At 45.3% G+C, this 72,089-nt stretch overlaps 1 protein-coding gene across 2 annotated transcripts; it reads left to right on the plus strand.

Moving 5' to 3' along the window:
- The first annotated feature begins 23,880 nt into the window (after positions 1–23,880).
- LOC119373787 (uncharacterized) lies at positions 23,881–29,994 on the plus strand. 2 transcript variants are annotated; one of them, XM_037643847.2, is made up of 5 exons: positions 23,881–24,383; positions 25,166–25,295; positions 25,369–25,503; positions 25,698–25,888; positions 28,845–29,994. In XM_037643847.2, the coding sequence occupies exons 1-5, from the start codon at positions 23,956–23,958 to the stop codon at positions 28,846–28,848; spliced, it is 888 nt and encodes a 295-aa protein (XP_037499775.1). In that variant the 5' UTR covers positions 23,881–23,955; the 3' UTR covers positions 28,849–29,994. The 2 variants fall into 2 exon arrangements, with proteins under 2 accessions (XP_037499775.1, XP_049266694.1); XM_049410737.1 differs by lacking the exon at positions 28,845–29,994 and having other exon boundaries at positions 25,698–26,914.
- Positions 29,995–72,089: the final 42,095 nt, after the last annotated feature.

A 72,089-nucleotide genomic window follows, 5' to 3' on the forward strand; every position in this document is an offset into this window, starting at 1 on the left:
TCTGTACCCACTGCCGATGTGTAACGCCGAGTAAACAATGCGCCGAACGCCACCGCACGGCAGGAGACGCGGAGGGGTCACTCCAGGCGCCACTGTTTTAAAGAAAAAGGAAGTCTAAGAGCGTTGGGTTGTAGCGCGCTGCTCAAACGCGAAGTAACAACCGTAACAGTTCGCGCTCGTCCTGTGTGTACCTGCGCGTTCTTTTCGAGTGTCGTTTCTCGTGTTTTAGCAGCGCGCTGCAAGTGTCGAGTTGTGACCCTTATTTCGCGCTCGTCCTGTGTGTGTTCTTTTCGTGAGTCCTTTGCACTCGAGCAGCGCGTTGCAAGTATCGACCTGCTTGCCGTTCTTCGTGTGACATTCTGATGTGTTGGTATCACATTCATTGCTGCGCCGTTGCTGCGAAACTGTGACTACTTATATTACTTAGGATACTTACGTACGTTATACACTGCGTTAGTCACCCCAGGCGTAATTAAAGTAACTCTCTCGCCTTAGAGTCAGCCGAACTTTCGTATATCCGGAAACTACGAATCAGATTTTCCTGTTCAAAACTATTTGCGAACTACTTTGGCAGGCACTTCAACTTCGGCCCATTTCGCCGTCCGACGGCCTCTCACTCTGTCCATTCAACTTTTCAGAGAGCGACGGTGTTTCGTGCAAGGCGATGGCACTTGGCGGGCTTCCTTAATACCATGTCACGTTTACGGCCGACCGTACCCGGTGCCCTCCGGATGTGAGCTGAAGGGAAACTTCCCGAAGTGCTGCCGGCTGGGAGCGCGGCCGTCTATCGCAACCGCTAAGAACTGAAACGGCGTCTTCGCGTGAGGCGCTCATTGATTGAACTTAGATCGACGTGTCGTCACTGGCCGCGCCTCTCCCACTCCCCCTGTTTATTTTCCTTACTCTCTCTGTCTCTCACCCTTCGGTCTTTCCTGTCTTCTAGCATTGGATGTATCGTAGCTTCTGAAGGGTAAAAGCAGTGCTTCAATGACACGTGCTATGTAAGGACGCATTACGGTAAACTTCTCAATTAGCACCAAGAAAACTTTTGACAGGTGTCGGCCACTTCAGATACGTCGGGTCTTGTGACTGTCGGAGCGTTCACATCAGCGTCGTAATGTGTCAGCTGCAGGTGCACCTGTGAACCTTTTGAAGTCTAGAATTTAATAACGTAGCCGTTGAAGCCGAGCGTTAATCCGTCTGTCGTGGACAAAGAACCTCGGGAGGGTATGCACCACAGGAATTGAGAAGCCCCGCTACCGAGTACAGTAGGTACGAGTGTTAAGAGAGAACTCTGATCGGTGAAGTGGAGAGGAGGAAGGAAAGGAGGACGAGACGAGATCGGAAGATGAGGGGAGGAGGAGAAGGAATAAAGAAAACGAAATCAAGTTTTCTTTTCGGGGAGAAACTCCATCGGCTGTATACAAAAACTGTCATCATCGTGAGCTCAGTATTTGGGCCGACACGCGCTCTCTTCTTCCTCTTCATCTTCCGCTCGGTCCCAGAACACGTGCGCCGATTTTTCCGTTGCGGGATGCAATATCTCGGATGGGCGCGAGAACAAGTGAAGAGAGAGATAAAGAAAGAGAGAAAGAAATAAATAGATAGAAGGAAAGAGATATAAACAAAGAATAAGCGAGAAATAGAGAGAATTGAACGGAATAAAGACATAAAGATGTAGAAAGACAAATAAGTATAGAGAGAGAGAGAGTGAGAAAGAAAGAAAGAGTAAGAAAGAGAATTATAAAAATGAAGCCAGCTTCGTACTAATGGTTCCATGCCAGGAGGAAGTGGGGAGCTGGCGGGCTTCTGCGTTTCTCTTTGTTTTTCTCTTTCTGATGGTCCCCGAGTGGGCCTAGCCAAGTGACGTTGAGTTTACTCGCGTTTATTGAGGACCGAATAAAGTTGTTTCACTCACTCACTCTTTCTTCATAGCTTTAGCTTCATAGCTCGTTTCTCTATATTTTTGCTATGTGTTTTTCGTCTTTGTTTATTTCTATTTTTTCTCTCCTTACACATTTATTTCTATCTCTCGCTCCTTTTTTCATTCTTCATCTTTCTCCCCTTTCTCTCTCTGTCACTCTATTTTTCACATCCACCTTCTTACAATGTGTTTGTCTTTCTGTCTGTATATTTCTCTTCCTTTCTTTCTGTCTTTCTTCCGCCTTTTGTTTTTCTTCCGTTTCCTACTCTCTTTTTTCTCTTTCTCTTTCTTTCTTTGCTACGCTTTACCCTCTCCCTTCCTTCTTTCCCTGCTCTTCATCCTCACACATCTCCCCCCTCACCCCCACTTCTCTGTACCGCCACCCTGATCTACTATACCGTACAAGGCTATGTTATGCTCTGTGAGACTGCCTGGATGGCAGAGGGGTTACGACGTCCGCCTTCAGATCGTCGGTGCGCCGGTTCGAATTCAGCCTCATCAAAAATTTCTCCCTTTCCCTTTCTTTACAGCTCTATCTTTCATTTTCTCTCTCTTTACTCGTTCCCTCACAGATCAGTGTTACTACAGGCCACGTTGCACAAATCGGCGCACGTGTTCTGAGAGCGAAGCAGAAGATGACAAAGAGGACGGACGAAGAGGATGAAAAGAGCGCGTGTTGGTTAATGATGATGATCATTCCTGTTCACCCATCACGGAGCAGTGCTGGGCTTCAGCAGCTCCACTGTGAAAAGAGATAGAAAGGAGAGAGAGGCACAAAATAAAAGAATAAGAAGAAGAACGAAAAAGCAACAAGGAAGGCCGCCCCAGCTCCGCTCTTCCTTCAGTCTTGGCAACAATGGTGCGAAGTCTAATTTTTTTTTCTGCCGGAAGAAGAACATTGTGACGACAGCTAAACATTTCTGTATGCGAGCTTAGAACATTCAATAATATTATCACGCTATCCCATTACCCTAGACGAGACACACACACACGCATATCTTTTTTTTTAATGGGGTGGTATTTCTACGCAGGGAGACATGGCAGGTGGAATGGTCTTTCATTTTATGGCAGTGCACAAAATAGTCAGTATTATAGAGGTGGCGTTTTCTTTTTATCCACCCCAATGCCTACAGCCACAGGACTTTTTTAAGCATTGATCTCCTCCGAAATGCGATGGGCAGAACTTTTTATTTTGTTCTGTTTTGCTACGTCAGAAATGGATTCACGCTGATGAGCTTTAGCCAGATGCGTCGAAAATGCCGTCAACATTAGGATTTCCTTATGCGGAGCATCCCGTTTGGATTCATCCTTACGTGACTACGTACCCTACGTGACTGTTGACCGTGAGTCGCCCGTCACGACGCATCGCGCGCCGGCTCGTGCTCGGCTCGCACGAGAGTTCACAACGAGCAAAGCCAAGCGCGAGACGCGCGTACTCGCACATCTTGCTGGCAAAACTTCTTCCATAGCTTCCGCACCATTGCACCCGGCGTAGAGAGTTTGAGAAATGGGGCCCCAAGGAGCTTGGAGACCCAAGAAGTTTGCGAGCCGCCAGGGCGCGTGCGCAGAACCCAAGACACTTTTGGGCTCTTACGCTCGCGTTGGCACAAGACGCAAAAATTGAAAATTAGCGTGGGTCCCCAAGGCGTCTTGAATCACCAGCGAGAAGACAAAGACGCAGCGCGGGCCACGGCGCAGTAGGGCCCACGTCTCGCATGATTTTAATTTCCTCTCATGTGGCGCTCCGTGCGCTTTACCCAACGCGCAGCCTGCGTTGGCACAATTATCAAACTCTGCTGATCATGCGAACGCAAGCGCAGGCTGCCCAACGCAGCTTGGGGACCCAGCGTCTCGGACCCCCAATTCTCAAACTCTCTATTAGAGAGTTTGAGAAGCCGCCCTAGTTTTCGATTTTTGCGTCTTGGGACAACGCGGACGCAAGAGCCCAATAGTGGCTTGGTTTCTGCGCATGCCCCCTGACGGCTCGCAAACTTCTTGGGTCCCCAAGCTCCTTGGGGCCCCAGATCTCAAGCTCTCTAATGTACTCTTTAGAATAAAAGGTGAACGATTGGTAATATCATTTGTACTCTAGTACAGGAGAGCAATATGCACGCCGCACCAAACTTCAAAAACAAAAGAACTAAATGTAGGAAACCACACTGAATGCAGCACGAACGACAAGTACCATTCCAAACGCACCGGCATCTGGCGCTGGTTGAAGTGAGAGCGCTTAATTGTATATTAAGCGGCCTCTAAAGGATCACGACATTAAGTTTAACATTTTTTTTGTAATATTCTTTAGACCAGATGACTGTAATGTCACATTTAGGACCAGTCATTATCTTTTCTACTAGTATCTACCGATTATACGACTCTAATTTGATATTATGACATACCATAGTATGCACTTACGTTAATGCATTGCATTTATGCGAAAGCCTTATAGACCCTTTCGCTGTTTACAAACAGAACTGCTGGACGCCTTCCGGTTTTGAGCTCCGGCGTAGCCTAGTAGCAATGGCGGGGAACGAAAGCCTTAGCGAGTAGCCCGCACATTTTCAACACTTTTCTCCCTGTATCGGCCAAATATTTTAAATAAATATTCTTCTATGCTGCACACACAACACTATAAGAGTTAGTCCTTCACTTTAAGCGCCTTCCTTTTATCTGAAAGCGGAAAAAGAGGCTTTCTTTACTCTGGCACCACTTAAAAAACACGCTTTCTGCTTCAGCGTTAGAGAGCAGTAATTCAAGTGACCGGAAGTTCCTAGCGTGCAACACGTGCTGCTGCTATCGCAGTCTTGAAACCGACCGAAAAGGCGAATACCCTTGTCACACGGGTAAGCTTAACCGCTGTTATACACAACTGCAGTTTGCGGACGCAACCATAGTAACCGTAAACCTGACAAAGGCGACGTCACACGTTTGCAGCGCTTCCAAGTGTTCTTTAGTTGATACATGGCTGCGTTCGTGCTGCACCGCTATAACATCGCCTTGTACATGGCTTCACGCTCAATTAACCCCTTCAGTCACGGTGTACACAATTGTGTACGTGAACTTCGGAGGCGCGTCACACGCCGCGTGCTTCTTCAAATGGGCTGAAAATTTGTGTGCACATTCGTGCAGGCTTCCTGAGTGGACAACTAGCGGTCATTTAACTTCAATGTGCTGCGTGATGCTGCAGAGGATAACTTTGCTGGAGACACTACCATGTTAGACGATCGTTCGACGTGCCGCTTTCCAGGACCAATGTGAAGAGTATTTTTTTTTTCTGAGTTTGAAACGAATACAACCGAAAAAACAAACTGCGCATGCATTTCGAGCCTAATAGTTGATTCTTTTTATGCAAGTCTAGAAGCTGACTGATTCCAGAATAATTAGATAATTAGTTACCCGCTAATTAACATTAATTACTGAAACTCACGAAAAACAACACATTCCTTCATTTTCTTTTTTCTTTCTTGGAATATAATACTGAGGGCCTTAGAATTAAGCCATGCCAATTTGACGTATTTGCAGACAGTGCATCATAATTCGTGACTGAAGGGGTTAAGGACGCGTCAGCAGCGTGTTTTGATGCGCGTCTATCAAATAGCGTGAAGCCCTGTTCAGTGAACGAACGCAGCCGTGTATCAATCTCGTTAAATGCACACGAGATTTTTGCAGCAAGGACAAAGTTCTACCTCAAAGCCGGTAATTTATCTTCCCGAATGCGTACCAACGCCTCCGTCGTCGTAACGGTCAAGTTGACACGCTTTTGGCTCGATAATTCGCTGGGATCTGAGCTGCTCCTCCGACATGAGGGCCGCCATGTCAGTTTATGGCAGTAAAAGGGGTTGCCTACCCCCGTTTACGAAAACGGTCGTTAGCGGATTAACTGCGGTTAGGGTTGCCGTGTTACAAGGTACAACAGCCGTTAGATTTAACAGCCGTCGTACTTAACTGTGATTAGACTACCCATGTGATGAGGGTATTAGACGCCTCATCAGACGTGAAAAGTGACCGTCGGCGCCGTCGTAGGCATTGTCGCCACGAGTAATGAAACAAATCGTGTCGTGATGACGTCACCCTCTCATGTATTCACGACGTCACAGGTTGGCAAGGTTTGTGACGTCGTCATGTCTTCATCGTGACGTTACTATGGCGTCACACTGTTGTATTTAGAACAGAGAGAAACGATGCATCCGATGCTTGAACATCATCTTCTTTATGTCCCCACGCGACCATCCTCATCTTCTTTCATATACAACGTTTCCCCGGTTGATAAGAAAAAATTATTGCTTGCGTAACGCATAGTCCCTGAGCTTCAAGGGAGTTTTTTTTTACTCGTGCGCTCTTCCGTGGTGGTCGGCCGGTCATTTTGTCCTGCAGTGAAGACGGCTGAGTACTTGATTCACTGCTGGGTTGAGCTGCTATTTCTTGCCGTGACGTAGATGGACAGTCAGCATGTTGTTCACTAGCAGGAAATGCACCACCTTGAAGAGACTCGTCAGGTAGTGGTAGAGTCCACTCTAGAATACCAGGTCGATTGCCTGTGCACTTCTCCGCTGCTTTTGGGTGTATCGCTTGAAATTTAGAGGCGTTCCACACTCGCCCGTCATCCAAAAGAAATGAAGCTGGCCCTCGTTGCTGAATAATTTTCTTCGGTTCCGAAAAGCGCGAAAATATTTTCCCGTGAACTGACGACTTTCTCACGCGGACGTAGTCACCGACGTCAAAGTGTCTTCTCCGGGCTCCGCGACGGCAGTCTGTGTAAAGTTTGGAAGAAGCTTGGTTTTGTCTGACACGCTGACGCAACCATTTCATCGCCTGTGCTGGATTTTCGTGAAATGAAGAATCCGGTAATCCAATAATGCTTAAGCGTGTTCGTGGCAGTCGTCCGTACAGCAAAACGGTGGGTGCAACTCCCGTTGCGGCATGAGGTGTGCAGCGGTAGACACCCAAATAGTCTGTCACGGCGACACGGATATCACGCCGCTCGTATACTGCCATCCGGACAACAGATTTGAGGACTCTGTTAAACAATTCTACAAGCCTGTTTGCTTGCGGGTGGTAAACTGAACAAAAGCAATGGCGTAGGCCACGCTCCTGAAGGAAGTCTTCAAATTCAGCCGAGCTGAACTGCGGTCCGTGGTCGGAAACCATTTCACTCGGGTAGCCTTCACGAAAAAACACTTGTAGCAGAGAGTTCTTGACCGTTGCCTTAGAAACTTGTCTTGCAAAAAATAAAACTTCTGGCCATTTTCTGTGATAATCAATAAGCGTCACTGCATAACGTCAATTGATGGGAGCTTGCTCAAATGGGCCAATAATATCAATGGCAGTCTTCTCCAAAGGGTTGTCAGGGAAAGCTACTGGCTGCATAGGTGCTGCGGTTGGCCGTGCTGGTTTGTCACATGACTGGCAAACAACACATCTTTTAGCCAGTTGTTCTACATGGTTATCCATTCGAGGCCACCAGCACAACTCTCGCAAACGGCTTTTCGTACGACTGATCCCCGGATGTGATTCGTGTGCGACTTCCATCAAACGACGAGTAAGGGTACTCGGAATTACGATCCTGTCACCACGGTAAAGCAAGTCGTGTAAAATGAATAGTTCTGCACGTACATGAAAATATGGCATTAGCTCCGCTTCCAGACGTACTTTATCAGGCCAGGATGACAAAACGCTGCACTGAGGTAGGTTTCAAAGGGTAAGTGCTTGCAAAAAACTGATGGTAGAGTTCTTCAGCCAGAATAGTGACAGAAGATCCCGTATCAACTAGAAACGAGATAGGGTGACCTTCCACAGCGACGGATGCGTAAATGCCATGCTTGTGTCCATTGACAACACAAACTGTTTTTTCCGCTACTCTGGGAGCTAGCGTTGTCGTCGTCATCAACTTGTCGAACTTTAGCTGAATATCTAGACGACCTACACATAAAATCTAAGTGGCCAATCATCTCGCAGCGATGACATCTGCGCTTGCGGGCCTTACATGCAGGACTGTTTGCAAGATGGTCAGTCGCTCCACAACGATAGCAAGCTCGAAGGTTCGTGGTACCTTGTACGGGATGCTCAGATGATTTGGCTTTGCACTTATTACAAGTTGTGCGTTCATTTGGTTGTTCAAAGACCGAGAAGAGCTTTGCGCTGTTTTAACGTGACGAACTGAAGCATCGTCGCAAAATTCCTCAGCATGACTCACGGCTTCTTCGTACTGATTAGCAATTGTTATAGCTCGTGAGAGCGTCAGTGAGGAGCCCTCAAAAAGTAACCGCTCACGTAAATGATTATTCGTCGTCTTCGAGAGAAGCTGATCACGTAGCATCTCATCAGCGAGGCTTCCAAAATTACAGTCGGCAATGAGGATTTGTAAAGCAGCGACGTATTCTTCCGCTGTCTCACCTACATGCTGAGCACGGCGATTGAACCCTTGTCGAGCCACCATGACGTTGACTGAACGCTTGAAATGGTCCGAAAGCAGGGCGACTGCAGAGTCATATGCGTCATTCGTCGACCCGGCGTCACCTGTGCTCGAAGGACTAGTAGCGGGAGCAGAGCCAGACTGCAAGTCCGCTGGCTTCAGTGTAGAGAAGATCCGCTGCCCCTCCATACCAAGACATGTGAGCAGTATAGCTTTTCGGCGTTCGGCTGGAAGCTCTGAAGCTCCAGAAGCCACGATGTACGTCTGAAAGGCCTGCTTCCACTAGTCCCATGGGACAGCCGGATGACCAGGCGAAGGCAGCAAAGGCGGTGGCGGTTGCAATCCCGGAATGCTCATTGTGGTGATGCAGCAGAAATTGCCAGGACTCTTGCTCTTTCGTGGGTTGAAATCTCGTCGCCAATATGTTGTATTTAGAACAGAGAGAAACGATGCATCCGATGCTTAACATCATCTTCTTTATTTTATGGCCCCACGCGACCATCCTCATCTTTTTCATATACAACACACACCACGTGGCATTGCATAAAGACGTCATGATATGCATCGTCGCTTGTTCAAAGTCGGCCACTCACAGAGGCACTACAAAACCACGTGAGCTGCGGAAAGCTTCCAATTCCTCGGATCCAGGGTGCAGTGCAAAACCACGTTGGTTGTGGTAAGCTTTCGGGTGGCATCAGCACAACGAATCGACTGTGAAGAATAAAACATTGGGGACGGGTGAAGCATGTAGGGAGGGGTGTTTCAGCTCCACTAACGTGAAACAAGAGGAGGGGCGAAGCATGCAGTGTGCGCTGGTGTTTCCCACACCAAAATCACTGCTAATGGGCAATGAGAGAGAGAGAAAAGATTACCCGCAGTCTGCTTTTATTTACCGTGCACGCTGCCAATCTTCATTGCTCAACAACGCACAAGGGAAATCTGCCACCGGCACTACATTGTAGGTCAAGATCTAGTGCCTATATATACGGGTGCCGTTGAACAGTTGTGCAGCGCGAGCAGTCGGTTTTTGTAGCGTTAGCTACAGTGGCCGAGGCGGAGCAGTTTCGCCAGTTGAGAGCCGTGCTGCGCCTTCGTGAGAAGCAGTGACGTCACACGGCGCACAGCTGGCACACCGGAGCCGCCGTCGCCGCGCGCGCCACGCCGGTCTGCGCATTGCAGAGGAGTGACGTCATAGCCATGGGAGACGCATTGGCGCCGGCGCGCGCCCAGCTGTGCGCCTCCTTTGAGCAGTGGCAGTCTGACGCTGCGCTGGAGCCGCTTGATAGCGCCTGTCATTTTGCACGCATACGCAGACGTATCAGTGGGGGTATACATTTAGCGGGGAGGAGGAAGAGGAAAAGAAAAGCGGAAGGACTTAGATACAAACATCGTAATAGCTACTGATGCTTCAGTTTGTGAAGAAAAGGCAGGAGTGGAAATAGCATCATTATCTTTGGATTGGTCTTTCTCAATTCGTTTGCCTGATTTTACACCTATTTATCAATCGGAATTACTTGCAATCATCCTAGCTTTGCGTAAATCACCCTTATCTATAACAGAAGTAGTCATTTTAACAGACTGTCTGTATGTATGTTCTTCATTAAGGGCACCTAGCATGTAAGTACCTTAGAGGTATTTTATTCTCTTGTCCCAAGACACTTACGTCTTATTCGCTTGATGTGGGTACCAGGTCACAAAGGTTTAAGCTTCATGAATGTGCGGACACACTTGCAGTAGCATCACGCGATGGTCCCCAAATCTCTACTTTACCGACGTTGGCCTTTGTCTCTACGGCGCGTATTTGGAAAGTTTGCCACGTCGGTCTACCTTGCTAAATCCGAATTCTTTCACCTTGACTTTTCGTGGCAAAATCGATGGTGCTCCACCAGAAGGGCAGAAATCTCTATCACCAGACTACGATACCAAGTTCCCCCACTGAAATTTCACCTGCACAGGTCTGGTCTGCCACAGTCACATTTATGCCTCCACTGCAACGAGAGGGAACCTCTACGGCATTTCTTTATGACACGAAGATTGTTCAAAAGTCAAAGAAAAAGACAGCTAGAGGAACCCCTCCGGAGGATGGGCTTAAATTCCTCCCTTCCAGTGGTTCTTTCCTTTGGTGCAATCGAATAGGGCCACAGCCACAGGAATGTTTTCGAAGCCGTATGCGATTTTCTACGGGAGACAAATCGAATTGATTGTTAAGTTTATTTAATATCACTTTAATTTTCATTCACATTGGCTTCAAATTTAGTTAGTCTTGACTATTAGATTGAGTTTTTCCTTAAATATTCATTTTCTAAAGATATTCGAAATCGAAAAAAAAATTTATCTCTAAAATAAGGTGCCGCCCGTTTCTTGGCCGATCCCGCGCAGTGGGTTGCGCCAGTTTGCCAAGGAACAACCAACCAACCAACAGGGAGGTCAGCCATTTGCCAGACCGGCTGACTGGTGTTTTCCGGTGTGGTACAGCTATGGAGAAGGAGAGCGCAAATGTTTGCTAATCGGCGTAGAAAAGCGGGGAAGCTTGACAACCAGGAAAGCTCGGAATAATTACCTGAACCTTAGCTAACGCTACATATATGCTGGCTAGCGAGTCTCTTGACAGAAAATAAAATTCAGCATAGCCGAATTTTTTTTAACACGAAAGTCTTTTATACCGGGGTCCACCAAGACTTCAGTGACGTATTTCCGTCACAGAAATGACGTCGAAAAAATTTACACGATCAGATGGGAAAGAAAAAACTTCCGTCAACGGGCATCGAACCCACGACTGCTCGGTCCTCAACAACCGATGCCGGGTACGCTATCCACTGCGCCACGGTCACAGACTCTAGAGGCTTTACAAACGCGCCTTTTATATCTACCACTCTCCCGGTCGGCGGGGTGGTGTTGCCCTCTGGGAGCGGTACAGTAAAGTAATTCTTCATTACTGTGGCCTCCGCGATTAGCACCTGCAAGTAGAGATGGTCGATTAAAATTTTTAATCGATTAATCGTTAAGCGTTAACCAATTTATCCTTTAATCGATTATTGTTTTCTGAGGAAAGTTTTATTCGATTAATCGATTAATCGACATTTTTGATGGGTGCTTTAAAACGGATATCTCTTTGTTTGAGAGGCATCGTTCGTGCTTGATATGGACCCAAACCTTTTTTATCAGACGCGCTGACGATCGAAAATTCCCGCTTTCGAAAGTGTCGATGACGGGCCCCCTGTGTACAGTGTGCGGAAATTCCCACTTCCGCACAATGGACACAAGGGGCCCGTCGTCGGGAGATGGCTGTTGGCTAAATAGCAAGATACTTATAACTTACCTGAAGAGGCGGATTGGTGTCGTCAGGATAGGGTTCTTCAACACTTTCAGCTTCGTCGTTTCCACCTTTCTTTGGGAGATGGCTCTTTGGCACGTGAATAGAGTGGGCGTGCAGCCGGTGATATCTTAGTCTCCGTCGCTGGCTTCGAGAAGTGCTTGCCACATTTATTACACCTTGCAGTGTTCGTTTTCTCATCTTCAGTGAACAACGACCACACTGCGTTCCTTTTCCGATTGCCCGGCAATATGACATCCCAAAGGTAGCAGTATAACCACCAATGTGTAATAATTACACAATACCCTATTGAAAATTCATCCACCATGAGGAATGGTGGATTCCACCATCCACCATTATGGTGGATTATGGTGCTGGAAGATGGTGGCACGTGGTGTATGCTGGATGCTGGCGTATGATGGATGCTGGAGAACGACGGAACGTAAAACGGCTCTACAGCGTCGGCTACATCGTGCCTAGCCGTCACACATAAATAATTGTATAGAAGGCGATGTAGAAAGCACTAGTACAAAAAAAGAAAAAGAAACGTACGCAAACAAAAAAAAAAAAACTTCCGCCACCGGGAATCGAACGTCCGACCTGCGGATCCCGAGCCGAGTACTTTACCACTACGCCATGCTGACACTTGCTTAGAGACTTGCAAAATGACTAGTCAACATACTAATACACCGTTTGGCTTCAGCTCTGTATGTCTCATACTGGAGACAGATGCGCTCTTCACATCCTACTAAAATTTGCGTAGTTATTAAACGCAAACAAACTGCTGCCGGTAACGAATGGCACGTCGATATTGGCAACAGCGCTAACTTTCTTTTAGAATTCCCAACGTAACTCCAAAGAAATATGTCAAGTGGAGCGAGGAGCGTAGTCAACCGGCTGTTACTGGGAAGTTTTAATAGCCGTTTCTCGCTTTTTCCAAAGTGCGACATGTGCAGAGGCTTTCTGTCGACTCTAATCTCATTCGATAAATACGCGCGTACAATTGATTGAGTATTGTGATGTTTTTCTTTTCGCGCCACGTACAGCGCAGCCGTGCCAGCGCACTGATCTGACGCTGTATCATTAGCTACAACTGCATAACAGCTGGGCCAAAACAAGTGCAGTGCGCGTGAAAAATATGCCATCATATTGGTTCAGTAAGGCGTACGGATTGACAAGTCTATGTTCTCGCATATGTGTCAGAGAAGCGCCGGCGAGTGCGACCGGCGGCGGTTGGTGACCGGAGGCGTTTGCTGGAAGCGCGTCGCATATGTATGCTCATCGCTTCTTGTGCGGACACCGTACACAAGAAAAAAATGTTTCATTTAGGTTAGCCGATGCCACAGGTGTGCTGTAAAGTCATTCGTACTCACCGGAATTGTGTATACTGAAACCAGAAGCGCCGATAACACGTAGACGGACTCGGTCGCTACGCTATGCCTAACCTTTGGTGGCAATCATGGTGGTAGAATATGATGGTGGTAGTCATACTTCGTGGGGCTTATCTCGACGTAGGCCGAAGGTAAAAGTTTGTGCATTTTAGCTTTGCATGCATTTTCACTATTACCTTAAAGTGCCGCTGAGGTAAGTGAGTGTGCAAGAATTGCCAGAGTTGCGTTTCAAGCGTGGCGGTATCAAGCGGAGGCTGTTTTCTGGTCTCCCCGCTGGAAGGACTCATTTACTTCTCGGCAAATGCGCGGCGATGTAACACAGTTACTGTCGCTGTTCACACCGACACTTCTAGACTTGTAAACATCAAAATGCAGCAGCAGATCGCGGATGTAAACCTGATAAGTACGTGCGTAAAATGTAAACATTCACGGCTGCTGTGCTCCAGAAAACTTGTGGCGGTTATTGGCGCCGCATGAATAAAAGAAATAGTGCTGGAAAGCTTAATGATCGGTGTTGGCTTCTTTGAACTGCATATATTTCTGCACATTCAAGAGGAAAACGTTAGAACTGACAGCAACTTCACATAATGTCACGTTCACTTCCATCATGCCACCGTCATCCACCATGCTTCCATCCTGAAAGCGTCATCCAGCTTGTTCACCAAGTCATCCACCAAAACATGTTTTGCTCACCACCATCAACCAGCATTTTCCACTTAACACCAAAAGAAGCTCGCCACCACCACCACCATCTGCCACCATTTTTTCCACTCTCGCCATCATCAGCCATCATGACCACCACAGCTTCCACCACATCCACTATTGTTTCCACCTTGTCCACTATTGTTTCCACCATGTCCACCAAGATTTCCAGCATCCACCAACCCACGATTTTCAATAGGGTATAACACGCAAGCAACGCAAGAAGCAAGCCCCACGTACACTCAGGCGACGCTCAACCAGCTTAAGGAAGAGGAGGTGAAGGTAGTAGCAGCGGTAGACTATGAGCCGGAGCGAAGCGGGCAACTTCATTTCTGCCTCGATGGGGTGGAGCCGCCTCTTGTCCGGGCTTGAAGCATTGGGGAGTGCTTGGAGTTCGTTCAGGGCGAGTTCATATCTTTCTCTATGGGGTATGGCCGCCGCCAGCTCCGGGCTTCTTCTGCTAGCGCAGAAATATGCGCTGTAGTGAAAGCAGTGAAATAGATGCGATGTACACGTCATCTGCGTCTCGTGATAGCGCGCCTCGAAGTCATGCGCTCCGGCCAAGGGGGGAGGTTGGCAGCGGGAGTGGGGGGTGCCGTAATCGATTAATCGAACAGCTTTAATCGATTAATTCGATTAATCGAAAGACGGAAATCGATGACGATTAATCGAAGATATGTGGACCCTTAATCGAATAATCGATTAATCGTTAATCGATTTTACCATCCGTACCTGCAAGGCGTTACACATCCGTCCCATTCGGCGCGTTTTCAATAGAAGTTCAATTTTGTCAATGCCTTAACACACCGTGAGGTGGCGATCGTGGACCAAGCGTCGCAAAAGCGTCGGCCTCGCTCATAGCATCACGCTAATCCAAAGCGAATGTAGCCCTGCGAGGCGCGCCTGCCTCACCTGGCTGCAACACCGCGTTCCCCGCTCACGCGCTCGCCCCGAGAAAAATCGCCCCGAGCGTAATCAGAGAACGAGGTGTGATGGTCAGAAGATTGTCGCATATTGGACGCGGAACTTGGTCGCCACACCGAGGCATGTTAAAATGCGATTGAACGCCGCGGCCGGACTAGGAAACGCAAAGCGCCTCGTACCGCCCCGGTAGCCCGGACGCGTTTCCTAGTCCGGCCGCGGCGTTCAATCACATTTTACATGCCTCGGTGTGGCGACCAAGTTCCGCGTCCAATATGCGACAGTCTTCTGGCCATCACACCTCGTTCTCTGATTACGCTTTCACCGTTAACTACTACAGCTACTACAGGGGTTTGTTTAATCATTTAACATGGACGCTAGTCGTCGGGATGGAGATATACCACCAATAATCAAAGTGGGTACGTCGACGTTAAACGGTGCTATAGCTGCCAGACATCAGTATACATTGTGCAAACTCTCTTATATCAATGTAAATAAACATTCACTTATTTCTGTAACCCATTTAGCGCCAATGTTCCCAAATGGGAACGCCACACGTGGTTATTTTCTCAACCCATAATTGCTGAAGTTGGCAAGAAAAGTGCTAATATTTGGTAACAACACCTTTAAAAATGCCCAAAGTTTTATTTGGGCGCAAGGAAGTTTCCTTTTTAATTTCGTATTTTATGTTATGCGGTGACAACTTCAACAAACTTTTGGCGCGAACACGGTGGTGCGTCGCACGAAGCGTCTCTGCGAAAAAATTCAACTTTTTGAACTGCATGGTCAGATTTGTATATTCTAGCATCTTTTCGAATGTCTTTAGTATTAGGACACACTAAATGGAGTAGCTGCTTGCATGCATAATGGAAATATGGCGACAAATGTGGGCATGTTCCCATTTGGGAACGTTGGCGTAAAGCGGAGAGGTGGAAGCGGCCGTTCTGCAGTTACGTTTATATTTGTTTCAACGCGTCTTTCTTCATCCAGATGCCTCGAGAAAGGTTCCTTACGCTGGCGGAAGCGGTGGAAATGGTTCTCGCCAACGATTCTGCAGAAGTAACAGATGTTGTGCTTCTGCCCCCACCGAGTGCGGACGACATTCTTACGGATGAAGAGGAGGGCGACAGGGATATTGCCATTGTCAACATTCTGCCGAATGATGTTGCCGGTGAAGTTGAAGTCCACACGGCTGATGCCGACGAATGTGAAGCAGATATGCAGGAACAAGCGCCTCCGAGACCAAACAAACCGTGTAAATATCCTCGTGCCTGGAAGCGTACTACACAGTATTCGGGCGCAATAGTAGAGACTGAGTTTCAGCCACTTCAAGTGACCCATTCCGAGCTTGTCGATGAGGAGCCGTTTGATCTTTTTGGCCGCCTACTAAACAAGGAAATCATAGGTCTGATAACCAACGAATCCAATCGTTATGCCCAGCAACAGAACGATCACAACGTGAACATAACCGAACATGACATACTTCTATTTGTTGCCATTCTATTCTTGAGTGGTTACCACAAGCTTCCACGCTCTGACCTCTATTGGTCGAAAGCTGGGGACCTCAGTGTTCCTTCGGTGGCAAATACAATGAGTCGCGCAAAGTTCCGGTTGATAAAAAGATACATCCATGCGTGTGACAGTCAAAACCTTCAGAAGGGTGACAAAATGGCGAAGATTAGGCCTCTGCTTGAGCGTGGACGAGCGTGGACGAGCAAATGATGCCGTACTTTGGCAAGCACAGCTAGAAGATGTTTATAAGAGGAAAACCAATACGCTTTGGTTACAAGGAATGGGTCCTTTCCTCGTCATCAGGGTACCCTTTCAACATTGATATCTACTGCGGCAAAAACGATGGCGAAAGCACAATTGTACCGCTTGGAACACGCGTTGTTTTCAACGCTCTCAAGTTTGTTCATGTGCGAACAAACCATGTAATTTTTATGGACAATTTCTTCACATCACATGCTTTACTGCAAGAGCTGAAAGAACGCGGATTCAGAGCCACTGGAACCTTAAGGGAGGTCAGGCGGAAGAAATGCCCACTTCCGGATTCGAAGGAACTAGCCTGTCAAACCAGGGGATCTTTTGATTTTATGTGCGATGGTGACGTGCTTGCTGTGAAATGGAATGACAATAAGTGTGTGTGCGTTGCCATAAATTATGATGGCATTCACCCGACCACCACAGTCACTCGCTACAACAAAAAAAGAGCGAAATCGAGTTCCAGTACCCCAGCCGAGACTAATACAAGAATACAACAAGCACATGGGCGGTGTCGACTTACTTGATAGGTTCATCAGCGACTATCGTCCTTGTCTACGTGGGAAAAAGTGGTATTGGCCATTGCTGAGCAACCTGCTTGTAACACTGCGTGTTCCAGCATGAAGGTTGTACACAGAAGTAGGAAGTGAACCACCACTCGACCAGCTGCAGTTCACGAGGCTCATCGTCCAAGGTTTGCTGACAAAGAAGCTGGACACGCGAGAACGACCTGGTCCTTCAGGTGTTCTTGTTTTCCACAGCAAGAAAGGCCACGGCCACCATTTGGTGCCCTTGGGAAAGCAGAGCAGGTGCCGCCAGTGCACCAAAAACACAAGAATGAAGTGCCAGACATGTGCCGTCCCACTCCACATCCACTGTTTGCCTTTCTACCACACGAAAAAATAATGCACGCGTGGAGAAACACGCCTTGTTTCCGACCCGCGAGGAGAGAGTAAGCTATTCCAGCATAGATACGCTTAGAGCCATTGTTCCCATTTGGGAACGATCTCTATATCATAAACCAATGATACCAGTGAAATGAAATTTATTTTTCATGTATATTTCCACCCTCTAGCCAAGCTAAAATAGTTTGTTTCATTGTTGCTACAACACATCTGGTAGCGGCGTTTAGTGGGTAGCACGCTTTACTTTCGTATTATTCCGATTCCTATGACGGAGGGATCAACCATCTTTTTTTCAATCAAGAGACTCGCTAGTAGACGCTGCCTGCGTCAGCGTTTTGTCCTCGCGGAGGAGGGCGCGTTCTCGTTCCTTGGTAGTAGAGCGTTCACAACCGGAAGGGCGTTTCCATAGGCAATACGCGCCGTTCCCTCTCTCTCGCCACACGGCGAGCGCTGAGGCAGTGGCGCCTTCTCTTGCGCTCAAGCAAATGGAGCAGACGGCGATGCACACACGACAGCAGACGACGATGCGGAATTCAAGCCAAGACCCTAAGGTGCTTCGCCCCCCCCCCCCCCCGAAAAATGCGGCTTTCGCCTTCCAGTCGTCTTAGGCAAATGCTTAAGGGACCGCGTAACGTTTCTTTTCAACGGCGCTGTCTTAGCCTAACATGTGCCGTAGTAGAAGTAGTAGTAGTAGTTGTATTTTTGACACAGGTCACGTGACCAGAGGAGGTAGTGAATAATGAAATAAAACGATATGATGATGAATATGATCGAACTCAGGAGGATGCGGACTGTCGGTACAAAATACCGGGAACACAATTCATACTTTCAATAAATACACCATTTAGAGACATGTTATTGTGATAGAGGCCGGATTTCTTGGCATTAAAAAGGGCGTCTTAGGCGTCAGAAGTAGGCAAGCAAAACATGTTTTCGGCCTCCACCTTCATAAATGTAGGCACAATAAATTTTTAGAAAAAGTGCAATTCATTTCAAAACCAAGACGCGCGCGACCTTTATCCACGGCAGGAAAACAAAGAAAACATTATTTTTTATGAGGAAACAAAGACGCCAACAGTTGAACGTATGGCCATGCAATTGCCCTTTTTCTCGCACGGTTTACAGAATATGGTCTCTCCTTTTAATAACGCGATAGCTTTAACGAGCGCGTTACGCGGAGGTTTCGGTGTCCCCGTCGTTGTCGGCGTCGTTAATTCTGAGCGAAAAATCAGCGTTGTCCGTGACCGGGAAATCGAGAAAGATGCAATTAAAATAACTAATAAAATATTCGGTTCGAATGAAAATTGAACCCAGTCCATCTGCATGGCAAGCAGGTGTTTTACAAGAAAGCCACATCATTGCTTTCTCTTTTCTTTATTGTTTAAACTCCTCCGAAAAAAAAGACACTATATGAATGTCATGTAGTGGGACGGCTATGTCTCCTCAACGCAGGAAATATCGCGTGGCAGAAGCGCAGAATAACGCCGCGCGTCAAAACATGTGGTTTGCGAAACGAGTGGGTGTTTTAAAGGCGAACCCATTACAAAGCGCTCACACATATTCAATCATGGTCAGCTGCAAAAGCATCAACGAAGTTAGCAGCCGCGTAGGTTCGCGTGCTGCCTTACGGGCGCGTAGTGGGCTCTTCGATGATTCGCAAGAGGAAGAATTATGACATAGTGGACACAGCGCAAGTGTACCTGCAGCTAGCGTCGCGCCCACTGCAATGCCGGAACTGCTGGAGATTTGGGCATAGCGCTGGTAGCTGTAAGTCAGATGTGTGCTGTCGCAGATGTGGTGAAGGCCACTCAGATCGAGAATGCACGGCTCATGATGACATGTGTTGCCTCTGTGGTGGACAACATGCTGCTGACTATACAGAGTGCCCAATTCGACAGCAAGAAATGCAGGTGCTGGAGATTGTTGACAAAAGAAGATGCTCTAGGAGGGAAGCCATGTCAATTGTCGAGGAGAGAGCGCATGGTTATGCTGGCGTTACAGCACGTCAAACGTTTTCGGAGGCGACTATCGCGCAGGCATTTGAGGTAGCAGTAGGAAAGGCTATGACTAGAGTAATGGACCAATTAGTGGTTAGCATTTCCGAATGCATTGCTCAAGTTGTCAGCAATGAAATTGCTAAGCTTGTAATCCAAACTTCGACGGGTACTCCCGAGTCCAACAAACTGCCAACTGCCAGTGAAGCGAATACAGCATGTACTGATAAGGTAAACAGTGCTGATAACATCCGTGACTCCGCAGAGCATATGTTGGCTGATGGTCAAGAACATGTGCTAGACCTAAACGTGTCCACAGATGTCGAGTTTGATGCCCGGGCTCAGAAACGCAGTCGGTGCCCATTGAACTGTTCTGCTTCTACTTCCCCTCAGTCTAAACCAAAGAAGTCACCACCCAGTAACGTTCTAAAGGAGAACATTTTGGAGAAAGTTGTATCCGCAACAATTCTCTCACCAAAATAGCGTTCCTGAGAGTTTTACAGTGGAATTGCCGCTCTATATTTGCTGCTATTACTGATTTACATTGTCTTTGTTCACAGTTAAATCCTGATTTAATTTTACTACAAGAACCTTGGCTTGCTCCAGTTAGCAATTTTTACTTTAGGAATTATCGTTCGTTTAGATTAGACCGCTCTTCGAGAGGTGGTGGAGTAATCACAATGCTATCAAACAGAATTTGCCATAAAGCAAAACTGACGTTAAAGCTGATCTCCCCAGAATGTGAAATATTAGTGATAAACATAACTCTTCCGACTGGTCAGGCTTTTTCGATAGCAAATGCGTACTTTCCTTCAGGCGTACATGACACTCGGTCGTTGGATACTATAATTGCGACTTGTGGAAGAAATATTTTATTAGCAGGGGACTTCAACGCCCATCATGTTGCATGGGGTGTAAAAACTGATGCGTGCGGCAGCCGCTGGTGGGATTGGTCTCAAGATAATCATTTTACATGCTTAAATTCAGGAAGCCCAACGTATGTGAGGTCGTACTTCTTCATCGTTGGATTTGACTTTTGCAAGTTCCAGCCTTAATATTTCGGCTTCGTCTGTGGTGGATTGCGCTACAAATAGCAACCACTTGCCGATTACTTCCGAAATAGTATGTCCAGTAGCCCCATCAGTTTTAATGCACGTACGTATATAAATTACACTAAATTTAAAGATTCATTGTGTTCTTCATTGGCTTCGCTATCAGATACAAGCATTAAGTCGAAGGCTTTGAGCATATGTTCTGGTTTAAAGAGTGCTCGCGAGAAATCTGAATTTGTGGTCTCCTCAGTAAAGCAGAACTCTAATTCCCCTTGGTGGAATGATGATTGTTTGAGGGATTATAGGCGCAGAAAGGCAGCATGGAAAAAGCTGTTGTAAAATCAATGCCCTCAAAATTGGAAGGATTACCAGTTCTGCGCTGGTGCTTTTAAACGAACAGTTTCGAAGGCGAAAGAAGATTACGACATTCGGACATTTGATTCTCTTTCGAAATCAAACAATCAACGCGCATTATATAGATTTCTACGTAAAAATAAACTGACTCCGCGATCCATGAATGCCGAATCTGTCGTTTTGACTCCAGAGGAAATAAAAGATGCGTTGGAAGCAATAGGTAGGGGGTTGGAGAAGCGCTTTTCTTCGCAACTATCACCACGCCCTTTGCTTACATTAGGTAATGACGATTTCACAGAAATTTCGGCGGCTGAGTTATCACACGTTTTAGCTAGCCTTCCATCAGCGGCTCCGGGCCCTGACGGAGTTACATCGGCCATGCTGAAAATGATGAATAAGGAATCACCAGAATATTTATTAGATATAATCAATTACTCAGTAAAACGGCATGGCTCCCATCAGATTGGAAAATAGCTAAGGTAATACCAATACTTAAAGTTCCGGATAAGGGGTATGTATTGGACAACATTAGGCCCATGGCGCTAACTTCAAATTTCGTAAAATTATTCGAGAATGTTTCAAATATTCGTATAATAAATTTCATTAATGAGAGAGAAATCCTAAATCCATCCCAAATTGACTTTAGATCAGGATGCTCTATATGGCAGGCGCATATAGATCTCGAAAGCCGTATCCAATTAGCTAGGCGTGAAAGAAAATATGCGGTGTTAGTCACTCTGGACATCGCAAAAGCATATGATAGTGTTGAGAACATCGTTTTAATGAATCAGCTTCACAACCAGTATTTTTCAAAATATATTCAGGCATGGATTGCGGAATTTTTACGAAATAGAACATTTTATTGCTTCCAAAGCGGCATATCATCTTCTACGTACGTGCAATCAAGAGGTGTACCGCAAGGGGCAGTCCTTTCCCCGGTATTATTTGATATTCTCCTGAGTTCTATTCCACGACAAGAGGACGTGCACACATATGTGCATGCTGATGACATTGCATTTTTTTCATCAGCAGATGATATTCACAAGCTATTCCGAATATTGCAATCATACTTATCATCCGTAGAACGTTGACTTGATGGTCTACATCTGTATTTAAATGTCAGCAAATGCTCTGTAATAACATTTCCATTGAAAGACCCTATTTACATGTCGCTACCTTATCATGTCGAGAATATTCCACAAGTTGAGAAAGTAAAATATCTGGGCGTGATATACGACCGATCTATGTCGTGGAAGGCTCACATTGAATACATCGCAGCAAAGGGCGTTCGGGCGGTTGGATTGTTAAGGAAGATCAGCAACAGTCGGTTAGGTATGCGAAGAAAAACGCTTTTATCAATATATTGCATGTATGTTCGCCCAGTTCTTGAATTCGGGTGCATATTATATGCTGGGGCTCCTGCTTACAAGCTTCATCCTCTTGTAGTTATCGAAAGACAAGCCTTGAGATTATGTTTAGGTCTTCCTAAATTTGTAGCAATCCAGGTCTTGTATCTGGAAGCTAGGCTCCCCTCATTAGCTACCCGTTTTAAGTTGTTAGCAGCTCAGTCATTTCTAAGGCTGTATGAATCCCACGTAAGACGTTCAGCAACAGTTTTTATTGCCAGTCCTGAATTGTTTTTTGGAGTATATTGGCCGAGATTTCATACGCCTCAAATTCTGGTTATACAGAGCCTTCTTGACTTTTTAAACGTTCAAATTAAGGACATGCCTCTAATCAGTAATAGTAGCAACTATATTAAATACAATCTGACGACATTGTCCCAAAAAATGCAAACCTAATATCGTCCCGCTTTTTAAACGCTATATTAAGTGATTACCTGGTACATATGCCAATAAAGACAGTCATAGCGACTGATGCTTCACAGAGTGAAGAAAAATGTGGAATTGGGATTTTCTCCCCTGCTCTTGATTGGTCATTTTCTCTTCGCCTTCCAGATTTTGTGCCCGTATTTGTAGCAGAATTTTTTAGCGATCATTCTAGCTCTCCGTAAATTAACAGCATCAATAAAGTCTGCAGTAATTTTGACGGATTCTCAGTCAGTATGTTCCTCCCTAACTGCAAATGAGGAATCGAACGTTCTGAGGGTTTTCAAATCATTAGTCCCGCCGCATATAAATTTGATCAAGTTGGTTTGGGTTCCAGGACATAAAGGGCTAATTATGAATGAAATGGCAGATACGCTAGCAAAGACATCTTTGAATGGCCCGGTTATTCAGGTATTACCGGCATCAACATTCATTATAGGTGCGAGATTAAGGAGGAAACTGTTGTTAGATGAATTTTATGCACCGTCAATAACGGACACATGAGAATTGCAGCATTGGAATCATTATTGGAATAGTAAAATATGTCAAACAAGAGCAATTGAAGTCGCAATCACTAGACTACGCTGTCAGACTCCATACGTAATTTTTTATTTACACAGAGCTGGTCTGGCAGCTTCCCCTAATTGTTCTTCTTGCGGAGTACATGAGTCAACAGAACATTATCTGATTCACCGTAACAGATACTCCTCCTTGAGCAAATTGACTTTAGGTACAGTCTTCCGACTCGTTAGATTGGAGTTAAGTGCACCAAATGTACTTTCATTCGGGGCTTTGTCCCTTGGATACAGTGACGGGAAGATTGCCGATGCCCTGCAGGAGTTTATTAAAGGTTCATAGAGATTTAGGCTATAGAATCAATCTTTCCTCTTGTTTTTCTACTTTTCAAAATTTCATTATTCTTTTTTAATCAAATTCTCCGCTTCATTGTTTATATGATTTTCTATTTCTATTCTTAAATCATTTCTTTTCATTTTACTTCTTTCCTCTTAAATAGAAAAATCTACGCTTTACTTTAACAATTAGATTTTAAAAAAACTATCCGGTTCTTGGCGAATCCCCCAGCGTGGGTGTGTGCCAAAGGTATAGCAACTACACTACACTACACTACACCTGCAGTAGGCATTCTAGGATAGTTTGAAACGGCCAATGTTACGCGCACAGTCGTTCGTTTTCTTACGGAACTGTATAGACCCTTTCAGTGTTTACAAACAGAGGGCGCGCGCGCTCATTGGTTGAACCCAGCAAACTTCCGGTCGAGCGACTTCCGCCCGTTGGAACGTTGCGTTGCGTTGTGTGTGCTGCGTGCCTCGGTTGCCTCGGTCGTCGTAATTCTTACGTTAACGTGTTTTTTCTTCGCTCTGTGGAAGCGGTTCTCAATGTCCAGTGAGTACTTCAAACAGCTCGACGCCGAAGCTCGTCAACGGTATCGGCAGAAGCTCATGTTCGAGGGCCAAGAGCTGCCCGATCCACTAGATGCTGATGTGGTGCGTTTCAGCTTCTCGTCGGGCTGCAAGAACATTCCACCAGTGTCCGCAGCGGATATTTTTGTTTATTTGGTTGAGGGTGTATGCTTCTACACCAAAGAACAATTTAAGAACTTCAAGCTAAGTGACGCGTACAATTCATTCGTGAACGGGAAGGTGAAGCGCGTCTCGTCTTTTAAGGCTGGCAAATGCGGCGAAGGTGTCGTCCTGATCGTGGCATCTGTGGAGGCGAGCCAAACTCTTTCTAAGACGTACCAGTCTTGGTGTGTGGTGAGGGACGACGGTGCCGTCGCAAGTGCTCACTGCACGTGCATAGCTGGGTAAGTGCATTGTGATAACGTTTCTTAGGAGCTGATTGAACGTGTTGGCAATGAGAGTGTCTTCGTGGACATGACTTCGCGTGTTGTCATGAATGAGTATCGGCGAGCTTAACCGCGCTCGAGTCGTGTGTGTGCATGTGTGTGCGCGCGGGGGGGGGGGGGGGGAGGCGCTGCAGAGAGTAGTTTCTTTTCCTTGACCGGTCCATAATTTAATCCATTATTTTGGCTAGGTTTCATAAGTTTAGAAAGGTGGGTTCGTTCTGCGGTACAGTGCATGTTGCGTCAAACATTAAGAAAAGACAATTTTGTTGGCGTTAAATGGCACAGTGGGCAAGATGGAAGAAAAAGATGCACTCAAGATGCTAATGTATTGCACCTATCCCGTCCTTTTGTGGATGTGCAAGGTGAGAAACAGGGAGCTGCATGCATGCAGTCTGAGAACATAATGAACCTGAATCGGCAAAAATGAAGTCACTGAAGAAGCGTCCGCGATCTGAAGAAAAGTGTCCATGCTTGCTGCGCCGAACTTTTAGCTTCTGAATGCGTAAACAGTGTTTCATTTTATTGCATAGATCAACTTAGTGTGTCGACGCACCCTACACATGCTTAACGAAAACAAACAAAATGCATGGTGCTCCTTCCCACTTCCCCTCGAACTCACATCCTTTTTTTTTCTGGCATTACCACGAGTGCGTTTATTTCACAAACTAGTGTTAAACTTAAATTACCAGCCATGTATTTCCATGCATTCTTTAAAAAGTGCTTATGCCGTTGTTTTGCAGTCTTGGAGAATGCTGTACCCATGTTGCTGCCTTGCTTTTTAATGTGGAGGCAACTGTCAGGTACGGCCTTGACAAGCAGTCACCAACAGATACTGCCTGTGGGTGGATTGAGGTGACGAAGAAAGCTGCAGTAAGTATCACGGTTATGCTTGTTCATTGTGTGCTTCAGTATTACAGGTAAACCAAAAAATTTGTGCTTTCAGGCGGCTCCAGTTAGTGACATATTATTTTTCAAGCCGAAAATTGGACAAGGTGTACCAGATGAAACACCAAGACCCAAAGAAGCTGTACCCACTTGGAGTACGGAGCAACTGCACAGCTTGTTTCATGAAGTAAAAGTAAGACTGCTCAACTCCATCCCATCATGTGAGCACGTATAGTTCAGCAGTGGATGATATCTTAATGAGACATTCCCGATTTCTCAGCACTAGGTGTTTTTCATACTTATGTCAACAAGCTTAAAAAGTTCCATTTCTAAAATGCAGCTCCTCAGCAACCTGTAATATTCATGCATTTCTTTTCACTCTTGCAGTCACTTGAACCAAGCACACTGCTCATCAGCTCGATTTCTGATAGCGAGGAAACTGATTCTTCCCCAGAAACAAGTGAACAAGGTCCTGTGCAGGCAGTGAACCAGCAACTGGCAACGCAGCTTCCAGTTGGAGGCATGTACTCTGGCATTGACGCAACGGCAGCCAAGGAACTGCGCTTGTCAAAGGAAAGGTGCGCTTCTATTGAAGGAGCAACACGTGGCCAATCGCGCTCTTCAAGATGGATAGAGGAACGCAGGGGACGAATTACAGCTTCCATATTGCACCGTGTTGTAGGATGTAAAACTGGCACCATGGGGTTAGTCGCACAAATAATGGGCTACATAAAGGCACCCCGAGTCGCAAGCATTAGATGGGGATGCGATATGGAGCCGAAAGCTAAACAAGTGTTCATTGAACATGAAGCCAAAAAGCACAAGAATTTACAGCTTCACGAATGTGGCCTTTTTGTACTAGGAGACCTTCCGTTTCTTGCTGCATCACCTGACGCTATTCTGTCATGTAGCTGTTGTGAGAAGGCAATTCTAGAAGTTAAATGCCCTGCTTCAGTGAAAGATGCTTCTATGAATGATTTGTCAAAATGTTTGCCATTTCTTGATGACATGATGAAGCTGAAGCGAAACCATGCATACTACATGCAAGTACAAGCAGAGATGGCTGCCGCAGGACTAAACAAAGCATATTTTGTTGTCTTCACTGGTCCTGCCATGACAGTTGAAATTATAAAGTTTGATAGAAAGTTCTGGGAAGACGCAATATTAAAGGCAAAATCTTTTTTCTTTCATCATGTTTTCCCTGAGATTCAGTGCGGAAAACTATTGCAAAAAATTGAACATGCCAAGCTCACATGTCATTGTCATGGTGCCAGAGCAGGGTGTGTTGTAGAGTGCTCAGCTTGTAGTGCCTGTTTTCACTTACGATGCGTAAAACTGAGGAGGGTGGCTAATCCATGGATGTGCGTTAAATGCCAAAGCAAATGATAACATAGCTTCAAGCGTGTGAGCAACCTCTCTTTTTAATTTGATTTTAAGCAATTTCATACCAAGACATATTGTAACTGATGACTACTACACCATAATCATGAACTATATCCATAAGAATAAAGTTTTGTTCCAGAGGATGCTTAAACATTTTTTAGTTGAAACGTTTTGCACCATTAAAAGTCCCATTCGCAGCAAGCTGATCATGATTTTTGTGGTGAAATGCCCAGAAAAACATTTACCCACTCTGATACAGTTGTGAACAAGCAGAACTACAAGTTTTATTTGCTCACGTGCAGAGTACCCATTCAAAAGCAGGCCTCTTGGTACACTGCTGAATGTTGATTTCGTGTTGGAATGCAAACATGAAACAAAAACACGAAAAGTTACCCAACAACTCTTCTAAACAAAACGTATATAAGTATTATACAGTATAATAGTGTAACTCATACATAGTGAAAATCGGCTTCAGTTTTTTTTTCAAAAGCATGACAGAATGACGATTTAACTACATCAGTTCCATGTGCATGTGGCATCATATAAGATATATCTCGCAAGAACACTTGCTAGATAATTCTGGAACATGAATTCAAGGTGACACACAGAATATTGCACACATTCTCTCAGAAGAGCCAATTACACAGTGTAATACATCCCTGGAAGAAAAAGATAACACATTCCTTTTTATAGTCTACTTCTTGGTCACATGTGCTAAACAGCCACTATGTGGTCAAAAGAGCGACTCATGTGATACCCCGCAACACAGTGCAGTATTTTTACCAGTACACTAACAAATCGTGTCGTACACTAACAAATCGTGTTCACTGCAAGCTGGAATAGCATTTAATTGCTATGAATGTTCCGCTTTAAAGAAAAAAACCTCTCGGAATGTTTAACCTTTGTAAAAGAAGAATGAACGCTGCAGGATACAATAAAAGAACTAGTACGAAATCAGGTGTGAAATCTGTTACACATGGACAGCATTAACAACCGTCATCTGTGCTGCTTTGCAACACCGTGGTACACTTAAAAAGCACTTGTGTTCAGCACAGGTTCTGACAAGTTTACAAGAAAACAAAAAACATATTTACTACATAACACTTTCAAAACATCACAAAGAAAATAAAACGAACGAAACAGTGCATAAATGAACTACAGGCCATGAAAATTGTGCTAATCTAACTGTTCCCACAAGAAGCTTGTGGCAGTGATGCCACTGTAGTCGTTGGAGGCGAAATGTTGGGGCCCGTCTACTGTGCAATATCAGTGCGCGTTAAATAACCCCAAGTGGTTGAAATTTTCGGAGCCCTCCACTACGACATCTCTCAATCATATCATGGTTTGGTATGTAGAGCCCCCAGAAATCAATTATTTACTGAAGCTATGATGGAACCATTATTTTGCACAACATTGCTTCTTACCTGCATGAGGGATGCTAATGATATGTTATTCTGTTGCTTTAGCCTTGAGCATATTACACTGTCATTCAAACATGTTCAGAATTCGAATTATCACTGCCATTAATAATTGGAGTCTGCAGATTTACAAGGCCACTGCATACAACAACCAGCTTGTCAATTGTGGCATAGCCGTCATCGCCTACCCTCTTAACAAAGCTAACAGGTAGCACAGTCTGAAATACTCTAAATACCTTAAGTCTTTGAATGGCTCTTTCTACGTGTATGCGAACACTAGACAGCTTCCTTGATGCTGTGACTTCAGCACCAGGGAGCTGTCTTCGCTTCTTTGTAAGTGACGGCATCAGGATCGATGCACCCTTTGCGGCAAACATTTCTTCGCACCGAAATCCCCTGTCCACCAGAAAGACATCACCTTCTTCCACTAAATCAAGCAGTCCACTGTGCAATGTTAGTTCCTTGTCGGAGACCCTACCTCCCCACGCCTTCGAAACAAATGTTATTGCCCCATAGGGAGATATCACAACAAGCAGTTTAATTGTGTTGTGATGCTTGTAGGTTGAAAATGTTTGGCTCCTTGCCGTCATTGATGTAGGCCTTTGAATGAACACCTCAGTGCAATCTATGATGCCTCTTACATTGTTGAAAAGTGTGTCATTAAAGGAAGATGGGCGATTGGCATTAATTGCACGTCGGGATGGCCAAATAACTAATTTGCTCATGTTTGCAGCTAGGACGTCAAGCCAGGAATGGAAAACTGAGCTCACGGTAGCTGACGATATGCCAAATCTTCCAGCCAAGTCCTGTGTCAGCAAGCCAAGCCGCAGCCTCATTAATACCAAAATAAACTGCTGGGTATGGCTGAGGCGAGTCATGGATGGAGGATGCCAAATGGACAACAACATCTGCAGTAATGAGTTAAACATGGCAATCGATACTAGTCCTGTGTGAAATTTTACACTCTTGTTTGTTTTTGTAACGATGCCCTCAGTAACTTTTGCATGGTCCAGTGGCACTTTAAGCTTTTCTAGCGTGGCGATTTCGTTTTTGGCGGCTTCCAACTCTAGTTCTAAACATCTGACACGCTTTTTGTTTCTTTCGTTTTCCAGAATTTGCACTGAAATATCTTGCATTGAAAGAATGGTCTCTGTTGAAGCATCGCATGCTGCTTCAGCGTCCACTGCCCCATTGCTGCTGTCAGAACCTGCATTGTCGCTTGTCTGAGAGCCAGCTGAAGCTACGGCATCCACTTGAGCAGCACATCTCTTGTTAGTGCGCTGGAAACGATCAAGCTTCTGCTGCAAGTTTCCATGAGTACGGTATGGAAACAATGTTGGAATGTAGTCTGGGTGACTTGGATTGGATGATGGTTTACCTGCAGAGCACATTGACAGAGAATAAAAAAACTGCTGAAATAATCACAAAGAAATGGGAAGTTGGTCATTGTTCCCTAAAGCAGCAAATTAAAAGCATTGAACTACTAAAAAAAGGGGGCATCAGCCACAAGGAACAATTGTTTTTTTTTTTGCAAGAGTTTGTGTGCAAATTCTGCCATGCAACTTAAAATCAGTAAGGCTGATTGTGTGCTGATAAATTATAAAACTACAATAAAGGCATACAACTGTTTGGTTGGCAAAGTTGTCCTTCATTATTAAGCTTTGATGTTTTGGTTGTTCAAAACACGAGGCTATCAATGTGGAAACTTCCTTAAAGCACTTAGTAAGAAATGTATATTTCTACCTAGTGCTTGCAAATTTTCATGGAGTGATCTCTCACTTCAAATGAAACAACAGAAAGCTTTACTCATGAAGATTAAATGCTATCACAGACAACTGAACACTTTTGAATCATCTCCCTTATGAAAACTTGCTACGCCGTTCTTTAACGGATGTAGAAATGTAATAAATGGTTTTACTTGTTTATGAAATGCATAATTCATATAACATCAAATAAACGTTCAAGTGCATTGGATGTTACATTTTTGTTCCTTTTCTGTCTGTTATCCTAATTTTCTGTAATATAATGTACGAGTTTCTCCTGCCTGTAAGTTCATGTAAATCTTGTTTGGATTCACACTAGCATAACCTCAAGGATCCAGATGTTTGCAAACGTTTTGCATGACCATACTCTGTAAACTTTCACTTGTCTACCAAAGCATCATAAAGTACAGCCCGTCGCCGCGTTTCGAAGAATACATGTAGCTATGCAATGCGCAAAAGTTCTTACACTACTGTTTGCGCTAACTGAATTTCATTAACGAAGCTTACTGTTACATGCGTGCCTCCAAGAAATCCAACACGCCGCCGACCTTAGTAGCGCGCGAATTTGGTGCTCCCCTACAGACCACTCGCGAGAAAAACAAAGCGAGTTCCAGAGCCAAAGGTCACTGCTAGAAGTTCTAGCCCAATGCGTCCGGAACTAGAAAGCGCGAGCTAAGTGAATACTGAACTCTTAACCTTGTAAAAACTACAGGAGCACTACGTTACGGCGATGTAGTAGGCGCGGTCGCACCATAACACGTGTTACTGCGGTTTTAGCGTGCTGTAGGCTGCAGAGCTCGCGATCCGCATTGCAAGGCATGCTTGGCTAGGTGATCAAGGTTTCAAAATGATTTACCTTGCACGAAGTGAGCTGAACAAATCCGTGAGCCTTTCGTAGGGCGCCAGTTATCACGTTTCACTGCAGCAATCCAAGCATTTCTTCTTTCATCCTCAGCAGGGAATGTAAACGCCCGCACTTTGGAGAGAAGATTAGTTCCCGAGCGCAAACTGCACCCAGGCACAATACAACAAGACCCGCGTCGCGAGGCCATGGCAGGAGACGGCTGGAGCGCCAGGAATACCGCAAAATTGGGTTATTTTTCCGCAGTCCGACTGGTCCGACGGTCGAAGCGCACGCAAACAGAGGAAAACACGGGCAAACCGGAAGCCGTCCGGGGTCGAGTCGCCGCCGCATCCGGTGACACGGTGGTGGCGCACCCTGGCGGCTAAAAGGGTCTATAGGCATACACCGAGAACCGATTGTGAAGCGACGCGCACGAGGCCTGATAACGCTATCCCGTTGTACTCTCGAAGAAAAAGCTCAAGGGTCCTCCAAGTTTTTTCTCGACCATGGTGTCTCAAGTGTTCACTGACGAAACAGCACACTCCTGGGTCTCTTTCTTTTCGGCATGGCTGAGAAGGGCACCACAGGAGCAGGTAGCTAGAGCGCTAAAAGAGCAGAAGGGAGGGAGGGAGGGAGGAATGCCTCGCATTGCCCGGGCCTAATCGCGTAGGGTCAGTTTCTCCCCTGTTGGCGAATGCATGAAAGGGGACCTCCGACACATTTAACAGCGTAGCTGTTCTTAGTCGAGGCTTCCCCGCCCGTTGGCGTAGCGCTGGTCACGTGGTATTGCGGCGTGGCGAGAGGGGGACTCGACTGGAGCGGAATGGCTGCGCCGCGCCAAGAAGGGTGAGGGCGAGGCTCGGTGGAAAGGGACAGCCAATGAGAGGCACACAAATATGGGTGAGGGTTAGCCTGATGAAGGGGGGCATCAGCTTCGCTGCTTGGTCAATGTTCGCGAAGTGCAGCTGACCGCACTTCTATTTTTTTAAGCGCCCACATTTCATTTGCGAATTGCGTAGACTGATCGCTGGGAATAACTTAGCATAGGTAAAATCACCTGATATAAATAGATTTATTTTAACCACAAAATGAAATCACTACGTCGCTGCCGATCGCGTCAACGCATAGTTGAGCTCGCCGTTAGTATTGCGGGCGGAAATAACGGAGGAGAGCGCAGACCTTCGATAGGATAAATGTAACGTTACGAGAAATCTAGAAATTGCATCAAAAATTTATTATTATCGGTGACGAAAAACAGCGCTGAATGAGCTGGCACACAAGAAGACGACACACAACACAGGCGCTATGTTGTGTTGTCCTCTTGTGTCCCCGTTCATTAACCGCTATTTTTCGTCGTCAGTATGTACCAATGAGCCCAAATTACAAGAGTGCTGAACATTATTTTCGGGTTTTCTTTTGCGTGCTTGTACATTGAACGCCAAATAAACACCGTTGCCGCAGCAACAACAACTAAAACAAAAAGAATACTGCAAAGCAGAGTAGTGGCGCTGGCTGATATTTTGCTGTCTTCTTTCTTGCGCGGGTCGAGCGTCCGTACAAAAGGATCCATACGAAAAGCGTCCATACGCTTGCTTGCAGGGGCGTAGCCAGAAATTTTTTTCGGGGGGGGTGGTTCAACCATACTTTATGTAGGTTCGTGCGTGCGTTTGTATGTGTGCGTTATATATACTCAAGCAAAACTGAAAAATTTCAGGGGGGTTTGAACCCCCCCAACACCCCCCCCCCCTTGGCTACGCCCCTGCTTGCTTGTGTACGTATGCGAGCTGCCTCGTTTCGCACATGCGGTAGGGTATCACCATTCGAGTTCAATGAATCTTTTTTTAGCGCTTTTGTGTGTTGTAATCTTTCGCCCCTCGTCTCTGAAGTTTGCGCTGTAGTAGCATCAATGGATTAACAACTAGCCCAAACATGCGCATTGTATTTTGAATTCTCTAGGCTGAATAACGTCAGACTGTGCGACCCTATCGCTGAGGTCTTGAAAATGGGGCTTGAATAATATTGGAGGGCCCCTATAAGAAGTAAATTACTAACAAAAGAAAAGCCGCGTGCACATCACATTTCTATTTCTTTTGATCTTCACTATCCTTTCCTTTGACGGCTCCCCACGGTTCCGCATTCGCCAACCACTCGCGCCCTGTCACTGCCGTGACGTATGCTAGCCAGCATGTGTCTCTTCACTGCTGCTAGTGGTCATTTTCCGGAAGTTGGTTGAACTTTAGGAATAGGTTGAAACTTATAGAGTTCCGAACTGTCAGTCTGTTCTGGTAACATGAATAACGGTAACATGAATAACATAGACAAATAAAGCTTTCACCTTAATCGTCTAAAAGTTTTTACGCCGGTTAGCGGTGTCTGTGAACAGAGCAGCGACATTTCGCTGTGCGCAGTATCTTAAACAACGATGCACCGAACAGCGACCGGCAAATGCAAGAAATGCGCACCGTTGTCGGCGAGAGCAGCGCGCGTGTGTAATTGAGCGTAATTGCGATGATTAGCTCCAATCGGAACACGCCCCCAGGGCGCACTGTCCGAGGACTCATTGAGGGGCGTGCGATTGTCGCTGCCAAGTTTGTTTCACCGTGACTTTCCATTCATAATATATTTCCCATCTCAGCTCGAGTGAGTCTAAGCAAGCACATTCAGCATCGAGTGCCCCCATGGTATTATTAAGACAGGAATTGCGGAGAGGCAAAGTCAACGCACGAAACAACACGGCCGTTTTCTTTATAGTCTGATATTTTTCATTAATGACAGCTGACCGCCGAGCGCTCCTTCAAAGCTGAGTGCAATATGCGAGAGTAGGCGCCGTGTGTACATGTACCTTGGCGGTAGTGTATTGAATCGCACGTTGGGGTCACTGGCTTTATGCTACGGCAAACGAAATGGCGTCTCAGGAGTATTGCTGCATTTATTTCACTGGCTCCCACTTTATTAACCGCCGAAACAATTTTCGTGCGGTTCTAGTCTTTTATAAAGCGGGTGTTTAGGTGATGTATTGCTATTTTCTGAAGTTTCCGAGAAGGATGGCGGTTCTTCTGGGTTGAGCGTAGTTAGAGATTAGCTTAACTGGGCTAGTTGGTACATGCTTGGTACGTGTTTGCTCACGTCTGGTGAATAAAACACACAGCTGTCAGGGTACTCCTGCTCATTGGCAAACGTCATACATCGGTTCAATTTGCGCAGTGTTCCTTTCATTTTTTTTCACGTTAGTAATGTTAAAGTTTAGCGTATTTGTGTCGAAATTGATATGTAGTTTTGCCGTGGATATAAAACTCACTTGATGAAGTAGGAACACACCTACATCTAAAGTGGTTACAACTATATCAATGTTCTGCTAAATACAACTGCGGGAAGCCGGTTCTCGACAACTAAAATGACTGGTGAGAACCGAATGTGGTCCTTATCAAAGGCGGTTATGAGGTGGTTATGAAACCTCCACGAAAGGTGGAACAAAATGTGGAATATGACAATGCCGATTGAATTTAAGCTGTTTTATGTGTCATCTGGAATAATCCAACGGATGATTGGTCAAATTTCCCTGACTAATCATGCACCGTAGTAGTAATCGTAGCTTTGAAAACCTAATCATCGTTTCTGAGAAAGTGTAATACTTGAACGAAACAGCATTTGTCCAGCCGTGAGAACAACGCCATTCACGAGCACCATTCCAGAGCGTTTCATTGGGCAACAATACTCCATTGAAAAATTCAGAATGTTGCGCTATTCGTTTGTGCAAAAGTGTGCGACCATCTCCTCATTTTATTAGAGCTTTAAAGGGACACTAAAGGCAAAAAACAACTTATGTCGGAGTGAAATCTCAATGTATGACGACGTCTAAAACGGCAATACTATCAACAGCAGTGCCCTACTTACCGAGAAATCAAGCTAAATGTATCACACGATGAGCGCCACGAGTAGGACATTTTGGAAATTATCGCGATGACGTGAGAGTGTGCGACTACAATTAAACACTCGTAATCAAACGATCTGCAATAAAAAAGAACCTTCCGTGCATCAAGAGGCGTAATAAAATGCGGCATTTTCGTGTATGTTTGATTAATGGAAAAAAAGAACCGCTTTGGCGTTGCCATGGGGAACGGCGCGCGTGGTTCAAAAGTTCTGTTTTCGCCGAACTGAGGTGCGGCCGGCTTCGCTGACCCGGTGAGGTACCACTGAGGTGCGGCCGGCTTCGCTGACCCGGTCGCACCTCAGTGGTAGTTTCGGTAATGCGTACTGCCGCGTGTGTTTTGCACACTCGTGAAAATCGCTCTGACAGAAAGTTCGACGAAATACCGCATGCATGTGATGTTGCCTAATGGCCGAATGGTGCACGCCGCAAGTGCACGCCGCCGTGCAGTAAAGGAGGGCGACGTTGGCACGGCAACAGTGACTTCACAAACACCGCTTTCAGGCGGGTGATTTGAAGTGCGCTAACGCGGTGCGGACCACAAAACGTGATTTTGTTTCAAAATAAGCACTTCCTTGGCACAAAAGTTGCACTACGAGATTTCTGGACCGCTATTTCAACAATCAACGTCGACTTAATATTTGCCTTTAGTGTCCATTTCAGCATAAAACCATGATCGCTTATCGTAGAGATGGGAACCGCAATCAGATTTTTATTATGACACTGGTAAAATTACATTATATTTATCAGTCGGATTAAGTTATGAAGTTCGCAAGTGGCATGGAAATTCATTCAGAAATCAAAACTGAAAGAATACTAGCGAAACAGGAGTTCTAACAACTGGTTCACAATTATCCTGGCTAGTGAAGTTAAATGCAGCTGAATATATTGTTAAAGGACTAAGCCGCCTAAAGTATACTTCGTATATATATGTGGCGAGTAAATACATATGCTTAATTAGCACACGAAGTAACAACTACTAGCACAGTAGAAGCTAATTGAAGTAAAGTGAATCACGCATAGTAGATTGCTCTGTAGTATCCAGCAAGTAAATGCTCTTTATTAAAATGTTCTGAGTACACTGCCACTATAGTTTAGCTATCTCACAATTGATCGTTTACGAGACACCAGTGCGAATGTTTACAGAGTTCGTAATGGTTAGAAATCTCCCACAGCTTAGGCTCCGAAAACAACGCAGGCTATTTCCGCAATTTAAACATTTCCGTATTGAGAATGAGGAAGGGAGAACATAGGTAAATGTAATAAATGTGGATACTTTATTTCAATAAATAAATTACATTGTATGTATAGGTCAAAAGAAATGTTTATTCCATTTCCATCAGTTTGATCCTATAGGCGTCCTGTCAATATTATGGGCGGTATTTTCAACCGCGGCTGAAGACACAGCGTAATTATTTCTATAAATTGGGTGGCAGGCACATTTTATGGTAAGGTTGCCTGACGATGGCTTCCCAATAATCGTGAAAGCAAAGAGAGTAGCAGGGTGCTCTCGCTCAGAAAACTGTCATTGAATCTTTTTTTAAACAAGGTGGCGTCACGAATCTCTAAGGCGGGAGATGTTGTCTCCCTGTCTTGTTCGTTCATAATTTGCCCATGTGACGTAGGCAGAGCTGCCAAGTGATTGTATAAAGCAATGCCTTAGGGTTTTGACAGACAGCCAGCCGGCATATCGGATGAACTACGGCTTTTATACCATCCTTCACAAACCCAAGTGCTGCGCTGAGGATTACGGGCCTAATCAAATACTATCGGTGTAAATTTACATATTTTGCGGGCAGAGAACACAGTTGTTGGCACTACTGAGTCTGGTGCTCTCGAGTCGTTAATGCTTTGCCTCCGGAGTGAATGGTGCACTCTTCAATGGTGCCATAACATCCACTGAGGCAGTTCCGAACCAGGTGGCAGCGCCTCACGTCAGAGTCATATCTCGCCGTCAGTTGATTCTGTTCATCGCGGCATTTGAACGATAGCTGGGTCACCTTGCAGGGGCTGTCTTGCCCGTCTTTTTCCTTGCCTGCATAATCAGGGGTGAATAAATGCTGTAGCTCCAGCAATTGATGGAATTGGAGCAGAGGTTTAAACGACATCCCCCCCCCTCCGGCATTTTCTGTCCGGTTCAAGCATCAAGCGAAATTTTCACAAGCGGCTTGCATCCCTACAACCTTCATGTTATTTTAAAACAAACACTAAAGCTGCGTTAAAAAGATCATACTTAGAGCAGAAATAAGCCCGCTGGAAAAACAAATGAAAACAATTTTACATGTGAAAGCTTCGCAGTAGTATTCATGAAGCACGGCTTATACGGCATCCACCTGTAGGTACAATGCACAAATTATTTTGTGTGATTTTGAACGTGTGAATTTGTGAAACGCAAAAAGCATGCGTGTGTGCATGTGTGTGTGTGTGTGTGTGTGTGTGTGTGTGTGTGTGTGTGTGTGTGTGTGTGTGTGTGTGTGTGTGTGTGTGTGTGTGTGCGTGCGTGCGTGCGCCCGCGCGCGCATATTTATGAACTACAGGTTCTGAAATTAGTCCGCACACACTCAACCCAGAACGCCGGGCATTCTGAAAGCCATGCATAGCCTATTGTGAAAGTTAAAGGAGCACTGACACAAAATTTCGAAGGCGAGATAATGAGTGAAATAGACGTATGTGGAGCCGTACACAACGTCTACGAAATATCAAGGGCCAATATAGCCTAGAACATATTTAAAATCAATTTTAAAGGGCATGCCGTGCGACTGAGCGAGATGCGAGCGCTTCGCGACGCCGACATCAACGCGGAGTATGTGTACACAAACCTACGTCACAAGTTTGTGTTGGCTGGTTGTGCCCTTGCGCTTGTGCCGTGCTACCTGCCATTTCTTCCTCCGTGCCTGCGGCTTTGCGTGTGCTAGTTGTGTTCTCTTCCGCTGTTCGCCCATCGTGCCCGTTGGCAGATGTTATGGCCCGCCGCTCACGCTAGCGGCAAGCCTGCCGCAACCGCGCGATGCCGCAGAACGTCGGCCGTCGCCGCACGCGCGAGAGCTGTCCAACTTGCACGACAAGCTTCGCCGGCGAGGCATTCGCGCCTCCGAAAAACATGGCCGCACTGCCAAAAGCGGTTGTCGTCCACTTCGAATCTATCAAGTGGCCGCCGTGCGCTCTGTAACGTGTAAATTCCGAACTGATGCTTCCATTTGCTTTAGATTCATGTCCTTAAGCTTCGACAGCAATGTATTCGTCCCGATTCGGCGCCGTTTTTGAGAGCCATAGTCAAATAATCGATGCTGTAAGCTTAGCGGGTGGAGATGGGCGCTTCCGAATGCTCGGAGGACATAGATTACGCGTTTGTTAGTTGTTTCTAATCCTCCATAGCTGGCGCCACTTGACCTGGTTCGGGGCCCACCGCACTCACGCTCGCGAGCCGCCTACGTCACAATTTTGCGTGTTCACGTGGCCAGCTGTTGCTACCCGTCCTCCAGAAGTAGCTGCCTAGCTCGGTGCTCTTTGAAACCGAAACTGCGACTGGGCGCTCTAAAAACGTCTCTAAATAAATAACCGTCGCGCACTCGCGCAAACGAGGTTTGTAGCCGTGATAAGTGGATCATAAGCTATCAATTGCACCAAAAAAAAACAAGGTGCGAAATTTTTGTGTCAGTGCTCCTTTAAGAATGTAGGCACGGCCGCAAAAGAACAAAGACGATACAAACGCAGTTTAATATTGGTGTCTGCAAGCCTAAGTTTTTCGATATACCCCTAGCAACTGGGTCAGCCATCCACCATTCCAGACTTGCTGCAATTCACAGCTGCGTTGTCTAATAATCGCTAATATCTCCTGGGTGTTTCGACATCTCCCGTCGCAAAACTTTCCGTATGCAATCCACACAGTTGATTTTACGAAGTTGCTCTTTCAGACAACCCTCCAAATTCCTAGTTGTAAAGGCACAGATAAAATATATTCGGCACACCCTACGCGTTGTGGGAATCGGTTTCATGCGATGTAGTGAGCAAGTACTTCTATGCTGTATTTTACGCCTTTGAGCCAAGTGTTGCGAGATGGATCGACGTGTTTTTGTAAGTGTAGCAGATGTGTGCAGATGGTGGGCTTACCAGGAACGTCGACAGCACTCGCGTTTAAAGAATGGTGCGACGTGGTAACGTTAGAGTACATAGGCCAGTATTATCGAAACTAAGTGCACTTTATGGTGCAATCATGTGAATATCATACACATGATATTCCTCCGGGGCTTAGAAATGCTTGAATATAACTTGCTGAATCACAGGATTAAAAATGCAATGTACATTAGACTGCTATAAAAGCAGATCCAACACTGGAATCACAGACGTTAATCTGATATGACGTCTGTAATGTAGGAGTACACATGTAGTGTTTATTGAGTTCTTGTAAAATTAGATAGCCAGCGCCACAATCACAGTTGACGTCGCACCGCGTTAGGCCTGCATAGGCTGTTTTTCCAAACCAGTTTATAGACCTGGCGTGGCTCTTTGGTAGAATACCTGATTGGAACGCAGAACACTTGAGTTGTATTCCTGCTGTGATCCTAATTTTTATTATTTCCATTCGTCGGGTCAACGCTGCCGATGTCGGATTTTCTTGAGGCTCCCGCATTTAAGTTACCAATGTCTGTTCTCGCCATTCCTGGGTACATATAAACTGTAAATCACCTGTGGCGCATACCCGTACACCGCGGCCCGTGGTAAACGGGTATTTGCCAAACACGTCTGGAGGAAAGGGTTTGACGACGTACGCGACAGGACTTTCATGTTATTCATGTCATGACCCGACAGTCACAGTCGTCAAATCCTCTTACCCTCTCATGCCGATTTTGGTCTACGCCAAGTTAAGGAGGCGATCATGAGAGCACCCAGACGTAGGCGGCTAGATAGATAGATAGATAGATAGATAGATAGATAGATAGATAGATAGATAGATAGATAGATAGATAGATAGATAGATAGATAGATAGATAGATAGATAGACAGACAGACAGACAGACAGACAGACAGAGAGACAGACAGACAGACAGACAGACAGACAGACGGATGGATGGATGGATGGATAGAAACGCTCAAATTGCCAACCGTACGCTATGAAATGCTTCGCATTCAAAATATATCTGAAGTGACCGTGCGAAACACTCCGCGTAAAACATAAACACAAAGTTAGTATAAATAGAACTTGCTTAAAATATTGATCTTCATATATTAAAAAACTAGCCCAAGCACATGTAATGAACTGGAAGCTTAAGAAGTACTAATGATCTTGATCCGTACGGCAATTTTGTGCAAGAAGTTCTGACATCCCGCCGGTGCTCCTAATGAGCGCAAATAGGGAGTTCGACCGCTCCGGCCACGCAAGTTTAGAGAGTCGAAAACGCTTAAAACATAACTACATCATCACGCGCGCTCTTTTTCTGATGTTTAAATACTGCAAAGTCGTTCTTGTCGACTGTTCTCAGACGTTGTTCGGTAGTATTCCCTCGTAAATAAAAAAAAAATATCCTAGATATAGCCTATACGAAATCAATGTTGGTGGAAGTGCTCCAAGACCTAATTATTGAAGGATCATGAAAGCTCTTAACTTTTGCTTAAAAATCAGGAGTATTTCGCTCTACTCAAGGACTAAGAAACCGTCTTTTCGCATGATTTTTTATTTATTCAAGAACAAAATGAAGCAATATGTATTGTTTACAAGTTCATATAGCTTGCTTTAACGTGTTGAATGCACTGGCGCAAATAAAGGTTGCAGGGGGACGTTTGCACGGGAAGAAGTGGCTTAGCACCAGCGACGCAGGTGGTATACATTGTTGAGAAAACAACAACAAATACACAAATTGTAAACACGATAAACACCAGCCTCACGTTTTATAACAAGCTAGATTAGGCCTAATTTTTTTTTCTTCAATGAAACAAATCGCACATGGTATTCTATAACTTTTGCGGAATCCTTCCAAAACGATGCTGCTGAAATATCAACCTTGTGATTACCACAGCGCACACCACATGGCCAAAGGAATATGTAAAATGAAATGCTGCTGGAGGTTACGACGGAAAGGTATTTTTAGGAATATATCTTTCGTGGAAGCTGTAAAATATTACTAATGTATCACAAACACACGAGCAACGATAACGCCATTGAGCTTTTGGTCTTCTCATGGCAAGCTTACCTGGCCGTCGCAATATTTCAGGCAACACATAACCGTGTTTTCCAGTTTACAAGAGCATGCTACGCAAGCAGGGTTTGCAAAGAAGTTAGCGTACTTAGTTTTCCAATATTATCTCTAATTTATAGTAGCCAGTTCTTCCCACACTTTGTGTGGTACTCCTATTTTGTCAGTGGAGGAAACTCTTGCTTTATACACACGTTGCTATGCTACCAAGAAAGGTGGCAAGTGTTTATTTCAAGCAGAACTCCGTAGAGATAGAAGCAACTATCACTGATAACTGTGAAGTTGATCAGCTTAAATTATTTGAGCTGTCCCTCTTATTATCTCTCGGAGTGCATATTAAAGCTGAGTATATTTTCGAGTACAAGAACTCTGTCGCACAGTAAGCAATAAGAGTTCTGACACCAAGGTTAGTGCCATCGCCATGGCCACAAAATCTGTGACAGAGCTCAGTCTCAATGTATGTTACTTCAGCAAGGTTCTTCGCTTCCCAGCAAAGCAATCGATCCCACCCACGTACGCTTTCGTAACTCCGTTTCTGAACATTTAAACTTCTAATGAACCACGTGCTGTAACCACCCACCACGATTTCTGTTGGGCTACGTCCTTATTTAAAAGGCGACCGAAATCTCTAACCTATTTTTCCGAGTCTCCGCTAGTCAGAAATTAACGAGCAGCTGTACAACACATCGATAGGCGCACCGAATATTTGCGTACTTTTTCTCCATAATCAATAACGTAAGCGGTTTAAGAAGCTTTATGCTTTCTAGTTATGATTCTGAGCTACGCTAATGAGCTGCGCACTTTTACTTGCTGATAGTACTTGGACTCATAATACTCAGTTAAACATTTCGTTTATAAGCGCCATAATATTGTGCGTCTGCTTTCAATTGTTGCTTGGATAGCGTCCCTTTTGCGATCTCTGATCGCAGGAGATTTCAAGCAGGCAATAAAGTATATTCGGCAAAGATTTTCAGGTTAGCTTCATATAGACGTTCTGAAATGTGTTACACTGAAACTCTTCATAAGAGGAGTAAATGAAAACACTGCATTCTGCAATCCTATGGCGCTATACCGTCCTCTCCACAAAAAAAAAAAAAAATCCGGTGGCTTAGTATTAGGATGTCGTCCTGCTTAGCTGATGTGAACAGGCCTCGTAGCTAGAGGAGACTTCAGCCGCCAATATGAGCCATTAGTTCCAACGTGGCAGATACATTGTAAATGTTGCACGTAACAACCAAGGCGGTATTTGTCGTAGTAATAGCGAATGTAATTTGAAAATGCCAATAAGAAAAATTCCATGGTGTTTCTTATAGATTGCTGACGACGAAATTCATTACACGTCAACTTTATTTGCTTTCCGGTCTTTCTCTTATTTTTATCTTTCTTTCTCTTCTTGCTTTTCCTTCTATTTCCTTTTTCTGTTAATTTTTCTTCCTTTTTCGTACATATTTTTTCTCCTATTTTTCGTCTTATTTTCATGTTTAGTTTCTCTTTTGTTCTTCCTTTTTTTGCTATCATTTGGATAGGAAGTGTATTTATACCTTCTTAAGTATACTGCTCTTGTCTATGCGTATCACTTCTTATCAGTATTTTATATTTGTTTCCTCTCCCTTTTATTTATCTGTGTCGGTACCTAGGGTACTCTATACGCCTCTGTATACCCTGACCTATCGATATCAGTTATTACCCAAACTTATCGCACGTTATCTATCTGTACGACTTTTACAGCGAAAGCTGTTATGAGATCATTTCACCGGCCGTTCTTGGCGCCGTAGTTGTCCGCCGCCGCCGCCGCCGGTGTCCGTAACCAGTATCGCTCGAAATAAGAAAAAAAACTAAATAAGAAAAAAATTCCAGGATGGAACGAGGCTCGAACCTGGGACCTCTGCGTGGGAGCCCAGTATTCAACCTCTGAGCCATGCCGGTGCTTGAAACTGCTTTGCTAAAAGGTCCTATACAGGCTTCATGTCGGGAAGGAACCACATTAGCATATGCAATATAGCGTGGTAGAAGAGTAAAATAAGCACCAAGCGTAGCACAGCGCGAATTCTGTAACCAGGCGTCACACAATGCGAATTGCGCAACGAGTAGGTTGTTGAATGCTTCCAACCCATTAAAAAGGACCCTGCCATAATTCTTCATCGTCATCAGGCACAGCATCAACAAAGTGCGCATAATGCCTTACATGGGTTTAGCAGGTACCACCACTCTCCGTAGAATGACGAAAAATGGCAGAGTGCCTGCTGCCCTACTTCTCAAAAATTACAATGATTTATAGCGTAGTGGGTTCCTCGCAAGTGCACTTGTATTGGTTGCCATGGAAGCCCATAAGCGCATGATCCACTTCCTCTGGGTCTCAGCAAAATTACAATGATTTATAGCGTAGTGGGTTCCTCGCAAGGGCACTTGTATTGGTTGCCATGGAAGCCCATAAGCGCATGATACATTTCCTCGGGGTCTCAGTAAAGTTCTTCGCCCCCCCCCCCCCGTCTCTTTCCCACGTCAACGTATGTTATACAGCATGACGGGAGAGGGAAATAGCGACCGGGCGTCACCCAATGCAAATTACATAGCTGGTGGGCCGTTTAAACATTCCAACCCATTACAAAGGGTTGCGCCATAATTCTTCATCGTCATCAGTCCCAATACAGGGCTATTGCACGTGTGGGGTACATAAAACAGGAAAAAATAACGGTAACATCACAACAAGTTCTTCAACAGAAGAAATATCGTCACCTCCTACGCACAACCGGGTACAAAAATGAGAAAAAAATAGGACATTAATGTCATTCAAGTGCCCCCCAAAAAATCTGATATATTCATTTCACGAACCTAACAAGGTAGATTGTTCCAGTAAACAATAATTTTCAGTAAAAACTGTTTTTTAACCTATTACAACAAGTGAAAAATGGCTTTATGTTGAGATTGTGACCACATCTAGTTGGCAGAGCGATAGCCTACGCGATGAAATTATCATTGGATAGTGGGCATGACGAGTGAACAAAAGAGTGCAAAAGTTTCAGTCAATAATCACGCCTAGTGGACAATGGAGGTAACTTCAAAGATTTCATTGCAGATGAGCGCGAAAAATCCTGGTCATATCGATGAAAAATGAAGCGAACAGATTTCCTTTGGACATATTTAATTTTATTCATGTCAAACGCTTTTATGGATTCCACACGCACGAAGCGTACTCTAATATAGGGTGTATCAGTCTTTTGTACATTAGTAATTTGGTGGATTTTGGAGATGTAGATGACGTACGTCTTAATAAGCTTTAGATGTAATGCTATCTATGTGATGCGACCAACGCATGTAGTGTGTGAACATAACGCCAAGGTATTTGTATGTCTGTGCTCGTGGAACTGCGATGTAGTTGAAGGAGTATGCATATTGTGATGGGGAATGGCTGTTCGTGAAAGACAAAACTACGGTTTTTGGAAGTTTATGCGCATCTGCCAATCCAAGCAGCAAGAACAAAATTGCGAGAAAGAATCGTGAAGTATGACGAGATCATTAGGAGAAGTAATTGCCTGGTAAAGTACACACTCGTCGGCGTACAGGTGAACTTGGGACCTGCTGGGAAGGTCATTTACAAAAATCAGAAATAACAGGGGACCCCGAACGAAGCCCTGCGGGACACCAGATGTAAGTTTTACTGCTGAGGACGATGTGGAATTGAATGAGGCAAACTGAGAGCGCGAGTTTCGAAAGCTTGTTAACCAGTCAATCAATTGCGGAATATTTAAAATTACCTTTAGTTTACCGGAAGCTTGCTGGGTATAGCGGTGTCGAAAGCGTTCGAGAAATGCATAAGTAATGCATCAATTTGATTACCAATGTCTAAATTACTAATAATATAATGCGAAAATTCCACAAGTTGAGTTATTGTGCTGAAGCAGCGAAATATCCATGTTGTGTTCTGGACAAAATATTATTCGATTCAAGAAACTCAGGTATTTGTTTATGAATGATGTGTTCGATTAACTTTCCGGAATCGGAAGTGAGGGATATGGGTCTATATTTGCATAGGAGTTGGCTGTTTCGTGATTGATGCAGAGGCAGGACCTTGGCTAACTTCCAGGACTCGGGGACTGTACTTGAAGACAAAGATTTGTGAACAATGACGGTCAAATAACGTGAACACCAGAGAGCGTATCGCACCAGAAAGCTATTTGGAATATTATCGGAACCAGTGCACTTCTTCTTATCTAACTTGAGAATCAAGTTTAGGATAGCATCTGTGCTAATTAGCAGATCGTCGACGGACATCTCTGGATTAGAACTTCTGAGCGAAGGGAGAGCACTATTGTCGTCGATGAACACTGACTCAAAATAGATATTGAACGCATCAGCTATCTTATTTTGGTCTGAAACTGCCGTGCTATCTAATATAAAGGAAACTGTATCTGTTCTAGCGGGGTTAATAGAATATCAGAATTTGCTAGGGTTAGATTTTAGTAATGCTGGAAGTTCAATGTGAAAATGAAAGTTCCGAGCACATTTCAGTTTTTTACGCAGAACTATCACAGCCGTTGTAAATCGACTGATAAGGTCTGGATTACCTGTGTTTTTTCAAACGACACAGACGATGAACGCAACGTGAAGTTTGCAGCAAGCTGTGATTCATCCATGGAATCTGCGGATTTCATTTTTTAGAGGAACGAATTGAGCAATGCATAACTTCGACACATGCTCAAATGCGCTGTCTAAAGTGTCAACGTGACCGTGACTACAAAGCGCCGACAATATGCAGTATATATCAACCAAACCGGTATTAAAATTTACACTAGAATTGCTGCAACCTGCATAGCGGAAAGAAAGAGCAATACAGATGATTCCGTACTCTTGAAGCACAAAAGGAAACGCCTTTTTGCTCCTAGCGCCTGAAGTCGCGAATTCATCGTCGTGTTCTTTGCACCGGTACATTCCCTGTCATTTTGACAATGAATGTACCTATGACTGCGTACGGGCACGTATTCACTTTCCAGAGCAAACGTTTTGATTACTACAACTTTATCGCAGCGATCTTCGCTGTGTTATTTCTGCATACGATAAATCTCTGCCGCGTTACAGGAAATGGCGAGATTGCAGATTTGCCGTTTTCTGTTCTCCCTTCATATATATCATGATGCTACCCGAGAATTGGAAAGACGACCCCATTCTGATTGCTTTTCTGGCACGCTGTCGGCCCTTTCGGAAATTTAAAGCAACCTCGCGCCTTCAAGCAAGATTTAACTGTAAGAGACTGTCGTGCTTGACATGTGTTCCTGTGAGTTTCTCTTAAAAGAAGCTGAAAAAGTTAGAGCATTTTACGCAGACGTGCATTTGAGGTGGGGACGAGAAGGTGCAGTGCCCTGCAGGCAAACTGGAGAACAAAGCGGCAAAAAAGTCAGTCGGTTTTAGGAAGAACGCAAAGAATCAAGATATGGCTAAGAACAAAAATTAATATTTCATTCTTTCATGTTTTCGCGTCAGAGCGGCCCTCGGGCTGTATTACCACGGTTTTATTTGCTTATTATTTCCTGTTCAGCGTTAATAAGCTTGTCGGTGTGTTTTATGTAAAATGTGCTTCAACTTATCAGCCTTTCATAATCGAAATTTATTATGTCCTTTTGTAAGCTTCGATTCTTTGGCTGTGTCGTTCGGCTGGGTAAAGGGAAGGGGGTGGTGGATAACGGTATATACCGCATTCTATAGACGGCGCACTCTTTTACAGTGATAAACGCTGTAAACTGTATAAAAATACAGGAAAAAATTCAGCAGATCCCACGAGTTGTGGGAATCGGTTTCATGCGAAACAGTCAGCGAGTACTTCTTTGCTGTATTTCATGGCATTGAGCCAAGCGTTACGAGTTGGATCGACGTGTTTTTGAAAGCGTAGTAGCTCTGTGCACATCGTGGGCTTACCAGGAACGTCGACAGCATCGGTGTTTAAAGGGTAGCTTGTGGTGCGACGTGACGTCAGCCGTCAAGTACATATACGTTAGTAAATCGAAACTAAGTGCACTTTATGGTGCATTCATGGGAATATCATACGTACCTTTCATTAGTTTATTCCACCGTGGTCGAGCAATGTTTCAATATAGCTTAGTGAATCATAGGAATACAAATTGAATGTTTATTAGACTGCTATAAAAGCGGAGCCAACACTGGAACTACAGACGTTATTATACTCATATGCCGCCTGTATCGTAGGAGTACATATGTAGTGCTTATTGCTTTCTTGTAAAATTACATAGCCAGAACCACAACCACAATCGACGTCGCACCGACATTACGCATTTACAGGCTGTTTTTCCAAGCCACTTTATAGACCTGGTGAGGCTGTGTGGTAGAATGCTTGACTGCCACGCAGAATGCTTGGCTTCGATTCTTGCTGGGATCCTAATTTTTATTCTTTTCATACGTCGGGTCAACGCTGCCGATGTTGGTTTTTCTTAACGCTTTCGCATTTAAATTACCAGTGTCTGTTCTCGCCGTTCCTGGGTAGATACTGTGCAAACTGTCCTTTACCTGTGCCGCATACCCGTGCACCGCTGCCCGTGGTAAACGGGTATATGCCACACGTGCCTGGATCAAAGGGTTTGACGACGTACGCAACAGGAATTTCAGGTTATTCACGTCATGACCCTATAGTCATATTCGTCAAATAATCTTACCCTCCCATGCCAATTTTGGTCTACACAGAGTTTTGGAGGCAATCATCAGAGCACCCAGACGTAGACGGCTAGATAGAGATAGATAGATAGATAGATAGATAGATAGATAGATAGATAGATAGATAGATAGATAGATAGATAGATAGATAGATAGATAGATAGATAGATAGATAGATAGATAGATAGATAGATAGATAGATAGATAGATAGATAGATAGATAGATAGATAGATAGATAGAAACGCTCAAAGTGCCAAAGTTTCGCTAAGAAATGCTTCGCATTTAATATGCACCAAAGTAGCTTTATGGTAAAACGTAAAAAATTGCTTGCTAAGGTTTCAGCGTTGCCACTGGCGTCAGGTCACACAGTGAACAGGCCGCTATTTTAATGCACGATTGAGAATTTTCACGCTATTCCTTCCATTAGAGCCAGTTGTTGCGAAAAATATTTATTGCGAAAAGCAGAAAATTGCGCGAGTGGTACAAGTTCATCAATGTGGCCTGTAGCGAAAGAAAAACGTAGTATGATATAGGACCACAACTATTTATAGATGGACATGTTGTAGACACTGGAAGTTGTAAAGGAGTACGTCTACTTAGGACAGGTAGTAACCGCGGAGCCGAACCATGAGAGTGAAATAACTAGAAGAATAAGGATGGGTTGGGGCTCATTCGGCAAGCATTATCAAATCATGAATGGTAATCTACCACTATCCCTCAAGAGGAAGGCATATAACAGCTGCATCTTACCGGTACTTACCTACGGAGCAGAAACCTGGAGACTTACAAAGAGGGTTCAACTTAAATTGAGGACTACGCAGCGAGCGATGGAAAGAAAAATGATAGGTGTAACCTTAAGAGACAGGAAGAGAGCAGAGTGGGTCAAGGAACAAACGGGGGTTAAGGACATCATAGTTGAAATCAAGAAGAAGAAATGGATATGGGCCGGACTCGTAGCACGTCGGCAGGACAACCGGTGGTCATTAAGGGTAACTGACTGGATTCAAAGAGATGGCAAACGCGTGAGGGGGAGACAGTAAATTAGGTGGGTAGATGAGATTAAGAAGTTTGCAGGTATAACGTGGCAGCAGAAAGCACAGGACCGGGTTGATTGGCGGAACATGGGAGAGGCCTTTGCCCTGCAGTGGGCGTAGACAGGCTGATGATGATGATGATGTTACGCGTTTGTTTGCAAATACCATATTATCGCAATACCTCGTTCAATTCTCTGGCCAGTGCCAGGCTGCTCAATGGATCCTAGCCACTCCTAAAAAAAGATTACGTTCCTGTTTGTTTCTCGAAGAACCTTTGTCTGTAACAATGCATTTTCACATGGGCATCTAATCTCAACTGATCGCTAGTTGAGCCTGAGAGTACTGAGAAATAACCGGCTTCACTTGTCAGACGGTGCTATTTCTTAAAGGTACATGCATTAGTTTTAGGGATCTTTCGACAATGACTGGATTTCACATTCTATACTTAGCTCGCATAATTAACACCTCATCGCAACTCACATAATACGTCTGCGATATCTGTCACATGCTGCCATTATTTGCTTGCTACTGCCTTCAAAGAAATCGCACGCGCTTACAGTGATCAGCGCTTTACAGTAATGGGGCTTGTGGAATGTCATCAGTGCTCTCGCTTTATATTTTATTGCGACAGCAATCATATGGGCAGTGTCGGCTGATTTTTGCCGTCGCCGCCGTCATGCACCGGTTATATATATATATATATATATATATATATATATATATATATATATATCAGGGCTGGGCAGAGATACTCAGAAAAGTATTCCGGAATACAGATATCGAAATACATGAACTGGAAGCCTAAAATACAGATACTGAGATACATTTGCCTTTAACGTAACGGGATATTTCGGAGATACTTTTGCAATAAGACGAAAAAAGTATTCCGGAATACAGTTACAGCGATACAGATACTGGAATACTTTTTTTATTTCAAGGATGCTCATAATACGCAAAGACACTTATTAGTGCAGCATGATGTAATTAAAGTTGCAGCGCGTCGTAACGTTCAGATTATTTATTTATTTATTACAGTACCCTCAGCGCCATTAAGACATTGCAGGAGAGTGTCGCTGCTTTGAGAACTGAACGCCCGCGAAGCATTGCAAAGCCTGTTCCAAGGCGGTATCCGCGCCGGGGGTCGCGAAGTAATGGCTTGCCACCCGAAAAAAGTTCGGCGTGCTGCACTGACCTTGAGAGACAGCGACTTTCGTCGGCAGAGGCCGACAACACTGCCCCCGCGATTCTGCCGCCTGCGTTGTCGCGCGCTTTACCACATGGACCATTCTGTGCTTGAGGGGAAACCATCGCCGCCCTATCTGTCGGCGACCGGCGGCGCGCCTTTGCTTGTCTTGGCACAAAAAAAAAACGTCATTCCCCCATTGGAAACACGCCTCATTTCCGACACAAAAAACAATGTAACGAGATACCCGTGTCCTGCATAGTATCGCGATACAGGCGATACATCGTAAATGTATTTCACTACTGAGATACAAATACATTTTTCAAATGTATCTCGATATAGAAATACAGATACTCGAAAGTATCTCTGAAATACTATCGCGATACTCTTGTATCGCGATACTGCCCAGCCCTGATATATATACGGAAAAGCCACAAAGAAAAATAATTCAGAAATACTTTCCGACGCGCGGAATCGAACGACCGACCTCTCGCTCCGAAACGCGCGGCGTTAGACGGCTAGGCCACGGTGAGTAGCGTCTTTCAGCATGCTAACGGCGAGCTATTTGTATGCGCCATTTACTTCAGCGTGCTTTCTTACTCACCAGCGAGATGGCGTGATGTGCGCGCTGGGCGCTGGGCGCGTTTTAAAGGTCGTCGCCCCCCCGCTGCGAACGCCGAGGCTTTTCGCCCTTCATGTGCTTATCTAAAGAAAAGAAGGGGGCGGGCGGGCGGCGGAGCAGGGGGTTGAATGTCTTGTGCTTTCCCCACTGTTGGGAACTAAAAAGCCACACACAAATAAGGAACGGCAAAGTGTGCGTGTTTAACAACGTGAGTGTATAGTGAGAGATTACATGGCCTCCCTGTGTCTACATCTGTGCGCGGCTGTGAATTATGTACTATTGCAGCCACCGTGAACTCAAGACATGTAGTCACGTTTCCCCGGGACAACGCTCTCGCCATGTATTGTAAACAGAGAGCCACATAACGGCCCTCCTCCTCGATGGAGGCGGGGTCCTCGAGGACCCCGCCTCCATCGGGGCAGTCTGCTCGAGGCTCTGTAACTACGAGCAGCTCAATAAAGTTTCTCTTCCACACTGTGATCCTGCGTTCTTGATGTACAACAGTTTTGGCGACGAGGACGGGATCTCAGATCGTATATGCAATGGCACCGAAGATGGTATCTCCGATTGAATCACAAGACAAATGTTAACATCTTGCTGTGGTGAAACTGGACTGATCAATCATGGCAACATCGGCAGACCGAATAGCAGCATCAGGAGATCGCAGAATGGTTACGACGCCGGTTGGAAGGCTTGTTGAGTTCAGTCCCGACACTGGAAACATCGAAGTCTACTTCGAAAGAATCGAGGTCTTCGCAAGCGCTAACAACATCGACAAGCCGATAAAGGCACAAGTGTTCTTAACAGTCCTAGGTGGAAAAGCCTACGGGACACTACGAAGCCTTCTGATGCCTAAGAGTCCTGCTGACTCCAAGTATGCTGATATCACGAAAGTGCTGCGCGAGCACTACGCACCACGGATATTCGTAGTCACGGAACGGTAAAGGTTCCATCGTAGCGATCAAGGCTAAAGCGAAACGATTGGAGAATTCGTCGTCGAGCTCAAGAAGCTAGCGGCAACATGCGAGTATGGCAGCTTCCTCGAAGAAAGTCTTCGAGATCGGCTAATCTTGACTCTTCGCAGCGAGGGCATCCGATGCCGTCTGCTGTCGTTACCGAACAAGGAGGCGACATGGAAACGAGTTCACCACCGCCATGGAAACCGCGAAGAACATTGGGTAAACTGACAGAGCGTATGCTAGCGACACGCATCACGTGGTGGCTCGAGAGATACTCCTGGTATCACCCTGGCCAAATTGGGTTCCGTCCGCATCTGGGCACTGAGGATGGCCTCGCTTACCTCTCATCCATGGTTCTTGTTGGAGGTCGCTCTCGACGGATTCGCACCATTCTGTCTATGGACATTCGCAAAGCATATGATCATGTGAGCAATGATGCTATTGTGGAAATTCTTCACTGGCTCCAATTCCCCAGTTGAGTCTGCGCGTTTGTGAAAGCCTTTCTCCACGATCGCAGCTTTTCCATATTCGCCTAGCAGGTCAACAAGTTGGACGGTTTGTTTCCAATAGAGGTGTCCCACAGGGATCTGTGCTAGCACCAGTTCTTTTTAACGTGGCCCTCCTCCCACTGGGATGGAAGCTGGCGCTAATACACCACGCAAAATACATCATGTATGCAGATGACATCACCCTTTGGTCAGTGCACCCTGAAATCAGCTGTCAAGAACAAGCTTTGCAAGAGGCCCTCGACGTAACTCATAACTGGTGCACCCAGATTGGGCTAGAAATCTCTAAAGAAAAAACGAAGTTTATGTCGGTTGCGAACAAGTATGGACGTCGTATACTGGGAGTTCGGCCTCTGCAGTTAATTTTGGATAAGCAGCCGCTACATGAAACTTCGAATCTCCGTGTGCTTGGCCTGGAAATTCACGCCACCGGATCTGCAGGACCTTGGGTCCAAAGTGCCAAACAGCAGGCATCAGAAACTATCCATCTCATACGACGGATTGCGAAGAAATCTGGTGGCGCTAACTCCAACATGGCTCGCCTCCTTGTCCGTTCGATATTGCAACCGAGGCTCGTCTACAGCGCCCAGTTTCATCACCTCACGCTGGCAGAGTGGGCACGTCTAGAGGCGATTAACCACGAAGCCATGCGGGCCATAACTGGACTGCCATGTATCACTCCGTTAACAGTACTGCAGCAGGAGTCCCAACTAAATACCATTGACGAGTTAGTACACCAGCGTCGCTGTGCGCGCAACCTCAAGCCATCAACGTTCTGTTCGGTTGCTGCATTGGCGCGGTACATGGGCCAAGAAGTTCACCAATCCCCTTCAGAGACGAGCATTATTGCCCCGTGGAACAAAATGCAACTCACTGAAAACAAACCTCTTGGTCGCCTTTACAACCCGGTTCCACGCCAGGCGAACGCCCAAGTTTCCCGTTTGCTTCGTGCCGATCACCAAGATACCGCCACTCTCGTCGCCTATACTGATGCCAGTGTGAGTGGCACCACCATTCACACCGCTCTTGTATGTCCATCAATACCAGAGGCTTGCCAGACATGCTCGTATTTTGCGGATCCCGCACCACCGGCTCACCTTGCTGAGCTGGCTGCCATACGTGACGGATTGGCAGCACTGATACCTTTTCTTATACCTGACAGATGCTCTCAGCTCCTCATTCGTACGGACTCGACGCAAGCTATCCACGATATACGACGAGTGTATCGGTCTACGTCACTCTCGGATAGTATTCACCATCTTGCTGCCTCCGCATCTGTGCGGATACGTGTTCAGTGGGTGCCTCGGGCCGCTTTGCCGGACCTTGTCAAAGCTGATTTGGCAACCCACCCACAAGTCACACCGCACCCACTACCGCATTTTCCTGAGGATGCTCAAGGACAGATGCTACGGGAAAAAGAAAGCCTCCGACGTACCACACGAGCTTTTATACCTCCGTGTGGGTCAGACCTCCCTGGTGGTTTAACCCGCCGAGAGGAGGTTACATTGCGGAGGCTTCGTGTTGGGGTTGCACTTACCCCATCCGTGACCACCCTTTGGGCGCAAAAGTACCGCGGCCCGTATGGTACATCGTGCCCATTTTGCGACGCTCCAATCAGCGACGTAACTGTCACACACCTATTGTGGACATGCACGGGTCTACAATTAAGCCGTCGTCGTCACCTACCTGCAACAGGCCTCAGGCCTGGCCGACCACCCGACCTTGACCGCTGGATTAGTGGACCTCACCACCGCTCGTTACTGGACTTCATACACGAAGCAAATTTATATGTATATTTCTGAATAAATATTATGCCTAAGGGCAGACTTTCGAAAAAAAAAAGCAAAAGCAAAACAGCGTCCACAATGAGGACTGCCACCTGTAAACCAGGGAAGCCGCGGAAAGAAGAACTTTCTCGCGAGGGACAAGGAAGAAGTTTCAGGTGTAGTGATGAGCTTTTTGCTAGGGCATGTCCATTTTTGCAGGGTCAATGTTTGAAATGTTCGAAAAAGGGCCATGTTGCTAAAATGTGTCGAACTAAACAAACGCATTGCATAGACCAAAGCATGACAGAAGCGAAACTGTTGGAAATAGTGCATAACCAGAGAGATGGTCAGACATCTCTTTTAGTCGTAAACCTACACATAAATGGCAAAGAGATTCCAATGAAACTTGATACAGGATCAGTAGTGTCTTTAATGTCGGAAAGCGAATTCGAAAAATGTTTTCCCGATGCCGAATGGTCCGCAGCTGATGTGCGCTTGGTCACATACAACGGAACACCTGTAAATGTGAAGGGTTCCGCGCAAGTTGATATGAGCTATGGCACACAGCGCCATGAGCTGCTGCTTGTAATAGTAAAGCATGAATCGGGCATGAGGATGCCAATACTTATGGGGCGTAACTGGTTGTCGAAAATAAAGTTAGATTGGTCAGAAGTCGTACCGGTGTACAAAATTTAGACAGAAAATTCTCTTTGAAAAAGTACTATGAGGTGTTTGCAAAAGGACACGGTACAATCAAGGGCTTCAGTGGGAGCATTGTTCTGAAAGAGAATCTGTCACCCCTTTTTTGTAAGGCTGGACCAGTTCCATACGCCGTGTTGGAGCAAGTTGAAAAAGAATTGCATGACCTTGAGAGAGCTGACATCGTATACCAAGTCAAGTGCAGTCAATGGGCGACCCCTCTTGCGATAGTGCCAAAGAAAGACAATTCTGTAGAATATGTTGGGACTACAGAATTACTGCCAATCCGCGTATAGAGGTTGATCAGTAACCAGTGCCTTTACCGGAAAAGATCTTTGCATCTGTAGTAGGAGGCACAAATTTCACAGATCTAGGTCTCTCTAAGGCTTACCTGCAACTTCAACTTGATGAACGTTCCCAAGAGCCGTTGACAGTGAACAGTCATTTGGGCCTTTTAACACGAAAGTGTTTTATGCCGAGGTCCACCAAGACTTTCATGACGTATTTCCGTCACGCAAGTACGTCAGCAAAATGAATGCCATCAGATGGCAAAGAAAAAAACTCTAAGAAAGAGTTCTGATAACGGGAATCGAACCCATAACCTCTCGGTCCGCGACGATGGCTGGCGGGCGTTTAGCCCACTGAGCTACCGCCAAACACATTACGGAGACGGCATGAACGCGCCTTTTATCTTTCACACTTGCCTCTGGCAGAGATCTTGGATGGATGGATGCTATGAGCGTCCACTTTATAACGGGGCGGTGACATCTGTGCCACCAGGGTCGAAAAAGAAACGCGCCATTGCAACGACCATCCCATTCGGCGCGTTTCCAATACAAGTTTAATTTCGTCAACGCTTTAACACACCGTGTGGTGGCGGTTTTAGCGCAAGCCTCGCTCATAGCATCCATCCATATCGACAAATATCTTTCCGACGCTCGCTGTCGCTCCGCGTTCCCTTCTCGCCCTGTGAGAAGTAACGGGCAGGCTAGAGGCAAACTACGACGCGCACAGCGTTTCTCTTAGCATTTCACGACGCTTTGAAGGAGTGTATACCAAGCATTAGTGTTTATTATGTGCTTGTTGATGCCATCTTTGCGCGGGATTCGCCATATGCGGAGTGCACGTATACGTTAAGGACTTCAGCTACCATAAGGGTTAAATCAGGATCATGGACGTTTGTCGTCGTTACGGAGATGTGCCACTAGGCGTCAACGTGAGTCTGATGCGTCCACATCAACCGGTGCTATATCTGCCAACCAACAGTAGACATTGTACAAGCTCTCATATACCAATGCACTATAAATAATAAACTACTTCTGCGACGACACGTTTCACTTTCGTGTTATACCGATTCCTATGACGGAGGGATCAACCAACCATTTTTTTTTATATTTAAAAGACTGCCGTGCGGAGTAGCAAGCACTCCGGCGATGTTCCAAGCAGTAATGGACCTGATTTTACAAGGAATGCCTGGCACTGCATGCTACATAGATGATGTCCTCATTTCAGGAAAATATAAGCAAGAGTGCTACGAAAGAACCGAAGGAGTGCTTAAGAAGCTGCAGGATCATGGAGTCCGCGTTAATGCAGAAAAATGCTCGTTCATTCAAAGCAAAGTGCGCTATCTGGGACACGTAATTCACAAGAATGGGTTGCACCAAGCACCAGACAAGCTGGAAGCTATCATGCGTGCTCCACAGCCAAAGGATGTTACACAGCTCCAAGCATTTCTTGGCCTCGTTAACTACTATGCGTAGTTCATGCCAAATCTCGCAACTCTACTTGAGCCATTACACAACTTGCTACGCAAAGAAAACAAGCGTTTCAGAGAATGCAAAGAATTGCTGTGCAATAACCAGCTATTGGAGATTTATGATGTCAGAAAAGATTTGCGTCTGGAACGTGATGCGTCTGCATACGGCTTAGGGGCCGTGTTGTCTCATGTGGTTGATGGTCATGAAAAACCTGTTGCCTTTGCGTCTCGATCAATGACCCCAGCTGAGCGTAATTAGGCACAAATCGAGAAAGAGGGACTTGTCATTATTTTTTAAATCAAGAAATTTCACAAGTACTTGTATGGTCGCAAGTTCGAAATTTTCACGGATCACCAGCCACTGACTGCTTTTTGACATAGACAGGTCAGCGTTTCACAAGAAAATAATGAACTGTCCTGGATTACAAGCACACGCCAAACACTAACGCAAAAGGAGACGTTGTTCAAAAACGAGCAAGTGTTCCATATTTAGCCCGCATATACAACCGCACCTGTTACCAAAACGTTAGCAGGACAGCAGGGCGTAATCCCGAAAACCCTAGCGTTCCACATTTAACTCATGTACGTCCGCCTCGTTCAAAGGTTTGTACACTGTGTGACTGGGGCCTTTTTCGGTCGAAGAGCAGAAAGTGTTTGCAGATGTGTATGGAACATAAATAGAAATTCTATAGAAAGCGCAGACTTGTGTTGCAGGAAAGAGCTGTACGCTTTTTAAGGTGTCATTGAAAAGAGGTTTACAAAAGGAGCGGAAACAATGGGTCTGTGTGTCGGCGCTTTTCGATCAAAGACTGCCACGTGGGCAACGTTCTTCCAGTGATACAGACTTGTTTCTAGCTATGGGCATGGCGCCCAATTCTATACTTAGAAGTATCAAGAAGCTCAGTATCAAATTTCCACGAGCCCTTTCGGTAGCTCCACTACTGCGTAGCTGTCTCATTTTTTTTTTCGTGAGCAAATATATCAAGTCACGTTTTACGAATGCGGAGAAGGATCGACGCACCTCAAAAACGTCGCAGAAAGTAAAAGTCCTAAAGAAAGACTGGGAATGCAAAGAGAAACACAACAGCAGCGTACATGGGGATATTATACTTCGATTGCCTCGTGTGTTGTTTACGGACGTGACCTCCCATTTCTCTTGTTCAACCCGCGTACGTAGAATACAGTTGCCGCCCACGCACAACAACATGCAAAGCGGCGTGATGTGAGCCCACGACCAAGACTGTGTTTTTGCCTGCGTGTCGAATTATTGAAAAACAAAGGTGCGTATACGTATGTGTAAATATATATATAGAAGCAGACGCTGAAAAGCTGTGGACTCTGAAGGTCGCGCTAAATCGGTATCTGATGTGAGAGCGCCGCCCACGCCGTGCGTGGGACGCGGAATCCATTTTTCGATATAAAATCTCTTGGTTATAAATAAAGGTCTTCGTCCAACGAGGCGTAAAAACACTGGTGCTGAGCGAAAACAAAGTGACGCGTACGAAGAGACGGGAACTTCCAATGAATCCACGTAAAACTTTCTAGCATTCTCGCGTGTGTCTATACGGTACGTTCATTGTATACAAACTTCGGTTCATACAAAGGTATGTGGATTCAGCTGTTATACAGTATGTAACATGCAAAACGGGGGGGGGGGGTGCTGTGTGTTTAGAAAACCCCGTACTATCATTGCCGTGCTTGCTCTGTGAACTACACCTGTTTTTATTAGTAGTAGTAAAGCTCGTACCCGTAAAAAAACCTAACTGATTGGCTTGTTTTCCAGACAGACCTGCCTCAAGTGCTGAGCTATGTATATACACTGCTCTTCCAGGAGTATAAGTTGTTGCTTCAGCAAACTCCGCTTACTTAACCTAACATTGACTCCTACGGGCGCTAGAATAACAAACTGAAATGGATAAATGTTTTGAGTCATAAACATCTCGCTAACGATGAAGCTTTCGCGTGTTCGTAGGAATGAAAGCACCAGTCAGCAAAGGAAACACAGCTCAAGAAGGCGTCATGGCGCTGAACAAAGTTAAAAATGAAAATAACATTACGAAGCTCTCCACGCACTGCAGTCCGAAAACCTTCTTGGTGTACTAAAGACGCAGGTTTTATTACTGCCACTAGAACTTGGTTAGCATCGCAAATAACCGCGAGCAGACGCGCAGGGCGGACGCTGCTTTGCCATGTCGTAATGTGCAAATTCGGTGCCAGACGCATATGTGTAAAAACATTGGCCGCGTATCTGCGTTCTCCGCTGCAAATGCCGTATAAAGACGATAGAGGAGGCGCTGCGTGAGATATGGACGCCATCCGGCAATACGTCGGGAAACATGAGCTTGTGCAGAGGGTTTCCTTCCGCCGTGGCAGAGGGCGTTGGTCGGCGCGCATAAGGCATTTTCAGCGCAGCCGCATTTTCACCGCAGCTTAAGAAACTTGAGTCTTTAGAATTACGTATCTATGCATTTTCTATTAAAGGAACACACCACCTAATACTTACCTAGTTATGTTGCCTCTCAGATATGCGTAATATTTACTTTTTGATCGACAACGTTCACAAGTATGAACAGCCGTACCAGTTGAAGATGGGTGGGCGGTAAGCAAGTGGTTCAACTTTGGCCGGGTCGCTGAATCGGGTGACAGACAGACAAACAGAAAGACAGACAGATAGACAGACAGATAGACCAAAATTTCTGCGTTTAAGTTTTCCAAGAAAGACTACCGTCTTTAAAAAAATCCAGCCAGCACCTCCTCGCGAGCACTGTCGAAACAGCGGAGCTTATGCCCGTAATTCATCAGGCTGTATTGCACTTCTATGTTCTTGAAGACTTCCCTTCACTGGCGCTTAACTTCGGCCTCCCTTGCGCGAACATTGCGGTTGGCTCGGCGACGGCATGCCCGTTCTCGCGTCAGCTCTCGCTGACGCTCAAGTCGGGTGGCTTCTTTATCGCGATAACGAGAAATGTTCGCCAGTATGCGCAAACTCCTGAACACTGACACGGAAACGTTATTTTACAATCCACTGTGCCTTACCACCTTGGCCCCATCTTGGCACCATTCTCGAAAGTTCTCCTCTCGACATCGTCCACCCTCGCCCTCGCGTCTTGCAGCACGACACAACACTTAGTAGCGAGTCTGACTATGGCCACACTGCAAGGCCACGTGATCACTTCTACGCCTGCCCCGGACATGAAAGCCTCGACTAAGAACATCATTGCTGTTAAAACACTACAAACAATACTGACAAACATATGAGAGCGCAGAGTCAACAGGCGTTCTTTCTTACACGCATTATACATATGTGCATGTGCAGGCGTGCGTGCGCACGCGCGCATTTTTTTGTGCGTGTTTGTGCATGTGTGTGTGTGTGTGTGTGTGTGTGTGTGTGTGTGTGTGTGTGTGTGTGTGTGTGTGTGTGTGTGTGTGTGTGTGTGTGTGTGTGTGTATTTGTGCCTGTGTTCCTGTGTGTTATGTGTCTGTGTGTGTTTGTGTGTGTTTTTGTGCGTGTCATATTTCTAACCCACTCAATTTAGGACATTTTTAAGTACTAAGACGGGTATACTAAAGCCCTTGTTTTTCGAGCTCTATTTTCATAAATTTAACAGTGGTTGATTAGTAGTGAAGTAATCAAGGCCATATAAGTTCACTTTTATGCCGTAGCCATAATCCGCTACGCCACTGTGATGTCTTACATTCCGAAACATACTGTTAGATTTGATGGCCACTAAGCGCAGCCTTGCATCTTTAGAGTACATGCAATCGAACGAACCAAAATGCTACCTAGGTCCGACGAGACGATGTCAAGATGTGTATTTTCATCGCGAGCTGTTCAAAGAGCTTGAATGGTCTTTCGCCATGTGTCCTTGCTGTTCACGTACTTTCTTAGGGCTTATCAAGCATTTTTATTATTCTTTTCTGTTAGTGCAGTTGTGAAAATGGTAATTCAAGAAATCAGTGAACCAGTTTTCGTCATTACTGAAAGTTTAGTCAGTGTTTGAAGTTTGGTCAACATTGACGAGTTCCGTCGAATGGCGGCCTGACCTTTTTTCGGGTGCCTTTTCAAGTCTATAAACAATAAAGCGTAATATTCAACGGAAGAATCCGTTTTGCGGTTTGACGCAACTCCCGGTTCGTATTACCTCAAAGTTCTTGCTCAAGTAAATCGGTGCTTCACAATTCAAATCGGGTTCGAATTTTCACACTGCGACGAAGGCACGATGCTTGCAAACTGCGCCTCGAGGGGATAAAATGAAAAAAAAAAAGCCTTGTGTATGTGACAGAGTTGCAGAGTCGCTAACTCTTTATGTAGAGACAAATCTTTTCGGTTCACTAACTGTTTATCGTCTACTCACGTCGGCAGCAGACGACGCGTGAAACCCAAGACGACTGCGCAATGTCAGAAGTTCGTATTTCTAATACAACTGCTCAAGGACCCTGAAGGCGTTCGGGACTATTTTCCTTTTTTTTTCTGGAAACAACAATAAACTGGCAGTTCGGAAGAGCTGGGTTTCGTAGGACCCTGTGCATCCACGATATTCGTCGAATCAAGGGTCAGAAGTTGCGATTCACTTTTCTTCTGGGAATCCAACAGGAAGCACTCAGTGAAGAGAAGTGGATGGAGCAAAAATAGGCCCTATACTACGCCAGTGCCTTTTATCTTACCTTTTTAAAGATTTGCGCAGTTTAATATTTGCGAGTGCGCAGTGGCAGCTGCTTAAACTTTCCAGCAGTTCCCAGTCCAACTGTATTCGCCTTTGCCCGGGAGGAGCTGTCAGTTCCTTTGAAGCATACCGAATTTGATAAGGTGGAAGTATACTGTTTTTGTTTTTATGAGCGATAGACCTTTTTTTTTTCCTTTTTTAATGTCGTTGGGGCAGGGTGAACGTGTCGCCCTGCCTATGATATACGATCATTGCTTGAGTTTTCGCCATATCTTAGAGACGTTCAAGCCCTAACACATGGCTACAAACATTACTCGAATAAACTCAAAATCTAAATGAGAGCCGACAGATGGAAATACGATGTGCGGATAGGCTTAACAAGCAGGAAAAAGTGCCTCAGACATGCTGGCCGATGCTTGGATAGAAAGACCTATCTTTGTGAAAGGCGCCTTGTCATCAAAGTGAGGAATTGGGCTAGTTGGTTTCGCATGATGAAAATACTGCGCTACAGTTACAGGGACAAAATAATCACACCACCTCCCACTAAAGAGAACCATGTGGGGATGCGAAGCGGCACATGGGTCTATTTAAAGTTCCGTTCATCACAGGCACTTTCCCCATGTTAACGCATCCTTGCAAGTGGAGCACACCATGAATTTACTGTAGTTGCTGTTGCTGTCACTCGTCCCGAAGTCTTGTTGGAGCACACCATGCGGGTTCATCACGCGTCTGCAGCATCTCGTTCCGCGACACCATCACGTGATTATTGAGAGAGTGTGATGTGGAGAGGCCACAGCGTCTTAGCCAACCCCTTACACAAGCCCGAACGCGCTAACGCGTGCCAGCACACATGGTTTTGTCTGCATTACGCCAAGCTAGGACAGCATACGGCAGCCCGGACCCCGAAAGTGCTCTGCACGTATCCTCATCAAGGCGGTCGAAGAACAAGAGGAACAAGACTTCTTCTTGGCGCGAGCGCGCGCTCAGATGGCTCTGCTAGGTGGTAGAAAGCGGACGGTCGCCAATGGAACTCGGACACAGCCCCGAGCAACAGCTGCTTCGCATCTACAAGTTAGGGAACAACCGTTACACACGTACAGCCGTGGCTACGTCTGTGTAGAGCGCGCGAGCAGCCGGTTTTCGCTCTGCGGGGCGACACCTTGAGGCAGTTTCGAGCTCTGACGTGGTGTGTCAGGAGCGTGCGTGGCATAGTAGTCAGGCTGATCACATCAGAGTCCGCAACTGCCTCAAGGTGTCGGCCCGCAGAGCAAAAACCGTCTGCTCGCGTGCTCTACACAGACGCGGCCGCGGCTGTACGTCTGCTTGTCGTGTCGACTTCGTAACGTGTGTGCTTCCTAACGTCTTTTCCTAACTTCCTTCCCAATCATGCTTTGTCATCCTTGGCGTCTTCGTTTTAAAGAAGTTAGTGTTGACGTCATGTCCAGTGGTGTCGCTTTTCACTGTTGGTAATCGCCGTTTGGGAAGAAGAAACTACAAACGAGATGAGTATGGCCCTCTCCTTTTTGAAGGAAAGTTGTTATGTGGCTCAAGAAATGCGTCGCAGATATATGGGGAGCAAAAAAAACGAAAAACAAGAAACGCATGCTGTTTGCACTTATGGCGCATGGTTGGAAACAACAGTGGAGCTAGTGTTCGACCTAGAGTGTTGACCCTGCTAGAGATGCTAAGCTTTTGCTAGTGTTATTAAGTATGACTATGCTTGGCTATTCTCCGGTTTCGGTCGTGTTCCCATATTAGGCACGTGTTACGTGGTTTCAGCGGGAGCATGCGACGTGACTAGCACTTACGTGGGTTTGGCGGGAACATGTCACGTGACTAGCTGTTACAGGATGTTTCATTTTAGTCATGTGACTAGTTGTTGCGAGATTTTTAGTTATGTGACCAGTTCTTGGGGGGGGGGGGGCGGGATTTTAGTAAAGTGACTAGTGACGTCATGTTAGGCGATTTTAGTCACGTGACGAGTTGTTACGTGATCTTGTGTGATTTTTAGTCGCGATAGTAGTTACGTGATGTTACGCCATTTTTAGTGACGTCACTAGTTGTCACGTGGTGTTATGTGATTTTAGTCACCTGACTATTTGTTTCGCGATGTTACGTGTGTAGTCCCGTGACAGCCGTTACGTGATTTTCAGTCACGTAACAGACTCACCGGTCATAGTTATTGCGTTCCACGCCGGACAAACCGGCGCACGTGTTGTGGCAGCGAAGCACAAGATGAAGAGGACGAAGAGAGCGCGTGCCGGTTCATGAGAATAATTTCTGTTCGCACTTCCCGGCGCAACAAAAAGCTTCAACAGCTGCGTGGTTAAAAGCAAAGAATAAACTCTGGTGTTTGTGCGTATGCGCTCAACGTGCCATCGGCTAACATGTACTATGCCAAAAAAAAATTTTTTTTGGTTTAGTCCGTGAATTATTCATTCTTGGTAATATGAGCGATTTGTATAGGGCAGTACGAATCTGCGAAGAACCTTCGCTTTTTTATTTTTTTTTTGTTTTTAAAATTTTTTAAAGAGAGCAGATGTGGCTACGAATGGTAAATATTGCACGGCAACGTCCAAATTCACTAGTTCATAGGTTGAACAAATTAATGAATTACAATGACTCTCGCAGCAGTTGCAAGACGGCAAGAGCACAATTTTCATTTTAGTAATCTTTTTAAGAAGCAATGTGCGTCCATCATATGCATGTAGCAGAGCGTACTTTACTCCTCGTGCCTGGCAGAGCAATGACGTGCGACGGACTCGATGTTTCTCGACAGCCTTTTCCGAGACACAACGGTTCCTCTCGAAATACCTTCAGTGTGGGTGCGCGTAGGAGGTATGCAACCTTTCTCTTCTGCATCTGCCATCTGGCAAAAGAAACAGTGTTCCACACTCGCTGCCGTAGCTACGGGTGGCGCTGACTGACACTCCCAGGTTTGCATGCACACAAATTCCCGATAAATTGGATGAAGTGACGACCACCGCCGTAGCTCCATTGGTAAGAGCAACGGGCGCGTAATCCAAAGGTTGCAGATTGGGCCCCTGCCGGTGGCAAGTTGTCTTTTCGTCCACTTTGCTTTCTTTACGTCTATATCAGAATCACTACAATGTAGTTGAGCAGTATAATTAGCGTCCCCTATAGCTTCATTATCTGCTGGTTTTCATTAGGGCTGTGTCAATCAGAGAAAGGAACCATTAAAAATTTCCTTCCTTCATTCCTTCTGCACAAAGGGACTCGGATTTGGCTCACTCCCGACGAAGTGAACTAAAGATAAGGCAGATTATTGTCGTAAGAAAAAATAATAATAAAAATAAAAATGGGCAACGCCCACGAATTCCGTACAGGTGGTTAACCAGCAGTGCTGACACGTGCGGCCCCGGTGTTTATCACTGGGGCAATCCCGACGGTTCATTAGTCTTTCTCAAATATTGGTTCTGTCTGTCCACGAATATTAATTCGCGTTTGACGCCTGTGTGTTCTCTTCTCCATACTTAGTGAACCAATGGTGAGTAGTGGGGATTACCCAATTTCTGTGGCACACACACGATGTGTGTTTTTGCATACATAGCACGGACGAATTTCGCTTTTCCCTAGCCATGAACAGTTTGCTGCAAAAAGACAAGAGCCTGGAAGTTGAGTTATCTTAGTAATGTGCAGAGTAACAGTGGCCCATTTTGTGGTCTCCAACATCACATTGGTCGGTCGCCGCATGTAGTGGATATTTGTAGCGGATATATGTAGTGGATATTTGGTCTACCACGCAGAACTAACCAGCTCAGTAAAGCACATTGTTAAAGTGCATATTTAGCTTTATAGAGCTCCGATAATGCAGAAAAAACCACGGATACCCATAATGCGGTAATATCATTATACCTTGGTGGATACCGATGACGGAACAAACCTAATGCATACCCACTAAAAAGAAAAAAACTAAGCCGATATAATTACTGAATACTAAATCTCGAGGAGTCACCGTTTAATACATTGCACATTTCAGATACCTAGCAATAACTTATGAAATGGAATCTGTAACAAAAGAAACAAACTCGCAACGGAATATTGCCTGCAGTCAAATTACTAGCACAGAAAAACCTGAAATATGATGGCGAATGTTTAGCAGAGCTGTCAAAAGTGATATTGTAGGTGGCATGTTGTCCTGCTTACTTGTCATTTCATAAGCTAAGTGGTCTTTGGCGTTACCATGTTTATCAGGACGTGAACCTGCGTTGAAACATAATGACCAAATAAGACCGCCAGATCAGCCAAATGGATAAGAGCTAATGGTTAAAAAAAACTAGCTTTACCATTTGGACGTGGATAAAAGAAGAGATGGAACAAAATCAATCAACGCAAAGTTATTGAATGTCGCAGTCCGGACTTTCCATTCGTGTTTGCGAAGCGATGTTTCCAACAAATTTCTACAAAGCTTGGGTAATTTCCACAGAAGCTTACCATACAGCCTTAATTATATCCATTAATCGGTTCGATAAAGGAGCTCCCGGATGCCTTTTACACCGCTTGCGAGTACCGTTGCCAGTACACTTGCATGTCACATCTATGCAACACATGAAACCCGTTTGTGGAACGAATCGAATGTAAGGGTATGTTCCCCTCCGCCCCCGCCCCCCCTGTTCTTTTTTTTTAAAGACGATAGTCTTTCTTGGGGAACTTAAACGCAGAAATTTTGGTCTGTCTTTCTGTCTGTCCTTCTGTCTGTCTTTCTGTTTGTCGGCACGTCCCTCGATTCAGCCACTCGGCCAAAGTTGAACCACTTGCACAAGGGCCAGCCATCATGAACGGCTCACTACGTTCATGCTTGTGTACATGGTTGATCAAAAAGCAAACATTACGCATATCTGAGGCGCAACATCACTAGGTAAGTATTAGGTGGTGTGTTCCTTTAATAGAAAATACATAGATACGTAATTTTAGAGACCCTAGTTTCTTAAGCTGCGCTGAAAATGCGACTGCGCCGAAACTTGGCTTCCTCCGTGTCTGCGCGAGCTCATTGTTGTGTTTCGGTTTCAGTTCAGTATTGCACTGTACGAGTGCCATGGGGCGCCGCTCTGGCATTCCTGCTTTACCCAGGCAACGTGAATATAAAAGAGTGTGTGGAGAGTACTCGTTCAGTGCAGACGTTTACTCTGCTTCGGCGCTTCGCGCCAAACCGCGTGTTCGGGCTGGCTGGCGTCCCCGCCGGTCGCGTTGGTCACCGCCGGTCTTGCCTGCTGCTGCGCCGGGAGTACCAGCCCGCAACACAGCATTCACGTTTCCCGACGTATTGCCAGATGGCATTCATATCTCACGCAGCGCCTCTTCTATCGTCTTTAGACGACATTTGCAGGGAAGCACGCAGATACGCGGCCAAATTTTTTGTTTGCGGTCGCACTTCCTCTAGCAATACTATATTACAAGGCAATACACCTATTCTGAGCTGAAATGCGCCTTGCTCTACTGAGATTTACGCTTGGTTTAGTTTTCACATATTCTAAGCTTGAGAGGTTTTTGTCCTCCGGCCAATAATTGAAGTCTAGTGTTTATGCACCAAAATTTTATTTCACAACATTGCGGCGCCATAAGTACCAAGTAGGAAGACAGGAATATATATGGGAATCATTTATATATACCGCCATGCTTTATTGCTGATATAAGTAGACTCGTCCGACACTTTGATTAGGCCACTGCATAGTAGGTCCATCGACCACATCGATACAGATCTTTTTGTTTTCCTTGGAGATAGGTCATCAAGACTAGCCCTCGTGTGGTAGTTACTGCCGCTGATGACATACTCGTGGCCACTGTCCCTACTTTCACGTCCAAGCGGTGCAGACCTGTTTACGTAGTCGTCCGGAGAAGATGGCTCCGGGCGAACGCAGGACGACGTTTCATAATGCGACGCTTGCTGTACCTTCCACGGGAACTGCAGCTGCTGCTGCTGCTATCCTCTCTAGTTTGGATGCTTGTTTATTTCAACAGCGGAAGTGTTTAAGCTAGGCCTTAGATGCGTAGGGTTCGCAAATAACTAAATTGAAAACAAAGAGCTCGTAGAGAGCTTAGCATAGCCATGCTTAATACGGTATAGCAAGGGGGTTGGAAACAGAAGTTAGAGTGGTGAGCAAGGAAAGAAAGAACGGGTGGGTCCAGCGTGGCATAGCAAGGAGGTGGAGAAGGGGAGTGAGGGTGAGGAGGAAGTAAAGGAGGAGGGGGAGGGTACAGCATGGCAAAGTCTTGTATAGTATAGCTTACTCAGGAGATAGGAAAGAAGTCAGGGTGAGAAGGACTGGTACAAGGGTAAGGGAAGTTAGCGTGAGGAGGACTGATATAAGGGTGAGACTGAGGGAAACTAGGAGGGATAGACGGTAAAGCAAATCATGGTCATGCATAGTATAGCTAGGGGGTGGGAGAGAGAAGTGATGGTTAGGAGGGGAGAGGGGAAAGCATAGCATGTAGTTTGTATGTATAGTATATCAGGGGTTGTAAGGGTAGTGAGGATGAGGAGGAGAAAATGAAGGTGGGGGATGGGTGTCATATCGGAACCTTGTGTAGTACAGATATAGCAATGGGTTGGGGAAGGGAAGTGGGGCGGAGTAAGAGAGATGTGAGGGTGAGGAGGAAGAAAAGGAGGATGGTAGAGGGTAGAACTTTGCATATCCATATATGCTGTGGTAGGGGGAGGGGGTGGAAAATTGAAGTGAAAAGTTATGCGAGTTCACGAGGAGGAAAAGGAGGTGGGGAGACGGTGAAGCATAGCATAGCCACGTATAGTGCAGTGTAACAAGGAGGTGGGAAAGGGAAGTGAGAGTGAGGAGGAGAGATGTGTAGGCTAGGAGGAGGAAAACGAAGAGAGGGTAAATCATAACATAGTCTTGCTTAGTATAGTATTGCAAGGAGTGGGAAAGGGAAGTAAGAGTGAGGAGGAGGGAATAAGGAGGAGAAGGCCACGAGCTCCGCTGTTTCCTCAGTCTTCTCACCTCTGTTGCGTAGCTCCCCCTAGAGATATTGTATCTCGGATCCTTGTTGTGTGCTTTCATAAAAGCCACGACCTTGCCGCGAAAAAAGAGAATATTTGCTCTGTTGAGGGCCGCACGTGACTATGTATAATGCTCTATCCGCAGCGAGTATATTTTAAGCATTCAATATACATTTGACTCCTTCCATTCTTATGTGCAGTAAACAAAAGTGTTGGCATCAGTTTTAAGTCACATTTCGGTTTAGCACACAAAAAATAGAGTTCGTTAGTAAAGAAAGTAAAACAACATAGTAGTGATATAAATTAAGATGTACTAATTGTCCGGTAAAACTGAAATGACGAAAGAAATGCACTAAAAATTGTTTCAAAAAATTATATCATTTTTGCGAAGCATACCTCATTTACTTGCTTCAATTGGCAGCATTTACCATTGCCTATCTTCCGTTCTAAAAATGTTATAAAGGTATATGTGCGCACTATTATGCCTTTGTCACTCTAATAAGCGCTTAGCCTATTAGGAGAGTTGGGCTGTGAAAAGATTTCACCAGTGTATTGTCCTTACACGTGCCCGGTGCGTGGTTAGTTTTTGAGTTGTCAGTTATCGAGTGTTTTTAGCTTAATTAGTCGGTGTTAAATAAGCGTATGTGCAAAACTCACGGTTTGAAACGTGAAAATTTCAGGGCTAAGTATGGACTTGCTTTCGCTTCCGGCGTCTACAGTTCACGTCATAACAGCGTAATTTATAATCGAACACATACATCGGAGCCAAAATTACCTTTAGCGGCCAGATTTGCAGCGACATGACGCCGTTATCATGAGCGATCGCTCATAGTAATCGTTTTATTAAAAAAACGATGCCATGTTTCAATCAGTGAATACCGTACGTAAGCGCACGTGCAGTCAGAGGCTCACGGGAATACGCAGGCTTGGAATGGGCTACGGTGGTCATACAAAGAAAGTCTGTGTGGCCGTATTTTTTGAAAAACAGTGTTGATGTTGTCATTGCGAGAAAAACGACAAATCCTGGTTGAAAGATAGCCCCAACAGATGCCTCTTAACTTAGATAGGATTTCATTGCAGTTGGCGCAATTACACAACAGGACAGCGCAAATTGATGGCAGACTTTCCGAAATAAAACAACTCTGTTTCAAGTAAATAAATTCACCTCTTAAGCCAAAAATGAAAGATTCCTAGCTTCGCTTTACACTTTGTAAGAGCCCACACTCCACACAAAGGATCTTACGCTTGTTTGTCAAACGAAATTTGAATCAATCCTGCTGATTCACACAGTATTAGTGAAGGCAGTCAGGTAAGTGCAAAGCGCCCTGAGGAATTTAAAGTTTTGTACTGGGTGCCATAGATATGCTGGTGCATTGTAAAGTTTGATATCGCTGTGTACCTTGAGTGTTATCTGCTATTAATTAATTATAACGTTTCCTACTTCGAGGGCTATTGTTTTTATTTCGATAAATATGTGCATAATTTCTGTTATCTATGTGAGTTATATCAGGAATCTTCCCTCATCGAGTTGCTGGAGTTTGTTAAACCTTGACATATTCTACTTACTGACAGCTCTTTTTTTCTGATAGAATAACAATGACAAGTGCGTGTAGATCCGGCGATGTGAACATAAATATTAACATTAAACTGTGTTGCATACATCGTATCAATCGCGTTTCAGAAAGAAATTCGTGTCCCTGTCTTTCACTTGCACTTCATAGAAGTGCAGTCGCCTACTCGCCGGGGCCATTGTTCTGGGCTTTGAGATCGGATTACCACCGGTTGCTACGGCGTAGGTAGTAAATTGTCTGGGATGTTCACTGACAGTGCGCACGAGGCCAGGCAGGTTCGCTTTGAAACCGTGGACGATGCTCTCTTGTTCTCGATTTAGCTGCTCCGGGGGATGTCGCAAAGCTGTATTGCAAGTGCGGTCTCAGCAGGTTAGCGGATAAAATTGATGGATTCTGAGAAACACAATTTACCGCGTACGGCAAGCGTAGTAGCCGGGGTTACGCGCAATAGCACCTGTTCGCTGGGTTCGCATATATATTGTGTAACCGTTTCTGACTAAAGTTCACTGCCACATATCAACTAGTACGGAGATTCTACTCGGGGATCGCGCTTGAAGAGAACGTCAGCGGAGAAGTGTTGTGATTTGGTTAACCGGTGCTGCGATTTATTCAAAAGACGTGCAATTTCGCTGTAGTTCACAGACATCAAGTTTGCAAAGGTAAATGAATTTCTAACTTCTCTCTAAACTCGATTGAACAAGATTTCCAAATCGAGAAACACAAACGGGCGAAATACTAAATTAATGTTTGAGAAGGCTGACCGTCATACTATCCGCCGTGCTAGGTAGCCAGCGGTTATTGTGTTGCGCTAGCAGATGCGGGTTCAGTTACAAGCCGCGGCCGCTGCATTTAAGCGTGTGGATTGAGCTTGTTGGTACACATTCATAGTAAAAAACAGCGCGAAAACACAAGGACGAGACAGATGAAACAGGACTAGCGCTGACTTTAAGCGGGCGCGAAATGCACTTAGGTTTAGGTGAACGTTAAACAACACCAGGTGGTTAAATTGATCCGTTGTTTCCCACTATGCCATAAGGATGTTGTGGCGCATAGAACTGCAGCTCTTACTTTTTTTCTAAATATGAGCGACCACATGGCTACATAGCTGCTCATGTCAGTTGGAGGTAGCGGTTAGAACTACAATTACGGTGGATGCATTTTTATGTGGCCGAAATACGAGGTGCATGATCGCAGAATAAAAGCAGATGGTAAAAATTAGTGCGGAGTGTCACACTCTGGCGATCTTTACTATCAGGCCGTAGTTTCTGCAAGCGAAATATGTTAATTTAATTTCGAACAAAGGATTTGTTAGTGTGTAGCCTTTAGCAATGCTTCTTATTTTCTGGAATGCGAGAGCGCTAAGGCTGTCGTGCAAAATGCGGGCAAGCGTTTTTTGTGAACACATTGCCCAGAAATTGACAGACAGATGTGCGAACGAAGGCTATCGGACGTGTTTCGGTATATGCGTAGAGTAGAGAAGTATGCTATCAATCAAATGCTGGACGTTCTATTTTTTGATATGTTGCTTCAGGATTTTTTCGCATACATTCTGATCTAACATACGACGCAATTTATTTCTGTTTATAGTGATACCACATTAATTTTTGATGAAAAAATCCGAAAATAGGGCTGGGGGGTTGCTCGAGCTGACGTTTCGGCAAGTTCACTTATCTTCTTCAAGGCTGGAACTGATTCAGTGACGAGCCTTGAAGAAGATAAGTGAACTTGCCGAAACGTCAGCTCGAGCAACCCCCCAGCCCTATTTTCGGATTTTTTGGAACTGATTCAGTGACGAGCCTTGAAGAAGACAAGTCCACTTGTCGAAATGTAGGCTCGAGCGCCCACCGCCTAATCATGGATTTTTTTTTCATCCCAAGCTTCCATCTTCCCCTTCCTGCCTTTTTTTAAATTATTTTTGTACCTTATTGTTCAAGCCAGGGGTCATGTCTTTTATTTATGTGTGTGCAGGATGTGTGACTAACCTATTTGAGCATACGAAGTCCCTGTATCGCGTTTATTGAGGCGAAAGCCATAGAAGCCTCTTCAAACGCCAAAAACTGATCGTCGGCGTTACTCGGAATCGGCGGTGTCAACGCGAGGGGTGTAAAAGAAATTATCATGATCACGTGATGATATCACCACGTCACTTGATCACATCGCGTGCACCGTGTTAGCAAAGAACGTGTACATGCGTGTATATAGACCAGTGTACATAGCATACTTGTGCATGGGGTAAGGAAATGTGTGTATGCATAGTGTACACATTTTTGTAGGTGCACATTTTCATTTGTGTATGCATAAATATGTATGTATACATACTTTTTCTTTCTGATTTGAAATTGTATCTTTATCTCGCGTAATATTTTGTTTCAAGTGTTGTACTTATTCATGACATTTCTGCAATATGCTGTTGTCATTTGTTAAAGGGGTCAGGACCCCTGCCAAGCTTCTGTAGCTTTTAGTCCTGTCTCCTCTTTTTCAATGTCAAAAGAAAATAAAACTGATTGATTGATTGACCTTACAGGTCGCCAATATTTGTGACGTCATTCAGAAGTCGGCAAACTCACTCATGGGTCAACTCACTCAGACTCATTCCGACTCAGATCGGACCGTTAGTCTGAGTCCGAGTGAGTCCGGTAGAGGAAACTTTTCGTGAGTTTCAGTCCGATTGAGCCCTAAAAGCAAAATACATTTCTTGAGAAATTCTGAGTGAGGTGCACATTTTTTGCCCACCAATGACGCTATCAGATGGCACCGCCACTTGGTCAAAGGCGGGCCGATCACGGAGGCAATGCAAAACGAGGTTTGGTGCACAAAGAATATGCGTCCGATTCTGGAGGCAGGCCAAAACCACGTTA

The sequence above is a fragment of the Rhipicephalus sanguineus genome, chromosome 11, assembly GCF_013339695.2.
Source record: "Rhipicephalus sanguineus isolate Rsan-2018 chromosome 11, BIME_Rsan_1.4, whole genome shotgun sequence".
Classification (NCBI taxonomy): domain Eukaryota; kingdom Metazoa; phylum Arthropoda; class Arachnida; order Ixodida; family Ixodidae; genus Rhipicephalus; species Rhipicephalus sanguineus.

Excerpts from the sequence above, each read along its gene's own strand:
- LOC119373787 (XM_049410737.1), top strand. The coding sequence starts at position 23,956 with ATGTCCAGTGAGTACTTCAAACAGCTCGACGCCGAAGCTCGTCAACGG. Across the intron at positions 24,384-25,165 it reads CACTGCACGTGCATAGCTGG|TCTTGGAGAATGCTGTACCC; the intron begins GTAAGTGCATTG and ends GTTGTTTTGCAG. Across the intron at positions 25,296-25,368 it reads AGGTGACGAAGAAAGCTGCA|GCGGCTCCAGTTAGTGACAT; the intron begins GTAAGTATCACG and ends TTGTGCTTTCAG.